General features: G+C 45.5%; 1 protein-coding gene across 1 annotated transcript; it reads right to left on the bottom strand.

Annotated features, from left to right (window-relative positions):
- Nucleotides 1-19,645: 19,645 nt before the first annotated feature.
- On the bottom strand, nucleotides 19,646-46,890 carry FXN (frataxin). Its single transcript, XM_047101786.1, has 6 exons — nucleotides 46,712-46,890; nucleotides 43,107-43,396; nucleotides 34,487-34,584; nucleotides 32,182-32,302; nucleotides 23,590-23,687; nucleotides 19,646-20,243 (listed from the first exon to the last, which is right to left on the bottom strand). Exons 2-6 carry the CDS (start codon nucleotides 43,272-43,274, stop codon nucleotides 20,093-20,095), a joined length of 636 nt encoding a protein of 211 aa, XP_046957742.1. The 5' UTR covers nucleotides 43,275-43,396; nucleotides 46,712-46,890; the 3' UTR covers nucleotides 19,646-20,092.
- Nucleotides 46,891-71,740: the final 24,850 nt, after the last annotated feature.

Here is a 71,740-nt window from a genome sequence, read left to right as displayed (position 1 = left end):
AGGTTTTTGTCCCAGCTTTGCCTTTAATGGGTTGTGTGACCTCAGTTTTCCTCTCTGAGGCTCAATTTTCTTATCTATAAAATGGGAGAGATGGACTAGGGCATAGGAAAACACCAGTTCTAGGAGATTAATGTGTGTTCCCCGAAAGGATTCTGAATCCAGACATCTAGGAAATTCTGGGCTAAAAAGGTTTCTATACTGCAAGACTCCTCAGATGTGTGCATTGTGACTTTTCAAGAGGGGTCAGAGTGCTGTGCGTCCCCAGTTTTCTTGGCCATAAATTATTCTTATTCCCATAGAATTTGTGGGACTCACTTGGGAAGATGTTGGAGTAAAGACTCCCTGAGTTCCCTTTCAGAGAGTACTTTCTTCCCCCTTCGCATGCCTGGCCTCACAGTGACTTCTCAGACTGTGTGCTACCCCGTTTCACACACGTCCCATTGTGTCCCCTCAGCTCGGATATCAGTGATCACCTTCCCAGGGCAAATGGAATACCGGGTTCTCTTCATTCTCTGAAAATATAGATCCGTTGTTAATTGTCAAAATGTAAAAATGATAGGACTATTTTTTGGGGAAAAAAACACAGGTACTATAGGAAAGTGTGAGTAAAGAAAATGAAATTTTACCCCAGTTCTCATCACTGAGAAACAATTTTAACAAAGTATTTATTTATTTATTTATTTATTTATTTTTCTGAGAGAGACATAGTGTGAGAGGGGCTGAGGGGGAGAGAGAGAGAGAGAGAGAGAGAGAGAGAGAGAGAGAGAGAATTTTAAGCAGGCTCCCTGCCCAGCATGGAGCCTGACAAGGGGCTCGACCTCATGACTGTGGAGATCATGACCTGAACTGGAATCGAGAGTCGGACGCTTAACCAACTGAGCCACCCAGGAGCCCCTATCTTTATATTTGTAAAGATATTATTTTTAAGTAATCTTTGTACCCAACATGGGGCTTGAACTTACAGCCCCAAGATCAAGCGTCACATGCTCTACCATGAGCCAAGCAGGCACCACAGTAAAGCATTTTTAAATTGAATCAGAGGAGGGGCTGGCTCAGTCCGTAGAGCATAGGACTCTTGATCTTGGGGTCCTGAGTTTCAGCCCCGTGTTGGGAGCAGAGTTTACTTAAAAAAAAAAAAAGACAAAAAGTTGAGTCCGAGGATTCTACAATTGGCAAAATTTTTATTTATTCAATTACAAATATACATACAGCAGGGGCGCCTGGAACCTCCTTCGGATTCTGTGTCTCCCTCTCTCTCTGCCCCTCCCCCACTCATTCTCTCTCTTTCTCTCTCTCTCTGTGGAAAAAAAAATGAATAAACATTAAAACCCTCCATATATATATATGGCAAAATATTTTAAATAGATTTAAGTTTTAGAATGTTGTATTTCTAAAATTTTGAGTTCAGACCTATTATTGGGGGTTGTTGTGAGATTGGTGAAGGGGGTTGATATGGGTAGACTTGTGTCCTTTCAAAAAATATATGTTGTGCTCCTAACCCCTAGCACCTCAGAATGTGAACTTATTTGGAAATAGGGTGGTTGCAGAGGTACTTAATCACATTCTAATCCAATATGGCTGGGGTACTTGTGAGAAGATGGCCCCAGCAAAGACAAGAGACACAGAGGGAAGAATGCCATGTGACAATGAAGGTAGTGTTTCTAGTTTTACAGCTGCAAGCCAAGGAATGGCATTAGAAGCTAAGAGAAAGGCACGGAACAAATTCCCCCCTAGCCCGCAGAAATTGCATAGACTTGCCCTCGTGTTGGTTTGGCACTTCTGGCCTCCAGAACCGTGAGGCAATACATTTCTGCATCTTTAGCCACTCAGCATGCCATACTTTGTTCATATAGCTCCAGGAAATCACGCCGGGGTGGTGGTGAATTGAGAGGTAATGAGAACAACTTGGCCATGCAAACCCCCGCCAGTGGCTGTTCCTCACAAGGCTTGAACCATGTGTACATCTCTTCCCAACTCCATGTTCGGGGATGTCATATAGGAAGCCTGAAAGCAGCCGTTCAGCTGACCAACCGCCCTGTTTCCCGGGAATTGAGAAGTTTCCAGGAACTCAGGACTTTCAGCACTGTAACTGGGAAGGTTCTAGGCAAATTGGAACAAATGGGTTACACTATCAGCCGCGGAAGGAGTACTTACACCATGGATATTGGCAAACTATACAAATTAGGGCATCGCCCCCACAGAGATCTGCTTGTTACATATTTCCCAACTCACCACTGTTTGGGTTTGGTTTCCCCCTCCCCCACCCCCCATTTCATTTGCAATGAAACCAGCTTAGGTTACCTAAAGCCATTCCTGTACCTCTTCATCTAATTTATGGGTACTGGCAGGGAGAAGAACCTAGAAAATCATCCTTTCCATTAGAAAAGGCAAGCCTTTGCCCGATAAATAGTATAGTCGTTGTGAGTCACATTGATAAAGCACTTAAAAATTTTTTTTGAGAGAGAGTGAGCGAGCAAGGGGCAGAAAGAGAGGGAGAGAGAGAATCCCACTAGGGGCAGAGAGAGAAAGAGAGGGGGAGAGAGTGCAAAGCCCAAAGCGGGGCTTGAGCTCACGAACCAAACCGTGAGATCATGACCTGAGCTGAAGTTGGATGCTTCACCAGCTGAGCCACCCAGGCGCCCCAGCACTGAAGATTTTAAGGTAAGAGAAGTCCTCTCCCCAAAATTTAATTTTCTGCTCTCTTCCAAATCAATGCTTTTATTATTTATTTACGTATCTCTCAAAATCGAAGTTGCACCCAATGGATGCCTAGAATTATTGAATCCTAGAGTTGAAGGTAGGAAAGGTGGGAAATGCTTAGCCATTGACAATTTTTCAGGTCTTACATTTTCTATGCACTACGTCACAGGGGTACAGATGCTTAACATCCTCCTATGGATTTACACATCGGGATTTGAAGCCTTACAATAAATCGCGTTTGTCACAATAATGGAAAACCAGTAATGATCTATGGAACACAGCGCTTAGCCCACCATATCTGCAGGGTAAATAAAATAGCTTCTAGGTTTCACCCTTTTCTCTTCCACTAGAGCAGCTGTAGAGAAGTGAAGAGGGTGAGTGAAATTTCCAGCAGGTGGAGCACCGGCCTGGATGCCTCCCACTCCTGACCAGGCACCTCGCCATGGACATGCTATCCGGCAGTCCTTTCCCCACTGTCCCCAGTCCTCCTGCCTACCGCTCACTTAAGGCCAAAGCATCTATTTAAAATGCACAACTACTAGGTAGAGTGACCTCCAGGATATATTGCACAGTAAAAAGCAAAAACAAAACAAAACAAACAAAAAACCCGCTGCAGAACAGTTTGTACGGTGTACCGTTGCCCTTTGAACAATGCACGGGTCTTGGGCGCCAATCCCTGTGCCGTCGAAATCTGAGTACCATTTTTGACTCCCCAGTAACCACTAATAGTCTATTGCTGACCGCATGCCTTACCAGTAACATAAACAGTGGCTTAACACATATTTTGTGTTACATGTGTTATATACCGTATTAGTAAAATAAAGTGAGAGAGTAGAAAACATCATTAAGAAAATCATAAGGAAGGAGGTGCCCGGGTGGCTCAGTCAGTGAAGCGTCTAACTCTTGATCTCAGCTCAGGTCATGATCTCACAGTCTGTGGGTTCGAGCCCTGCGTCGGGCTCTGGGCTGACAGCTCAGAGCCTGGAGCCTGTTTCAGATTCTGTGTCTCCCTCTTTCTCTGACCCTCCCCTGTTCATGCTCTCTCTCTGTCTCAAAAATAAATAAATGTTAAAAAAAATTTTTTTAAAAATCATAAGGAAGAGAAAATACATTTCCAGGACTGTACTGTAAAAAATCCACATGTAAGTGGACCCCCGCAGTTCAAACCTGTGTTGTTCAAAGGTCAGCTATACTACCTTTTATATAAAACTTTATATATATATACTACCTTAAAAAAAACTTTATTTATATACTACCTTTTATATAAAACTATACTACCTTTTATACTTTAAAAAGTATCTTACTTATGTCTGTATAAATACAAGGCAGTCTCTATTTACAATTTTCAGTGATCAGAACTCTACCCAGTGCATTTTATTTGTTTACTTTTCTATTCGAGGGGAGGGGATGTGTTTGTTCACCCTAGCATCCTAGCTCCTGGCCTGGACCAAATATGCAATCAATAAAAATCGGTTGAATAAATGAATCCTTAGATAAAGGCAAAATCCCTGCCCTTAACAGTTTCCCTGTCTCAGTAAATTTAGGGAGCCAATTGTTTAACATAAACACAGGTCCATCAAACGTGTGTGTGTCATTTCCTATCTTTAAAAAAATTTTTTTTAATCTTTTATTTATTTATTTTTATTTATTTTTTTTTTATAATTTTTTTTTTCAACGTTTATTTATTTTTGGGACAGAGAGAGACAGAGCATGAACGGGGGAGGGGCAGAGAGAGAGGGAGACACAGAATCAGAAACAGGCTCCAGGCTCTGAGCCATCAGCCCAGAGCCCGACGCGGGGCTCGAACTCACGGAGCGCGAGATCGTGACCTGGCTGAAGTCGGACGCTTAACCGACTGCGCCACCCAGGCGCCCCTCTTTTATTTATTTTTGAGACAGAGAGAGACAGAGCATGAACAGGGCAGAGGCAGAGAAACAGACACAGAACCTGAAACAGGCTCCAGGCTCTGAGCTGTCAGCACAGAGCCTGATGCGGGGCTCGAACTCACAGACCGCAAGACCTGAGCCGAAGTTGGACTCACCGACTGAGCCACCCAGGCACCCCTCATTTCCTATCTTTTTAAAGTGGTTTTAAAATTATTATTATTTTAGAGAGAAAGAGAACGCGCATGTGATCAGGGAAGAGGGGCAGAAGGACAGCCCCCATGCAGGGCTGGATCCCATGAGCTGGGATCATGACTTGAGCTGAAATCAAGAGTCCAGTGCTCAACCAACTGAGCCACCCAGGTGCCCCAAAGTTTTTTTTTTAATCAGAAAGAGCCAGAGGCAAAAAAAAAAAAAAAAAAAAAGGTGATGAAACCATAAACACACACACACACACACACACACACACACACACACACACACGACAAGCATCTAATTAGACCAAAACAAACCCAGTTCACAAGCCCTGGCACATCATCTTGATAGCTATGTTCACTGATCGTATAATTTACGACTAAACACTGTTATTTTCCTTCTCTGGGCATTAGGCAACTCAGGAAAGGGTTCCAGAAAATTTTCAACACTACTGACACCCTTGATTATTAATATTAGTAATACTATTTATTTAAAAAAAATTTTTATACTAATACTATTTACTTTAATGGCCCATCTTCTAGTCTTCTAAACCCATGTATGGGATTTTAGAGAAGAATGTATTTATGAAGGGTTGCAGCCCAAAGGCAGTCCTGAATGCTTTCCACTGGGAATGTCCTGCCTTCCCAACTCTGACCTCACTTCCCAAAGCCCCTGGGAATCTCTCCTTCCTTCCTTTCAAGCTGCCCCAGGGACTCCTTTTTCTTGGTCATGGGGAGGGTGGGAGTAGGGAAGGACTGGGGGAGAGACAGGGGTTATTAGTAAAGCCTTGGAGTTCCAACTTCCTCCCTCCCCTCCCAGCCTGCCAACTTCCCTTGAGGGAGGTGGTTCTGATTTTCCAGATAAGCTCATTTAGCATCTGTATGGCCTCGGCAGAGGCCACAGGGATTTTGGTTTCTATAGGAATCCCTCTGGGGAGCTGGGAGTTGGTCTAAGAGGGGTGCATGTTTTATTTTGGGCATGAGATGGTCCTGGCAAAATGTTCTTAAAACAATGGGGCAGACCAGGAAGCTGGAGTTTGTCGCCCAAGTCACATGGTGGTTGTGGAGGGCGCTTTCAGGCACACAAGCTTGAGCTATGGAAAGCCAAAGGGGCCACAGTGACCACCTGGCTGAGTCGAGACAAGCCCATCAGGCGACCCACCCCAAAATATCCATGGGTCCTAACCGACCATTGGGCTTACAGTTACCAAAAGAGGGAAATTTCCATATGTCAACCTACCTCCTCACTTTCCCTCCTTAAAAGCACCCCCCTCCCAAGGCCTTGTTGCAGACAGCCTCTCCGTTCTCCTGCCCTCCGCTCCCTTGCAATGTATTCAATGGGTGGATCCTTCTGCCTTGGGTGGATTCTTTCACCTTTCAGTGCCACCAGCTTCCACCCAATCATCGCCCCACATTTGGGGGCCCCCACCCAATCGAAAGACACCCCATATAGGCACCACAGTGGTCACAACCCACAAAGACGAGGATTAGGTCAGTTGTGAAGGGAAGAAAGCTGAGCCCCACTTATATTCCAATGATTGTCTGAAAGGGTATTCACTGTGATGTTTTTATGGCGTCTTGCAATCTTTAAACTTTACCCTTCTTAGTTTTTTCTAAAACCCCTGAAAGGCCCCTCCAGCTAGGGCTGCACTTGCTTTAAGGGCTATGAGCCTATGGAGGCAGGAAGCCATTATTGAAAGTAACGTCAAGGCAGAGAGCAGGAGAGAGCCCCCCTGCCCATCCCGACACTGCCAACCTGGAGCAGGAGGTTCAGTTTCCTGCTCCCTACTTCCTCCTCCTGGACTGGAGCCAAACCTGGCCTAGGATACAGGAGTCAGGTCCTTGGAAAGTTCCCATTATCTTATGGATGGCTCAATCCCCGGGCAGACCAGTGAGAAGGCTCTTCGGTCTCCTCGTCCATCCCCTGTGCCATACGGAAGAGTCCCTTTGCCTTTCAAATGACTAGTATGGGATCTGGGAAGAAGCAGGAACCTGCAGGTGATGCACAAAACTGGATAAAAGGACAAAGGGCCCTTAAAAGCAGGGAGCAGAAGAAAAAGTAGAAAGCCCAAATAGGGAGAGGGTTTTCAGTGACAGCATAGGGGATGCTGTCAGAGGCCCTTGAGAGTCTAGAATTGGGAGTCTCATGCTAATTCTAGAAACTCAGGAAACCGGGGTCGGATTGTGGGATCACTACGTTAGGTTGGTGTAGTGGTTCCAAACTTAAAAAAAAAAAAATCTAAGGATCCCTTAAAGTCTTAAAAGTTATAGAAGCAGAACACAGAGGATTTTCGGGGCAGCAGAAGTACTCTGTAGGACGCTTTAAAGTTCGACCAAGTACATTTGAAGCTGTAACTGGCTTCATTAAACAGTGGGCGGCATCCCAGCCGGGAAGTAGAAAGATGCTCCTAGGAGTTGTACCTGAAGGAAGGTTTTTATAGGAAGGAGGGTGGGGCAAGAAAGTTATTAGCAAAAGAAAAGGATTGTTGGAGGCGTGGTCACTTATGGGGCAGGTGGGGAGGCAGGGTGGAGAACAGGGGGTCTTATCACGCCCATGCCCATTACCTCATCTTCCTTTGGGGATGGGGAGGGTCCTTGTGGCAGATTGCCTCACTGAGCAGAGCATTCCTGACTGACCAGTTAAGACTACAATTTTGGGGGAGGCTGAAACTGCAGTTAGATTAGTTACAACCCTGGTTCAGTGACTTGACCAAAGTGATGCCATTTTGGGCCTGTGGTTTTCTTTTTCACAATAGTATTCTAGGGGAGGAAGGATTTCCCTCTATCTTCCTAGGTGTAATAGCCTGGGTTTATGACATAAACTGACAACAGGTGCATTACCAGGAGGATATGTATAAAAATTCATTAATTTTTATTATCATGTGCATGAGGTATCACAAAAGAAAAGCAGTGAGATTGGAATTTATATAAGATCTTGGGGAAGAAGAGAGGGGATGTAGGTCACTTAGGGGAGAGTAAATATGTTTTAGAACCGACGGACGAGCCCTTTGGAAGAGTAAATGGGAGATAAGATTGTGTGTGTGACTAAGTCTGTCTGGGTGTGGTGTTGACTTCTAGTCTCTTCTCCTGAGATAGGAGTCAAACCTCCCAGGATGGTCAAACTCCTAGGGAGGGGATTGATAACAAGGAAATTTTCTTTTGCCTACAAAAGGAGGCAGATAAGGGGAGGTCGGAGAAAGTCTCTCCTGGCATTTTGTTTTTCAAGTGCTCTCTGCTCAAAATAGTCAGTATGCCACAATGGCATATTTTGAGTCGTCTTCAACTGCTTCACTGAGGTAATGGGTACATGTCATTATGCATTTGCCCAGAATCATAGAACGTACAACAGCAAGGTTGAACTCTAATGCAAACCATGGACTTTGGGTGATTATGACATGTCAACGTAGGTTCATCAATTGTAATAAATGAGCCACCCGAGTGGAGATGTTGATAATGGGGGAGGCGGTCCATGTGAGAAGGGTGGAGACAAGGGGCATATGGAGAACCTCTCTACTTTCTACTCAGTTTTGCTGTGACCCTAAAACTGCCCTAAAAATAGTCTGTTCAAGAAAAAAAAAAAAAAAAAGGCTGTACGGGACACTGAAGAGCTTTTATTTGTATGTGTCAGGGAGCAAGAATTCCTGTCCTCTTCAAGGGTCCTTCTAGTTAGACGAAGAGTCAAATTGACATGACACAGGTTCACAGGAGAAAATCACATTTACTAGGTAGGTACAGGGAATCCACACACACAGGGAAATCCAGAAGAAAGTCGGGCATGAGGTACACTTGTCATTCTGAACTAAGGAGAAGGGGGTAGGGGTCTGGGACCCCAAAGGGAAGGAATGCAATTCACAGGAAGATGAAATGGAGAAAGTGTTTAGTAAACAAATGCCTGCTGGGCCACTCAGAAACAATGGGGCATAAAGGACTTTGATGGGACAAGGTCTCGCTGGGTTCTTCTTCCACCATACCCATTTCAGATAAACCACAGTTATCTGTGCTGAGCTCTCTCTCTGGAGCAGGTGCTATATCTAAATTCTTTTCAGGCAGTTGATGGGGGAGGTAAGGAGCTTTTCCTGGTCTCCTGGGTTTCTATTGCTTTTTAGCTCAAGATAATTTTTATGCCAAAGTGGCCCATCTTGAGTTGGCCTAACCTTGGCCCCTACAGTGTGCTTGCTGTATTTATCCATTTTTACCACATTTAAAGTTAAAACTGAGACATTTTCAAAAATATGTATTAGTTCAGTTACTTATAAAGAACAATAATAAGGCAATTATTACCTATTATTATTAATGACATATTTTAGGATAACTGTATTTTCAAAACACAACAAAATACATTGAGTTAAAAAAATGGCATTATTTTATAGTTTTGTACATCTTTAATGTTTGGCTTAAGTGAAAGTTACCAGAATATGTCACTCCAAAATATGCCTTTTTGGTGTATGAATTATTTTGGGCCAAAGACCAGTGTGAGAATCAGCAGACTCAGGAAAAACTCTACAAACAGGACTCAAGTTTTCCTTTTGTAAAGGGAATTTACATTCCTAAAGGAAATTTCCAGTTGTAGATATATCTCCCTCCCCCTTGCCAGGAAAAGGATTTAACAACTCTTATTGGTGGAAAGGACAATAACTAAAATCTGCACTACAAACTATTTATTTATTTATTTATTTATTTGTTTGTTTGTTTAAGAGAGAGAGAAAGAGAGAGAGAGAGAGAAGAGTGAGCAGGGGAGGGGCAGAGAGAGAGGGAGAGAAAGAATCCCAAGCAGGCTCCACACCACTGTCAGTGGGGCTTGAACTCACGAACTATGAAATCATGACCTGAGCAGAAACCAGGAGTTGGACGCTTGGCAGAATGAGTCACCCAGGCGCCCCAGTCTTTTCTTTTTTTAAGACTTTATTTTTAAGTAATCTCTGCACACAATGTGGGGCTCAAACTTAAAACCCCGAGACCAAGAGTTGCATTTTCTGCTGACTGACCCAGCCAGGTGCCCCTGTCTTGTCAGTCTAATTTATAGAGCCCCCAGTCTGACAATCTCAATGGGTAGAGGAAAAAGATTTTTTTCCCTTCCCTGCACCCTTCATTGCCAGTGCCCCCCTTCCCTTCCGTTTTTCTATAAAATTTACATTTCTTGTTAACACTTTTGGAACTAGGTTTATTTGGAATTTACTTGGGCTACACTGGTAAACACGTAATCACAACACATTCATTTTGACATTTATGGAGCCCTTTTTGTGCACAAGGAATCGTGCTGGCTGCTGGGGGCACAGCAGTAAAGGGGGGAGACGCAGTTCCGTCCTCGTTGAGTGTATAATCCAGCAGAAGGGACATGTTCTAGACTAGTTCCTTCCCATTGCCATCAGCAGTGGAAAGGAGAAATATGGAGCACTGACAGAGTATGGGAGAATGAAGGGGGTCCAGGTAAAGAGGCTCAGTGGAGGAGGGCACAGCAAGGCTGTGCCAGGAGCATTTTTCAGGTAACACAAATGCCCTAGGCAGAAAAGTGGGGAATAAGGACCAACGTGGGTTCAAGGCTGGCCAAGTCCAGAGCTAGGTGAAACAGCACGGCTTTTAGGAAGGTGGTGGTTTGGAATTGTAGCTTAAGTGTTGAGACTGCAGGCAATAAGGGCATAATTATACTGCAGTGTCAATGCGGCGTTAGGTCAGAGAAGCTCAGTCTTCATGTCTGGTTCTGCTAAGGTTTTACAAAGGTAAGGGATCATATTTACACGTTTGAAAGCTCCCTCTGGAGGCAGCATGGAAGATGGGCTGAGAGAAAGGGAGGGAGGTGGGAGCAAGATATCTTCTGCAATAATAATGTAGGTGAGAAATGATGAGGACCTGATTGTGGGTAGGTAGAAGGGGCAGATTTAAGGAATGTTCAGTGAAACATTTGAGGAGACTTGTTTATGGGCTGGTGAGATGAATTCTAGCACAATCAGGGGATATGCTCTGAACAGTTTGCACAACTCTGAGTGGCACCATGGCGGTTATTGTAATCTCTGTGAAAAGCAGTGCCTAGATTTGTGCAGTGCACAGCCTGGGAAGCCAGACACAGCAACTTTGATTCTAAATTCATCTGCTTCTATTATTTTGAACCTTGGAGATTTTATCTATACATTTATAGATATATAAATTTAATTACTTATTTATTTATTTTATACTCTTTTTTAATTGTTTAAAAATATTTATTTTGAGAGAGAGAGAGAAACAGCATGTGTGTGAGTTGGGAGGGGCAGAGAGAGAGGGAGAGAGAGAGAATCCCAAGCAGACCCCATGTTCAGTGTGGAGCCCAATGCAGGGCTTAATCTCATGACTATGGGATCACGACCTGAGCCAAAATCAAGAGTTGGACACAGGGGACTCCTGGGTGGCTCAGTCAGTTAAGCATCTGACTTCAGCTCAGGTCATGATCTCAGTTTGTGAGATAGAGCCCCATATTGGGCTCTCGCTGTCAGTGTGGAGCCCACTTGAGATTCTGTGTCTCTTTCTCTCTTTGCCTCTTCCCCACTTGCGCTCTCTCTCAAAAATAAATACACATTAAAAAGGAAAAAAAAAAAGAGTGGGACGCTTAACCAACTGGGCCACCCAGGCATCCCTGAACCTTGAAGATTTTACAGTTTTCTTTTTCTTATGGTTTTCTTTAAGCCACTTTCTTTTGAAAAAATCTCAGCACTGAAGGGAGGAGTAGGAAATAAAAGTAACTGGGCAATGGCATTGTCTTATTTTTCCGTATAATTTAGCTACCTTTTCCACTTAACTTGGCAGAAATAAAAGCTAAAAACTTCGAGATCAAGATATGGTGCTACTAATGTTCCCACAAATCAGAGAAACAGAAGTGAAATGTAGCAGCCTGTCTTGCATTAATATTTATTTACACCTGGATGGAGCCTCAAGGGGCCTGACTTTTCAGAGTAGAAGAAAGTCTTTGGGAGCTAATTTTCCTGCTGGGTGCAAGCTCTTTACCCAACAGCTTAAGTAAGTCTTCGGTAAACAGCTCAATAAATCTGTTCTGGTTTATTGGAGTCAACGCTCTAGGTCTGGCTTATTATCTCTACAAGAATAGAAACAGTCTATTTCTTTTTTTGTCACTGAACATTTTTACCCTTTTACCAGCCTTCCTCTCTTTCCCCCACTCCCCCCAAACCCAGGCAGCCACTTTTCTACTGTTTCTGTGAATTTGACTTGAAAAAAACACAGATTTGATTGGTTGACTTGCAGATTTCACACATAAGCGGTACCACGCAGTATTCGTTATCCTCTGTCTGGTTTATTTCACTTAGCATGATGCCCTCCAGGCTCACCCCTGTTGTTGTAAATGACAGAATTTTCTTCTTTTTAAAGGCTGAATAATATTTCATTGTGTATGTGTGTGTATATATATGTGTGTGTACATATATACACACATACACCCACACTTATATGTACCACATTTTCTTTATCCATTCAATCATCAGCAGACATTCACGTTGTTTCTATAGTTTAGCCGTTAGGAATAATGCTGCAATGAACACAGAATGCAGCTCTCTCTTCAAGATAATGGATTTGTTTCCTTTGAATATATACCCAGAAGTGGGATTGCTGGGTCACACAGTAGTTCTATTTTTCATTTCTTGAGGAGCCTCCATACTGTTTTCCAGAGTGGCTGCACCAATTTGCATTCCCACTGCCAGTGCAAAGGGGTTTTTCTTTCTCCATATCCTCACTGACACTTGTTATCTCTGGTCTTTTTTTTTTTTTTAATGTTTATTTTTGAGAGAGACGGAGCGCAAGCAGGAGACAGGCAGAGAGAGCTGGAGACAGAATCCCAAGCAGGCTCCAGGCTCCGAGCTGTCAGCACAGAACCCAATGCGGGGCTTGAACTCACGGGCTGTGAGATCATGACCTGAGCCGAAGTTGGATGCTTAACCCACTGAGCCACCCCAGTGCCCTTTCTCTTGTCTTTTTGATGATGGCTGTTCTAATAGTGTGAGGTGATGATACCTCACTGTGGTTTTAGATTTACATTTTCCTGATGATAAGTGAGGTTTAATTTTTTTTTTGGGGGGTACCTGTTGGCCATTTGCTTATCTTCTTCGGAAAAATGTCTCTTTAGGTCCTTTGCTTTTTTTGAATTGGGTTATTTATTTGTTTATTTTGCTATTGAGTTTTATGAGTCTCTTGTGTATTTTGGTTATTAAACCTTCATCAGATATATGGTTTGCAAATATTTCCTTCTATTCTATAAGTTTCCTTTTCATTTTGTTGATGGTTTCCTTTGCTGGGCAAAAGTTTTTTATTTTGATGTAGTCCCGCTTGTTTATTTTTGCTTTTGTTGCCTTTTCTTTTCATGCCAAATCCAAAAAGTTATTGCCAAGACTGATATCAAGGAGCTAACCCCTGTGTTTTCTTCTGGGAGTTTTATAGTTTCAGGTCTTAGGTTCAAGCTTTTAATCCATTTCGAGTTGATTTTTAAGTTTGGTATAAAAAGGGGCCCAATTTCACTCTTTTGCACGTGGCTGTCTAGTTTTCCCGACATTTATTAAGATATATCTGTTTCCTAATTGTATATTCTTAGCTCCTTTGCTGAAGATTAATTGGCCATATGTGTGTGAGTTTATTTCTGGGCTCTCAAGTCCATCCATTCACCTATGTGTTTGCTTTATGCCAATAATATACCACTTTAAAAAAAATTTTTTTTTGTTTATTTATTTTTGACAGAGACAGAGCACGAACAGGGCAGAGGCACAGAGACAGACACAGAACCTGAAACGGGCTCCAGGCTCTGAGCTGTCAGCACAGAGCCCGATGCGGGGCTCGAACTCACAAACTGTGAGTTTATGACCTGAGCCGAAGCCGGACTCTTAACCGACTGAACCACCCAGGCGCCCCATCGTTTTGATTACCATAACTTTAGAGTTTGAAATGATTAAGTGTGATGCCTCCTGCTTTGTTCTTCTTTCTTAAGATTGCTTTGGCTATTCAGGGCCTTTTGTGGCTCCATACAGAACTGACAATTATTTGTTCTATTTCCATGAAAGACGCCACTGGAATTTTGGCAGGGATTTCACTGAATCTGCAGATCATCTTGTGTAGTTTGGACTTTTTAACAATATTAGTTCTTTTCATCCATGAACACAGAATAGTTTTAAGTTTATTTGTATCTTCTTTAATTTCTTTAATCAATGTCTTCTGGTTTTCAGTGTACAGATCTTTCATTTTGTTGGTTAAATTCATTCCTAAGTATTTAATCCTTCTGATGTTGTAAGTGGGATTGCTTCCTTAATTTGTCTTTCAGATCATTCACTGTTGCTGTATGAAAACACAACTGATTCTTGTGTATTGACTTTGTGTCATGCGTCTTAGGGAAACTATTTAAAACTGCAAACTTTTTTTGTTGGAATCTTTAAGGTTTTCTGTATAGTCATGTCATTTGCAAATAGTGACAGTCAAATAGTGACAGTCTTACCTCTTCCTTTCCTTTGTTTCTTTTTCTCGCTTACTTGCTTTGGCTACGACTTCTAATGGTGTGTTGAATAAAAATGGCGAGAGTGGCATCATTGTCTGATTCCTGATCTTAGAGGAAAATTTCTCAGCGTTTCACTTTTGAGTATGATGTTAGCTATGGGCATGCCATATATGACCTTTATTATGGTGACATATGTTCCTTTTCTACCCAGTTTTTTTCTTTTTCTTCCTTCTTCCTTCCTTTGTTCCTTCCTTCCCTCTTCCCTCCCTCCCTTCCTTCCTTCCTTTCATCCATTTATCTATCTATCTATCTATCTATATATCTATCTATCTATTCTTGGGAGAGAGAGCATGAGCAGAGGAGGCGTAGAGAGAGAGAGAAAGAGAATTCTAAGCAGGCCCTGCACTGTCAGCGCAGAGCCTGACATGGGGCTCGAACCCACGAACCTCGAGATTACAACCCGAGCTGAAATCAAGAGTCAGTTGCTTAACCAACTGAAGCACCCAGGCACCCCTCCTTCTCTACCCAGTTTCTTGGGAGTTAAAACAGTCTACATCTTAATGAATATATCCAGAAAAGATGGACTGTGTGAACTCACATTCTGTTAGCAGACATCAGAATATAATGACCTCAGTTTTATATATTCCAAAGGGGCCATTAATTGGGATCTTTAGGATATTATGGATAATGAGGTCAAACTGAGGATTTGAAAGCACTTCTTACTGTTGTAAGATGTCTAACAGTAATGTGATGTAATGTCTAACAATAGCTGTACGTAGAAAGATAGTCATGAAGTCATAGTTTTCAACGAGAGGAAAAATTCATGCAAGTCATACCAGTGGCCCTCCTTCCCCTTCTGGTATGTGACTATTTTCATTTACAGAAGATAAATCCATGCCAAGAATTCAACTGGACATGACCTAAAATTATTTTAATCTCGGTGTATACCTTGGAGCAGTGAAGCCAGGTTTCCTCGGCAAGCTTGCACGGCCAGTCCACGCAAACTTCACATTTAGGAATGTGGGTCCTTCTTTAGATGTAGCAATGGGGCTTAGTAGCATATGATGGCAGGCAGAGGTTAAGAAACATATTGTAAACTTACGACTTAATACAATCTATTAAAGTTGGCCAAATTGTTTTTAGAAACTACGCAGAAGATGGAGTAAAATATAAGTGTTGTAGGGGCGCCTGGGCGGCTCAGTTGGTCAACTCTTGACTTCGGCTCAGGTCATGATCTCACAGTTTCGTGAGTTCAAGCCCTGCGTCGGGCTCTTCACTGACAGCACGGAGCTTGCTTGAGATTCTCCCTCTCTCTCTTGGCCCCTCCCCTGCTCACACTCTCTCTTTCTCAAAAATAAATAATAAACTTAAAAATATATACATAAGCATTGTAAGGAGGCAAGAAGAATTGTTCCAGGAAATCAGAATCTATCACCAAGGTAACCAAAATGAGCATTTTGACTAAGTCTGAGGCTGAGTAGAGGATGTCATAGATAATACCTGGGGGGAAACTCCCAAATTTGAATATGAAATCATGCTGGGCATGTGATAGTGTTTGTTATGTATTAAGTGCTTCGCATGTGGGCCCAGGTGCCACAGGTTAGACATCCCCATTTTACAGGTAAGAAATGTGAGGCTGATGTCAACAAGTAAGTCAGTAGCAGAGTTTGGGTAAATTTTTTTTAATTCTAATAAAAAAAAATTTCAAGTTCTCTTTTACATACCCCAGTGTTTCTCTGTATCCTCAAAGCAGAGGAAAATAAGTCGTTCTGGGTAGTTACATTTTCAAGTGGCCAAGGGTCTATCCACTCTATATACTGATTTTTGTACATTGAAGCTAATCATAATAGAAAACTTTCTAAAATTATATCGCATATTTTCTTGCCTCCTTTAACATGTAATACTGAACACTTACAACTTTTCCCTGAAAACTCATCCTTAATGTGGGTGATCCCATAAACGTGATAGTGTTCCTGGGTCTGAGGTATGGGAGGCTCCTGGCCTCACACTGTGGTGCTTTTCCAGTTTGCTGCTCAGAGAATGTTTTTATTCCTCCCTTGTGGCTGTTCTTGGGGCTGTAGTTCTTTCACACCTTAGATAGGAATCTCCCAGGGCCTTAGAACCTAAATAATTAAAACAGTCAGCATTGTATGTAAAGTAAAAGTAAATAGGTCTGAAGAGCTAGCCCACAAGGAAAGTATTAGCACAGATCCCCTGGGGCGCGTGGGTGGCTAACTCTGTCTGGTGACTCTGGATTTTGGCTCAGGTCACCATCTCATGGTTCCTGATTCATGGGATTGAGGCCCACGTTGGGCTCCAGTCTGACAGTGCAGAGCTTGCTTGGGATTCTCTCTCTCTGCCCCTTCCCCGCTCCCTATCTCAAAAAAAAAAAAAAAAAAAAAAAGGCACAGATCCCCTAATTTACATTCTTTGGTTATAGCACCCTGATTAAATATATAAATATAAATATATATATATATTTTTTTTTTAACGTTTATTTATTTTTGAGACAGAGAGAGACAGAGCATGAACGGGGTAGGGTCAGAGAGAGAGGGAGACACAGAATCTGAAACAGGCTCCAGGCTCTGAGCTGTCAGCACAGAGCCCCGCGCCGGGCTCGAACTCACGAACGGCGAGATCATGACCTGAGCCGAAGTCGGACGCTTAACTGACTGAGCCACCCAAGCGCCCCTTAAATATATTTTTTTATGTTGTGTCTCAGATAGGGGAGTGCATCACTTAACTGAATTTCAAGTAAGCAAGATAGTGAAACTTCCGTGAGAAGCAAGATATAGACACACACACACACACACACACACACACACACAATTATATATTTTTTTCTCACTGGTACTGACCTATGACACTTAAACTATAAAATAAAATTATTTTGAAGAAAGGAAATTTTTAAATATCCATTTAGCATTTGTTTATATCGTTCTATTGTTAAGAGTTGTTTTTTTGGGGTGCCTGGGTGGCTTAGTCGGTTAAGTGTTCCACTGGTGGTTTGGGCTCAGGTCACGATCTCACAGTTTGTGAGTTTAAGCCCCCATCTGGCTCTGTGCTGGCAACATGCCTGCTTGGGATTCTCTCTCTGTCCCTCTCTCTCTGCCCCTCCCCTGCGCTCTTTGTCTCTCTGTCAAAAATAAATAAATAAAAACGTAAAAACAAAAAAGTTCTTTTCATGATCTCACAGTTCCTGAGCCTAAGCCCCTGAGGGGGGGCTCTTTGCTGCCAGCACAGAGCCTGCTTGGGATTCTCCCTCTCCCTCTTTCTCTGCCCCTCCCCTGTTCATGATCTCTCTCTCCCTCTCTCAAAATAAATAAATAAACTTAAAAAGTAACCAAACAGGTTACTTTGGGTGATTTTTTATATTCCTGAGCTTTGTTTTTTTCATGTGTAACATGCAGATCAGTAAAGATTAAAATAAGGTCCTATGGTGTGGCAGGTGTCTTGTCCATTTGGGCTGCTATAAGAGAATACCATAGCCTTGGGTAACTTATAAACAACCGAAATTTATTTCCCACGGTTCTGGATGTTGGGAAGTCCAAGATCAAGGCCCAGCATATTCAGTATCTGGTGAAGTTCTGCTCCCTGGGTCATAGATGACTGTCCTCTCACTGAGTCCTCACATGGTGGGAGGGGTGAGGGGCTCCCTGGGGTTCCTTTTATAAGGGCACAAATTCCATTCAAGAGGCTCTGTCCTTATGACCTAATCACCTCCCAAAGGCCCCTACCTCCTAATGCCATCACACTGGGGGTTAGGATTCAACGCAGGAATTTCAGGGGAATAGACATTCAGTCTACAGCACAAGCTGCCAATGGCAAGGACACGATCAGATGGGTATTATATGAACTTGAATTCAAGTGAAGTTCAAGTAGAGCAAACCAATAACCATATTTACTCTACAGCTTAAAAAAAATCATTCATTGTCATCTCCTTGTCTACCAGAAGGAAATAAAATCAGCCTGTTAAGTTGGCCGGACAGGACCACTTAATGTCTGGATTGGGAATTGACTATATTCTTTCTTTTTCTTTCTCTTTCTTTTTCTTTCTTTCTTTCTTTCTTTCTTTCTTTCTTTCTTTCTTCTTCCTTCCTTCCTTCCTTTTTCTTTTTTTTTATGTGTATTTATTTTTGAGAAAGTGAGAGACAAGTGTGTGAGCAGGGGAGGGGCAGAGAGAGAGGGAGACACAGAATCTGAAGCAGGCTCCAGGCTCCAAGCTGTCAGCACAGAGCCCGACCAGGGCTGGAACTCACGAACTGGGAGATCATGACCTGAGCTGAAGTGGACATTTAACTGACTGAGCCACCCAGGGAATTGACTATATGACTATATTCTATGCGGGTCCACCCTCTCATTTAACACGAGGGGAAACCGAGGTCCAGGGAGCTTGTGAAACCCACCCAGAGATAGACAACCATGATGCCACAGGTTTGCACATACTTGTCATTGAGAAACCTTTCCTTCCCAAGAAGAGGGTGACCTGAGCCAAGGGAAGGATAGGGGCTCCTTACATTAACAGGAACATCTTTTTATTTATGTGGTTGTTCATAATTTACAAAGCACCTCCTCACCCCCGTGACCTAGCTTATTATACTACTGACCTAGCTTATAATACTACACCCATGAGCTTATGAAGATGGTTCTTTTGCCCCTCTTGTCTTTGGGAGATTCTTTGCATTCTCAGACCTGTGCTATAGCAGCTGATTCTAGAAGTACCTTTAACTTAAACACACACACACACACACACACACACACACACACGCACAGGGACGCCTCGGTGGCTCAGTCAACTAAAGCATCCAACTTTTTGGCTCAGGTCATGATCTCACAGTTGGTAAGTTCGAGCCCCACGTTGGGTTCTCTGCTGTCACCATGGAGCCCACTTCAGATCCTCTGTCCCCGTCTCTTTCTGCTCCTCCCCTGCTCATGCTCTCTCAAAAATAAAATAAACATTTAAAAAATATACAAACACACACACAATTAATGAAATGTGTGCATATGGACGTATATGTGTGTCTCTGTGGAAGAAAAGGCATCACATCACCCTGAGTCTCTAGCAGTCCACACCCTGGCAGACACAAAGTGCAAAGAGAATGACCTTTGGTTTGAGAATTCCTGAATGTCAACGACACTTTCATTCCAAAGGGCTGAGAAGTGTTTACAATTTTTTTTTTAACACTTATTTATTTTTGAGAGACAGAGACAGAGCAAGAGTGGGTGAGGGGCAGAGAGAGAGGGAGACACAGAATCTGAAGCAGGCTGCAGGCTCTGAGCTGTCAGCACAGAGCCCAACGCGGGGCTCGAACTCACAGACTGTGAGATCATGACCTGAGCTGAAGTCAGTTACTTAATCGACTGAGCCACCCAGGCGCCCCTGTTTACAATTTTAAGAGGTGTGGCAGGGAGCGTTTATAGGCAACTCTTTAATGAGGCTCATTTGGGGACAGAAAGATGAGGCCGGCCAGCCGCTTTTCACATGGCTTTTTGCAGTTGAGTCCTTCAAAGAATGAATAGTGAAATCAAGTCACTTTTCTCCTGGAAGTTTCCCTTCTGATTTTTCCCGGTTGTAAGGCTACATACAAATGTAGGAGCATATGGACGATTATAAAAGAGAAGTGATATCCTGTGAGGGAGGAAATCGGACAATAAATCCCAAAACAAAACAAACAAACTATGGAAACTAAACATCCGAACCTGGGGGAGGGTGGGAAGCCACGCATTCTTTCTGGGGCGCCATTCCCAGCAATGCAAGTGTCCTCAAAGGTGGGAATGGAAAAAAACCAGACACTCAGCTGCAGGACAAAGGAGGGGTCTTGGCATCACAGCTTTTAATGTCTTTGGAATTGGGCTGGGCGTCAGGTGCCTTTCCCGGAATAGGCCAGAGAAGATAAGTCCAATTCAGTTTTTAAGGCTTCCGTCAGCTCGGTGGTCAGCAGTTGGTGGAGGGACACGCCATCGTGGGCATACACCCAGCTCTCCCCGGTCCAGTCGTAGCGCTTCGGCCCACTGCAAGACACAACAGATCCTCAGAGGGTCTGCGCGGACAGATGCTGACTCCCCACACGCGGCCACCCAGACACCGGCCGCACTGATGCTCCAGCAGGTACATTTCACAAGACAGACGCCTGTCTTGTCTCAGGGTCTTTCTTTTTAAGACCAAGTACACAGTGAACCCTGTGGAACAATTCACGAGTCCTGAAAACATCTGAACCCTCTCCATGAGTCTGCAGATCACATTCTGACCTTTTGCTTTTCCCAACTCACGTATGATATGTGCTAGGTCAGAGGCGGTGGGTTTTTTTTTCTTTAAAGTTTATTTTATTCTTTTTGAGAGAGAGAGAGAGAGAGAGACAGACAGACAGACAGACAGAGTGTGTGAGGGGGAGGGGCAAAGAGTGAGAGGGAGACACAGAATCCGAAACAGGCTCCAGGCTCTGAACGGCACAGAGCCCGATGCGGGGCTTGAACCCACGAACTGTGAGATCATGACCTGAGCTGAAGTTGGACACTTAACTGACTGAGCCTCCTAGGCACTCCAGAGTGTTTTCTATTTTATTTATTTATTTATTTTTATTATTTAAAAAAAAATTTTTTTTAACGTTTATTTATTTTTGAGACAGAGAGAGACAGAGCATGAATGGGGGAGGGTCAGAGAGAGAGGGAGACACAGAATCGGAAACAGGCTCCAGGCTCTGAGCTGTCAGCACAGAGCCCCGCGTCGGGCTTGAACTCACGAACGGCGAGATCATGACCTGAGCCGAAGTCGGACGCTTAACCGACTGAGCCACCCAGGCGCCCCCAGAGTGTTTTTTAAAATTATGGCCATGTGTGTACCACTGGCATGATTTGTCCCGTACCAATATTCTTCTTCTTACTATTATTTTAGTACATTCATAACATGTGCAACCATGACCTCTATCTACCAAAACCCTTCATCCCCCCAAAAGGGAACTGTGTATCCATTGAGCAGTTACTCCCTCACAATCCTCTCCCCAGCCCCTGGCAAACACCTAAACTATTTAAAAATATATATTTTTTTCCTTAATTCAATTTTAAGCCCACGAAATGGAGAGTTCCTCCACCTCAAGCTCACCCAGGGAACAAGAGTATCCATCCATCCATTCATGCTGGGATGCTGCATCTGTGTGGGCCTGGGCGAGCTTGGGTTTTGACGTGTGGTGTCATTCCAGAGGTGCAGAACTGTGCCCGTCAGTCCTGCCTCCTCTCGGCCTAGTGCAGGGGGTGGGGGGCGGGCAAGCCAGCGGACAGTGCTGGTCCACCATGATGCCCCAACGGGGGTGAAGCAGAGAACCCCGGGGGCCCATGAGAAGGGGCACTGGGTTCACCTGCACACTCAGGGAGCGATCTCCCGACGTCAAGACTGGGAGGAGTTTGCCAGGGAAGAGGGACGCTTAGAAGGGGAGCATCTTTGGGGGCTATAAAAACATGAAAGGTTTCTGTATTATCAACCAAATGCTGGGGTTTGAACCCTTGCCTAATAACGGAGATGAGGGGGTAAGCCAAAAGGACGGAGGGCTTGGTTCAATATGCACAACCTGCCACATACAAAGTATCCGGGCCACATACCAAGAACTGACAGTCTGGACCAAATCCATGGAACACGCGCTTGGCCCTGGTCTCTGATTTGCTGCCGGAGTGCCAGGTACAGCGTGAGAACCCCCCAGACCCCTCCACTGCCCCCCAGGGCTTGGAGTCAAGGCACTAGCGTCCCGGTGCCCACCCAGGCCTCTGCTGTATCCCGTCCTACAACTTCCCCGAGTGGGCAGGGTGGCCGGGGAAGGCCAATGTTTCTACACCCCCCAAAAAGCTGTCATCTGAAAAAAGCCCCCAAAATATCAGAAATGCAGCCCCACGAAAGATTATTTTGGGCGTGAAAAAGTCCAGTGGAAAATAACCCTTTTTTTCCTTGGGGAACACAGCACCTGTGATAGTAAATGGCTCCTTGGCAGATTTTCTTTCCAGATTCCCATCAAGAATGACAGTCTAAACAAGCCTGGGCTAGGAGCCCATCACTGGCAGGTGTGTCCAAACACGAGGCGGGCTTTTTCAGCCTCCAGATATACAACACGGAGGGAACTGAGCCATCACCGGGGGATCCGGTGGCCTGCCCGGTATTTATACGGCCACCGGTCCCCAAAGGTGATGGCTGCGTTTCTCGTCCAGTTCCTCCGGGGGTGAAGGTAAGCATGGACAGTTATCACCACTATGGTGGGGGTTGGGACAACTGTTTGAGGCCAAAGAGAACAGTGTGATTGGCCCACACAGGGTAAAACATCCAACTTCAAATAAACTGGCTGGGTCTAAAAAACCAATGCAATCTGTAAGGGGCCTTGCTAGAAATGAGTGATTTCTGGGATTGTTTTTGTTAAATTATAACCTACTTCCTCGATGAGGTTGGGGTGAAGGAGGCACAACGCTTTACTTATTTTGAACCAATAATTACACACCCTTGCATGATAAACAGTGTAATATTAACTGCCTAAAAATTATGTGAACATTGGGACAGGAGAAGAGTTATTTTTTTTTTTTAATGCAAATACCACTGGGCTTTCAAAGAACTCCATCCTGGTTATATTTGGGCCTTTCCCAATTCACAGTGTGTGTTCTCTTTGGAAGTGCTAACAAATGGCCCAGGAAGGCTGGTCTGAGAGCTTTTTGTGAGTGTCTCTCTATAACTCTCTAATAACCACCCAGACGGATCCAGACGGACGAGGGACCCTCTCTCCCTGCACGTTCTCAGGCCTTGAGATGCAGCATGGGCAGGGGGCCTACAACACAATCTTTTATTCCACTGGATTGAAAAAGGTCAGTGGGAGAGGCAGGAGGGATTCAATGCCCTGGAGTCGAAGCTTAAGAGGCTCTCCCACGTCCACAGGCCAAGCCGCCTAATTCCGTGGAGGGAATTCAACCGACCTCTAGCGGAGATGCTCAAAACAAGCTAGAGGTCAAACTTTAACCTGCTCTGAAGACGAAGGGTAACTCCTTCCAATGCTGCAGTATCACAGGTTGGCTTTTCAAAAGGCCGGGCAATGATTTAATAGAGAAAGACGGTCCGGGCCAGGTTCTGAAAAGTTCTAAACTGTTTGCTTCCGATCTCACGGACATCTCAATATCCGCCAGCATCTCAGGATCTCAACATCCGCCAGATGATCGGCAGACAGAAGGTACAGAAGCAGAGGTGACCATCCTACAAGGATGGGGGGGGAGTGCGAAGCATCGGGAGAGGTGTGCTTACAAGTGCCCGTCCACAAAGTGGCGCCCCCTTTAAAGGGTCCGCGATGCCACATCGCACGTGAGCTGAACACCGCCAGATTGTGACTTCGGGACCTACCTGGATGGTGAAGACAGCCAGATCTGCTTGTTTGGGGTCTGCTTGTTGATCACATAGGTTCCTAGATCTCCACCCAGTTTAACTGTTAAGACACCACTCTAGTGGATCAGGAGGAAAATAAAAGACAAAGTTAGCTCTTGGGCACAATTGCTTCAGACCTGGATACGGTCCATTTATACAAGCACACAATATATATACACCCTGAAGAGACGTCTTTCGTGTATAGAATCGGCAGGTCATGTGGAAAGCACACTGCTCTCTGGGCAAGACTGATTAATCACAATAATTCTTGGACCTCATCCTGCTTTCTCTTACTCCCTGCGAGGCCAGCAAGGCAAGAATTATCATTATTCCCCTTTCGAGGTGAGGACACAGCCGTGGCTTGTCTGAGGTCTTACAGCTGGCAAACGGGAGGCCCCGAATCCCGCCTGCTACCTTGGTTCCCTTAACTACCAGCCAGAACACACAAGAGGGCTTTAAAAAGTGCAGACACCAGGGCGCCTGCCTGGCTCAGTCGGTGGAGCATTTGACTCTTGATCTCAGGGTTGAGAGTTCAAGACCCACGTTGAGCATGGAGCCTACTTAAAAAAAAAAAGGCAGACACCAACTCCACCAGAGAGCCATGTCAGCCCAAACATCGGACAGGACAAGTTCATTAACAAAACAAGGAAAAAATGCAAGAAAGAAAGAAGTAAACTACCTGCTTTGCTTGTCTTACAAGAGCAATCGTAGGGGCGCCAGCGTGGCTCCCTCGGTTAAGCATCGGACTTTGGCTCAGGTCGTGATCTCACGGCTCATGAATTCGAGCCCCACATTGGGCTCTCTGCTGTCAACACAGAGAGGCTGCTTCAAAAACTCTGTTCCCCCCACCCCCCCGCCTCTTTCCTGCTCTGTCTCTCTCTCTCAAAAATAAATAAACATTAAAAAAAAAAGAGCGATAACGTTTGCTCTGCTAGTAGAAGGCTGACACTCCAGGCTAGTTTTATTCTCAGACCCTTCCCACACATCTCACAGGCTGCTCTCAAGGGCTTTATTTTCCCCGACGAGAGGCCTGAATTCTTTAAAACAGGAGTTGGTCCATCTTTGCTCAATAAGTGCTCATTTAAATTTGAAAACACTCTTTCAACAAAGGGGCCCTTTACTCCCAAGGTCTGAGGTCTCTTTAGAATGTGCAGGATCTTATAGCAGCAGCTACACAGCTCAGTTCCCTTTACTGGAGCTGCTGTGCAGGAGGGAGGCTCTCTCAATGCTCCCCGCCCAAGGCATAACCCGTGCAAACACACGGCCACCCTTCTCTGGGCTTCTAGAGCCCGTGTCCAATCAAGAGGCCCCGAATGCTTCTGAGAACACTTTGTGTTTGGTTCTCAAACACAAAGAGCTATTAAAAAGGTAGACCACAGTAATAATAATAGTAACAATAATAACAATAATAATAATTAATAATAATAATTTAACTGATGGGCAAGGGATGAGGAGTACTCTATTGGGCTATATATATATATTTGATCTTTTTTTTTTTTTAATGTTTATTTTTGAGAGACAGAGTGCGAGCAGGGGAGGGGCAGAGAGAGAGGGAGACACAGAATCCGAAGCAGGCTCCAGGCTCCAAGCTGTCAGCACAGAGCCCGATGTGGGGCTCGAACCCACGAGCTGTGAGTTCATGACCTGAGCCGCAGTCAGATGCTTAACCGACTGAGCCACCCAGGCTATTTTCAATAACATTTTTTCTGATTAAAAAAGAAACAAAAATCGCACAGACATCAGGAATACAGAGAGTGTAAATAAAATGAAAACATCAATAAAAGTAGTAACCACTAACGTCTAGTACCCCACTCTGTGCCAGGCTCGGTGTTTGGCATTTTGTGTAAAAGTGTTTCCACTGTGACCATGACTGTCAGAGATGGGAATCATTATTCCAGTTTTGCAGGTGAGGGACACAGGGACCGGGGAATAAGGAACACTTAGGAACTGAGAGAGCCGATCTTAAGTCCAGGTCTGTGTGGGTCCAAAACAGGTTGTTCCTTACATAACACGAAGTGCTCTCTCAATCCCATGGACCTCGGATATAAGCTGTTCACTCTCAGGCATGTCTGCCAGTTTTTAAATGCATTCTGAAAAGGGCTGGGATCAAAGGGTACGTAAGTTTGTTTGTTTTTAAAGTTTATTTTTTATTTTTTAAATCATCTGTACACTCACTGTGGGGCTTGAACTCGTGACCCCAAGATCAACAATCACATGCTCCACTCACTGAGCCAGCCAGGTGCCCCATAAGTACGTCTTTTAAAATTTTTTTTCTTGAAACCCACCTTTACTATTTTGGTAGAACTACCACCTTTCATTTACTTACATGTGTCTTAAAACGGTCCAATTCGGGGGCTCCTGGGTGGCTCGGTTAGTTACGTGTCTGACTCTTGATTTTGGCTCAGGTCATGATTTCACGGTTTGTGGGTTTGAGCCCCACGTCAGGCTCTGCACTGACCGAGTGGAACCTGCTTGCGATTTTCTCTAACCCTCCCCCCGCTCTCTTTCTCTCAAAATAAATAAATCAATAAACATTAAAAAAAAAAACTGTACAATTTAGTAGTTTTTAGTATTTCACAAAGTGTTTTCATAATGTGTGCAAACATCATTAATTCTAGACTATTTCCATCACCCCAAAGAGAAACCCCGCAGCCAAAAGCAGTCATTCCCCATTCCTTCTCCCCCCGTACATACTTTCATGGCTTATTCTTTCATGAGATACCGGGCTCAGGGGTTCAAGATGTTCACTGTTTCCAGCGTGACCTATCTGGTCCTTCAATGCCCCGTCGTGCCTCCTTGTCCCCCACGATGAAGGAAGGGTAGGTGCAGAGGAGAGAACAGAGGGTGGGGTCTGAGTCTCATCAGCCCTGCCCCCTTCCTGTGCTGCTTCCTTCAGAGACTCCGTGCACCCATGGAGGGGCGTGGGTGCTCCCTGTGCACACCCCTGATCACTGTCGCGCCTTAGAACAGGAGACCAGTCAGGGATGGCAGATCCTACTTGCTCAAAGCCAAAATCATCTCTTTCCAACTCAGAACCTTTTTTTTTCTTTTCATGTTTATTTCAGAGAGAGAGAGAGCACGTGCGTGAGCAGGGGTGTGGGCAGAGAGAGAGGGAGACAGAGCCTAAGCAGGCTCTGTGCTGACCTCAGAGGGCCGATGCGAGGCTTGAACTCATGAACCGTGAGATCATGACCTGAGCCGAAGTTGGACGCTTAACCGACTGAGCCACCCAGGCGCCCCTTCCAACTCAAAATCTTCTGCCACGATTCCAGGGAACTGGCTGCTCCTTCACAAAGAGCATATTCATAAAGCAACTGTGAGATTTCTTCCAGATGCACAGGCTGCAAGCTGTCTCCCACCACCTCCCCGCCCCCCGCCGGCCCCAGCAGCTTCTCTGCAGCACCCCTTCCCCCCCACCCCCAAGACCAGCAGCCCCAGCTGAGGCACTTCTGGCGTGGTTACCCTGACACCCCGCAGCTGGGGCCAGAGCCTGTGCGTGGGTGCCCCCACAGCCCTCTTGTGCCTTCCTCCCTGCATCTGAGCCACCCGCTTGTTAGCCGGGCACTGACCCCCTTTCCTCCACTACTTTAAGCACCTTGAGTGCAGATTTGTCTTTTCTTTTTTTTTTATGTTTATTTATTTTTGAGAGAGAGAGAGAGAGAGAGACAAAAAAAAAAGCCCGAGTGGGGGAGGGGCAAAGAGAGGGAGACAGGAATCCGAAGCAGGCTCCAGGCCCTGAGCTGTCAGCACAGAGCCTGAAGCGGGGCTCGAACCCACAAACAGTGAGATCATGACCTGAGCTAAAAGTCGGGTGCTTAACGGACTGAGCCACCCAGGCGCCCCGATTTGTCTCTTCATCCAAGCGCCTTCAGTGTGCAGCACATCCGTTCTCTGTGCAAAAAACCGGATGGACGCAAACCTACATCGGCGGAAGCGGGAGCGGAGGGTGACCAGGTACGGTGATAACGTGCGTGACGTTAAGGGCCAGGTTGCACAAGGCAGAAGGTCTCAGCACTTAGTCCCCACCCTCCTCCTGTTCTTTGTGTGTCAGTACTTTTCCCCTGTGGAGCCAGCGGCTGTTTCCAGAGGAAACTGGCAAGAGGAGGGAAGGAGCGGAAGGAAACTAAGCTGCCTTACTGGGTCACCAGGAGTTTTAATGCTTTCAGAACCGGCCGCAAGGAGACCAGATGAAGCGGGCTTTTTGTTCATTAGCATTATTCCTTAAGGGGCAATCGGAGACTGCTTTGGGAGTGTGGACGGACTTAAATGCAGAGGAGGGCAGGGGAAGTGGGGAGAGAGTTGAAACAGTCAGTCGCTGCTGACCCCGGCACCGCACAATCAGAAGAGCCCTTGGCCGCAGCGGGTGGCGGCTTATTCCTGCCAGTCAGTATCAGCCCTCCACATATGGCGGCAAAAGGAGCAATTTCCGCTGTCGCTCGCTCACTTTGTAGCAACAGACACACACGGGATGGCAGGCGGAGTCAGGCGATTTCATGTGTACGTGGCTTCCCATACTCCAAATACAGCTACCAACTTCCTCTTAAAGAGTAAGAATAATGAGCGTGTAGCATTTTAAAAATTCAATCCTAATAGAAATCGGAGAGGTGGAGGGATGTCACTCACTCTACAGCTGAAGAACCTGCCACTCCCAGGAGTTAAGCTCATTCGCTTAAGGACGCTCGCTCACGAGGGGCGTCTGGGTGGCTCCGTGGGTTAAGCATCCAACTCTTGATTTCAGCTTAGGTCATGATCACACGATTAGTGGGTTCGAGCCCTGCGTTGGGCTCTGCACTGACAGCATGGAGCCTGCTTAGGATTCTCTCTCTCTCTCTCTCTCTCTCTCTCTCTCTCTCTCTCCCTATCTCTCTCAAAATAAATAAATAAACAGTCCAAAAAAAATTTTTTTAAAGGACTCTTGGAAAGAAAATACAAATCCAGGATGAGAAGCTAGATGCTTTGTCTCCATATCCAATAAAATGCTGCCTCTGAGCAAGGGTCCGTGACCTGGGACCCAGAGGTGGTGTTCCGGTGTCTGTGAAAGCTCCCGCTGCAAAGCTGAAATTGTACTCATAGGTGTTCGGGGAAGATGTTCTCCGGAGAAGGCCCAGAAAAGGTTAAGAAATGTCTGGCCGCGATATGCCAACAGCTTAGTGAATAAAGAACATGACTGCAAACCAATTCTCATCAAAATGTCAGGGGCCAGGGCTGCACCAGGCACAAAAGGAAGGTGGCTTGGAATCAACCCCTCAGAGAGCAGGGTGCTCTCTGGTCAGATTTCGCCGGTCACGAGCAGCAGACGCCACGGAGGCCTAGGGACGGGCGGTACTTTCCGCTTTGGTGGTGTCCCCTCTAATGGCAGTGCCGGTGGGGGTGAGGCCCGGACCCAGACACTGACCCCCAACATTACCCACCCCACGGACAGGAAGACGCAACAGTCAGGAGCTGCTCACGTCTCCTACTGCACAGGGAGCAAACAGAACGGACGTATCCTTGTGCCCGTCTGGATTACCACTTTGATCTGTCTACTCGGCCAGTAGCAAGTTGGGAAAATACCAATGATGCTGACCGGCATCAGTGGAAGTGTGTTTTGTTAAAGTAAGTGGGCGCCGTTCCATTTACGTAGTGAATCAACACTTGTCAAATCCCTGTCATGTACTTGGCCATGTTGCGGGTGCTGGGGACACCCAGAATGGACCGTGTCCTGGCTGCCGAGGCGCTTGGTCTAGCCATGGGAGCTGATGTGTAAACAGAACACGGGGCGATCGGTGCTCCATGGAGTCCTTCTCAGCGTGCTGGGCAAGAAGGTAAGGGCGGTATCTGCCTGGAGCATCTAGGAGGACTTCCCAGGGGAGGTGATGCCCAACTGGACCCTAGGGACAGGGAAAGACGGCACCCCAACAAAGCTCAAGTAATAGTGTTACAGGTGTTCTATTGCCTACAATGTAGTTTCAATAGATTTATATGTGGAATATATAAGTTAGCTAGCGCCTGGGAGACTCTAATCAGGAATTCACACCCCAGGGTAGATAGCATTTCAACGTTCTCCTTTTTTTTTTTTTAAGTGTCTTTTCTTTTCATCTTTAATGTTTATTTATTTTTGACAGAGATAGAGGGAATGGGGAGGGGCAGAGAGAGGTAGACAGAGGATCTGAAGCAGGCTCTGTGCTGACCGCAGACAGCCTTATGGCGGGCTCGAACTCATGGACCGTGAGATCGTGACCTGAGCCGAAGTCGGACACTTAACCGACTGAGACACCCAGGCACCCCAGCATTTCAAAGTTCTTTATCAGAAGTCCCAACAACAGAGGCAGCTACTATATAAGCCTTTAGTTTCTACATCTATACTAGAGAATTTCCTAATTAGCAAATGATTTGTTAGAAGTAATTTTCCCCTGGTGAGGAGAGTGATACTGAAGGTTTTTCTGGCCAGAAAAACACAGGTGCCTCCCTTACTGGAATGGTTTACAGAAAGCCCAGCAGCTGGGTCACTCTTTAGAGAGAGACTCCGCAGGGAAGATTCAGGAAGGTCCCGTGACCCACCACTGACCAGGAACACTGGCTGCGTGATTCAGGGAGGTAAACAGAATCCCGCTCCAAGAATACTGCCCCACGTGCTTCTAATGAAAACACTCATGCAAAATACCCGAGTCACTAAGTAATCTCACTAATCTTATAAGAATGAGTGGTGGGACTATTTCTGTGCCATTTAAAAAAAATTTTTATTTCTTTTGAGAGGGGCAGGGAGGGGCAGAGAGAATCCCAAGCAGGCTCCTCCCTGTCAGTGCGGATCCCGACGCAGGGCTCAAACTCACAAACCATGAGATCACGACCTGAGCCAAAGTTGGACGCTTATCCAATGTCAATGAATGTTTGTATGTAAGGCCGAGGTCAGCCCGAGACTTGGCTTCCCTCTAAGTCCAGCCAGCCCCTGATGGGGAGGCCGGGGGGGGAGAGGAGAGCTGTTTAACGCCCCAGCTCCATCAGCCCACAGGCAGTCAAGCTGGGGAGGCCAGTCTGTAATGGTTCCCGAGCAACTTGCCTTCTGAGGCTGTCTGCACAGGCATTTCTAGAGCCCTACCCGAAAGATGCTGCGTTTTGAGCTGACCACAATCACCTGGAAGGCATCCAATCCTGTCTCGCCCCGTTGCCTCTGTTTTGACCGCAAAGTCCCCCCCATCCTTACAACCAGGCTTGAAATCTTCCAGACTCTGCTACCTGCTCCATCCGGTGGAGTCCCTTTTCTGTTTCCAAGGCAATATCCAACACCATTTCTATCACTTATGCCCGACAGCTGGTCGTCCTAAATAATTCCATGGTTTAATCCAAAATGCACACTTCATGACACTTCCAACTATTAATTAACTGCTGTCAAGAGGATTAACCTCCGTGGGGGATTTTCTCCTGGCCAAGAGGGAGCTGGTCCCTAAGGCCTCAACAGAATTGTAAATCCAAAGGTGGCCCCCTTACTCAAGTCTGCCACCCGGTGGTCAGTCGGTGCAGAGCAGCACTGCCTTGGCTTCCGGGATCTGGGGCTCACCCCAGCTGCATATTAGGATTATCTGGGGACTGATGACAGAACTTTATTGTTGTTGGTTTGTTTAGAAAGAGAGAGAGCACGGGCGAGCAGGGGAGAGGGGAAGAGGGAGAGAGAATCTTAAGCAGCCTCCATGATCAGCATAGAGCCTGACATAGGGCTCAATCCCACCACCCTGGGACCATGACCTGAGCTGCAATCAAGAGTCAGATGCTCAATGGACTAAGCCACCCAGGTGCCCTGATTATAAAAACTTTAAAAAGCTCCCGTGCCTTGCTTGGGACATACTCCCAGATAAAAATCTCTAGGGGTGGGACCCAGGGTGCACATTAGAATCCCAGGTGAGCTTTTCAAGAATTTGCTTCCTGAGAGTACACCCTGACCTATGAATCAGAATCTCCAGGAGTGGGACCCAGGTCTGTGTGCTCTGAACACATCCTGCTTAAGCAGAAGTCTAGCTCAGGCTTCCCCAGGCCTGCATCAGAGGCCTCTTGCTAGACAAACATACACCTGGGATCTTCTCCCATTTACCTTTATAGGTATTGAGTGGAGCTTGAGAACCACTGTTTGCAAGAAGAAATAGGGCTTAAGGAGAAACAGAGGCTGTGACTTGCCCAAGGTCACAAGCCTGGTGGAGCAAGGCTGCAACACCGTCTCCAGTCTTTCGGTCCGACACGTAACCGCACGCCGCTGGGTGCTTGGCTCCCCTAGAGGGGAATTCTTTATTTTAGTGAGCTAGAATTCTTAGGGAAGAAGCAGAATAATGAAAATAAGCAAAGGGGCGCCTGCATGGCTCAGTCAGTTAGGCATCCGACTTCAGCTCAGGTCATGATCTGGTGGTTCACAGGTTCAAACCCCGCGTCGGGCTCTGTGCTGACAGCTCAGAGCCTGGAGCCTGCTTCCGATTCTGTGCCTCCCTCTCTCTCTCCCCCTCCCCTGCTCATGCTCTGCCTCTCTCTCTCTCAAAAATAAACATTGAAAAAAAGTTATTAAAAAAAAAAAGAAAGAAAAGAAAAAGAAAATGAGCTAAGAGGTACCCCAAATGAGACATCATAGTCTTTCAGTGTGTAAGGCTTGTCTGCGAGGTCTTCAAAAAACTCTGCTAAGGAGTCCAGTGTCCTCTCTGCCAGTCTTTCGTAGGTGGTCTCATCCAGAGAGCTGCAGGGGAAACACAAAACACATGCTTACTAAACAGCTCCATTTTATTAATGTCAACCTGGCTGATGGATTCATTGATTGATTCATTGTAATGGCTGATTGATTGATTGATCCATTCACTGTAAGCTTTACCTCCAGCATGGGGCTTGAACTCACGAGATTCAAGAGTCACATGCTCCACTGACTGAGCAAGTCAGATGCCCCGACATATTTATTTTTTCCTTAAATTAAAAAATACACGGAAAATAGTTAACATGTACAGTGTAAAAAGTTAATCAACATGAAAAAGTTTATAAGTAAACTTTTTTTTCCCAAATAAGCAGCCCCATCCATGGTCAACTACGAGTAACAGTCTCTTCTGTATCTGTCCAGAATTTTATATTCTCTTTTTTTTTTAAAAGACCTTAGGGAGGGTCTACTATTAACATTTACTTATTTTTGAAAGAGAGAGAGGGAGAGAGAGAGAGACAGAGCATGAACAGGGGAAGAGCAGAGACAGAGGGAGACACAGAATCCGAAGCAGGCTCTAGGCTCTGAGCCGTCAGCACAGAGTCTGATGCGAAGCTCGAACTCCTGAACCGCAAGATCATGACTTGAGCTGAAGTTGGATGCTTAACCGACTGAACCACCCAGGCACCCCTTTATATTCTTTTTAATACAGAAATGAAGCACTGTGCAGTTTTTATTTAATATATTCTGGAAATTGTTCCATATTAGCACATACAGATTTTCATGGTATTTTATGTTATTTATTGAACCTGACTCCTTCAGCCGGACATTGTGCTTATTTCCATTGCTTTTGTTATTAAGATTTATACTGGGCAAACCACAAAGTGGGAGAAAATTATTTGCACTACATGTTTCTGACAAAGGGCTTATTTCCACAATATAGAAAGAACTACAAGTCAATAAGAAAAAGAAAACCCAATAGAAAAAAAGGGTAAAAAAACTTTGAACGGGTATCATTTTTAGAAAGATATCCAAATGGCCAGTGCACATATGACAAGGTGTATAACTTTATCGATCTTCAGGAAAATATACATTAAAAAAAATCACAATGAGGGGTGCCTGGGTGGCTCAGTTGGTTGGGCGACCGGTTTTGGCTCAAGTCATGATCTCGCAGATTGTGAGTTCGAGTCCGCGTCGGGCTCTGTGCTGACAGCTCGGAGCCTGGAGCCTGCTTCAGATTCTGTGACTCCCCCTCTCTCTGCCCCTCCCCTGCTCATGTGTCTGTCTCTTAATAATCAATAAACGTTAAAAGAAAAATCACAACGAGATGCCACCAGAATGATGGTTAAAATGGAAGAGACCGGAAATATCAAGAGTTGGTGAGGAAGTGAAGCAGCCCCTCTCCATTGGGCGTGTGTGTGTGTGTGTGTGTGTGTGCACGCGTGTGAAAGGAGGGTCCATGTGGACACCAGTGGCGGGGGGCAGACTGGAGCAGTGCTGGGGAGCTTTGCACCAGAAGCCACTGCGTCCTCCTACCCATTGGGTTGTATTTCCCAGCATCCCCTGCAAATAGCTGTGGCCAGGTGCCCACGTCCTTCCCACTAAAATGTGAGTGGGTGACAAGTGCCACTTCCAGGGCTTCCATGCCCTTGTCCCTTTCTGTGGGATGGGCGGGGTGACCGGCCTCCACCGTGCACGGACAGTAAGGTACTGACAAGTCACAGGAAGGTGGAATAGCCTGGCTGACCGAATCACTGCACAGAGGCATGCCCACCCTGGGATGTCTGCACACAGGGACACAGACCACCGGCTTGAGCCGTTACAGGTTTGGGTCTCTTTGTTACTGAGGCTTGGCCTACCCTAATTGCTAAGTCACCCAAGAGAATGATAACAAAACTCTGGAGACAACCTAAATGTCCAGCAACAGGGGATGGGTTAAGTGAACCACGGTCGGTGTATCCAGAAAGCTTCATATTATTTCCTTAAAAATAATGTGGTAGGTAGTTGGTGACGTGGAAAGATGCTTATGAGTGCTGCCGCTAAGGGAGATAACAGGCTTTGTATGGGATGGGCTTCTTTTTTTTTTTTTTTTTTTTTTTTGGTAAAAAAATGGTAAGAGAAAAGGAAAAAATTAAAAAAAAAAGATAATATGTGCACATAGGCCTATGTCGTGTATTGAGAGAGAGGGAGGGCACGGGGGAAGAGGTCTCTGATGTGCAAGGTGCTTTATCTTACCCAGGGTCGCCCAAAGTTCCCGCTGTCCTCATGTTCACCAGACAGACACTCTGCTTTTTGACCTTCACAGTCTGACCGAGGCGGTGGCCGCACAAACTCTAAAAGCCAAAGTTAAGAAGAACGTTACCATTTTTCAGTGTATTACAGTCCGTGAATGCATGGTTTCACCACTCCTACATTAGAGAATAACCACATTCAAGTTTTCCAGGAGTAGTTCTTTCTTTCTTCTCTTCTCTTTTCTTTTAAAATTTATTTGAGTAACCCAACGTGGGCCTCAAACTCCTGACCCGGAGATCAAGAGTTGCCCACTCTCCCGATGGAGCCAACCATGGGGCTCCTCCAGGAAATGTTTCTTAGGAAATGTTTTCACGTTCTTTACATACATACATTACCTGGAGTTCTCTCAGGCTCTCTCTAAGCCTGTGCTGCTCAAAATAATAATCCTGAGCCACAGGCAGCCATTTACATTTACATTTATTGGAATAAAATTTAAGAAGTCAGTTTTTCAGTTGAACTGGCCACGTGTCAAGCGTCCTGAGGTCTCGTGTGGCTAGTGGCACACAGAACACAGTCACCACCACAGGAAGCTCTACTGGGCAGCATTGCTCTAGGCGACTAGCACAGGCCAGGCAGGGAGGCATCAGCAAAGCTCCCGGAGTCTGACGAATACAAGCAACAATGAACGGTAAGAGGCAGATGTCTGCTGATGTCCAGAAGAGAGGATCGGACCTCAGACGGGCAGGTCTCATTAACACGATCTGCAGGAGACCATGGGACCTGTTGATTGATCCCAGTCCGTAACGTCTGAGTGTCCAGGCTCCTATCTCTGAAGCAGCCAACCCTACTGATCAGCTGGAGAGCCAGATGACATAACCAGAGGAGAGTGACAGGCACCAGAGGGGTCCCGGGCTGAGGGACCTGCCCCAGTGTGGGAGGGGATGGAGCCTATAAAGGGAGAGAAAAGTGATACATCTGGAGTGGAGATGATGGAGAAGGGGCCACAGGACCTTGTGACGGCACTCAGCTGGACCTCATCCTGGGAAGACATCCAAGGGCTTGAGGGGCTTCGTGGCAAGACTCACATTCTCCAAAGGTCACTCTGGAGCACGGCTCAAGGCTGTTATTCTCATGAGCCATCAATGTCCTTGGCAAACTCGGAAAGGAAAAGACAGAGGGCATGGGGCTGAGAAGTGAGAAGACAAGGGGGAAACAGAAATGCAGAGCACAGAGGGCATGATTTGATTTGATTTTTTATTACTTTTTAATGTTACTTTTGAGAGAGACAGTATGTGTGCATGCAAACAGGGGAGGGACAGAGAGAGAGGAAGACAGAAGATCTGAAGCAGGCTCTGTACTTACAGCAGAGAGCCCTATGCGGGGCTCGAACGCATGAACTGTGAGATCATGACCTGAAGCGAAGTCGGACGCTTAACTAACTGAGCCACCCAGGCGCTCCCAGACGGCATGGTTTTAACTAATTTTTTTTAATGTTTATTTTGAGAGAGAGAGAGACAGAGTGCGAGCCGGGAAGGGGCACAGAGAGAGGGAGACAAAGAATCTGAAGGAGGCTCCAGGCTCTGATCTGTCAGCACAGAGCCTGATACGGGGCTCGAACCCACATACTGCAAGATCATGACCCGAGCTGAAGCTGGATGCTTAACTGAGCCACCCAGGCGCCCCAAAGTGGGCATGATTTTAAAAGGTTGGCTCTGAAGAAGTGAGAGAACCGGTGTGATAGCCACACATTCTAGAGTGTTCACCGTCCCCTTGGTGTTGATAGAAATGGACGTGGTTAGTCCTCATTACAATCCTGTGAGGCAAGTACTATTATTACAGTGGTGATTCGCGACAGTTATGCTCTATAAAGTCACCAAGAATGCTAGATTAGTGAGCTGCTCCTAAGGGAAATACAGGCTTAGGGTACTGCAGGCCTCAGGTCACATTTAACCAACTGATCAATACATAACCTTGTTTTACATGTGCTTCTGTTTCAAGGCATCTTGTTTAAGGGGCACCTGCGTGGCTCAGTTGGTTGAGCATCTGACTTCGCTCAGGTCGTGATCTCAGGGTTCGTGGGTTCGAGCCCCACATCGGGCTCTGTGCTGACAGCTCAGAGCTTGGAGCCTGCTTCCGATTCTGTGTCTCCTTCTCTCTCTGCCCCTCCCCTGCTTGCACTCTGTCTCCTCTGTCTCTCTCTCTCTCTCTCTCAAAAATCATAAACCCTAAAAAAAATTTTAAAGACATCCTGTTTAATATATATTTTTGATTCATGAACACTGTGCTCGGGGCCAACGGCACCGGAACTCAGGCGTGAATGGGGCCGATCCGGGGCACTTGTCTTCTCCGCGAGGCACGTAACAGCCTTCTTGCGCTTAGACGGCACTTCAGCACTAGGCTGGGGGGCCATTTTAAACGGTGAAATCAGCAACAAAATCACAACAATGCAAACAACGCGCCACTGAGTAGCCGGTGAATAGGACACTTGTTTACAGTGTGGGGGCTGAGAGACAAAGCAGGGAGTCACCCTGTTTGACCCGGGGTGGGAACATGCAAGCGGGGGGCGCCTCCAGTGTTTTGCTGCTCTGCGTGCGCCCAAGCGTGACCGCAGAATCACCCTGGGTATCGATTTGGGGGTTACAGATACATTTTATTGAGTGGGTGAATTCACAAGTACAGGACCCATGAAAAATGAAGATGAGACTGTATTTGTATTTCACAGATGAGGAAACTGAGCAAAGTCACGCGGAGACACAGAGACAAGGCGCAGGAGCTGGGATTTGAACCCAAAGCTGTCTGGCCCCAGGGTCCGGGCCACAAAGGAAAGAATCGTACGCCTGGGAACCGTACAGAGTTTCAGGCATGTAAGGGAAGTTTGAGACTAGGGGCTCAGACTTTCCCTCCTCTCCAGGGTCCTCTCAAGTCCTGTCATGTCTCTCTGATACCTTCACACAGCCTTCTTTTCTCTTTCATTCCTGGCTCTGATTTTTGTATCTTTGATGGCCGTCGTTGGTGGGAGGTTCGGGCTAATGCAAGTTACTCAACAGCCAGGAGTGGAAGTCTACACTCGGCTGTGTGTAATCATCAAAGGGACTGTTGCCAGAAACATCTTGCTGGTCTCTTACCTGTTCTCCCCAACCCAACATTCCCTGGGTACCTGCTTAACCATTCAGACCCTCTGTTTCCTCCTCAGGAGGCAGGGATCAGGGAAGAAGCCCTGCTCTGCTAGGGGGAGGCAGATGGAATCTGCAGCGCTGAGGGCTGTGTTAGGGGTGCTCCCCCCTGCAGCCTCCCGGCAGCTGCCCTCCCTGCTTCCAAGCCACCTGGAGCCCTCGGACTATTGCTCTGTGATGGGTCTGCTAAGCCTGAGTCTCCAGGGTTCAGTCGGTCCCTGAGCTCAGCACGGGAGGCATCTGAGAAGATTCGGGATGGTTGCTAGGCCTACAGTCTCCGGCTCCAGCCCTGGAACCGCATGACCCAATGGAGGCCCAGCCCTGGTGAGGCCCGGCCTGGGGGGCTAGCAGGGAGGACAGCCCTCACTCCGGGGGCCCCCCGCGGCAGAGCACAACACTGGAAGAGTGACTCAGTTCTCATCCACGCTCCGGGGAGCGTGGACCGGTGTAACCACTCTGGCATCAAGTGAGTTGAACATTTGCTGGTTCCTCACGTAGCCAATGCCATTCTCGGGAATTCATCCAAAAAGGGCCTCTGTCCGTGGCCAGGAACGCCCACAACAGCACCATCCGTGCCAGCAGCGCCACGGCGGGATCACCCGGATGTCACCAGAAGGAGACTGGACAGAGTGTGATGTACTCACCCAATGGGCTACTACCCGGCAGAGAAAACGAATAAATGACAACTGTGCGCATGAGTATCGATGAGGCTCAGAAACAACCCTGAATGCAAGGAACAAGTCACAGCGGAATAAACGCAGCAAAATGTTTTTTAGGGAGACGTATGTAGGGGGTGAAACTCTAAGAAAAGGAGGGGATGCCTGACAGAATTCAGGAGAGCAGATTCCCTTCAGGGAGGACTGGGGGCAGTGGGGAGAGCTTTCAAGGAACAAGCAATATTCTAATCTCTCTCTAGTTTTTTTAAAAATGTTTTTCATTAATTTATTTTTGAGAGAGAGAGAATGAGGGAGAGAGTGTGCACAAGCGGGGGAGGGGCAGGGAGAGAGGGAGACACAGAATCTGAAACCGGCTTCAGGCTCTGAGCCATCAGCACAGAGCCTGAACCGTGAGATCATGACCTGAGCCGAAGTCGGACGCTTAACCGACTGAGCCACCCAGGCGCCCCAGCAATATTCACTCTCTTCATCTGGTGGTGAAAACATGGGAGTTTGTTATTAACCTTTAAACAAGATAGATATTTTATATACACTGTTGTATGTATAAACGCACATACATTGTCTGTGAAAGACAATAAAAATGAATTTAAAGTGAATTAGGGATGCAGCCCCTGGGTGGCTCAGTAAGTTAAGCATCCAACGTCAGCTCAGGTCATGATTTCATGGGTTTGTGAGTTCGAGCCCCACATGGGGCTCCATGCTGACAGTGCGGAGACTGCTTGGGATTCTCTCTTTACCTCTCTCTCTGCCCCTCCCCCACTCGCACTTTCTCTCTTTCTCTCAAAATAAATAAAATAAACCTAAATAAAGCGGGGCGCCTGGGTGACTCGGTCTGTTAGATATCCAACTCATGATTTCAGCTCAGGTCATGACCTCATCATTCGTGAGATCAAGCCTCTTGTCGGGCTCTACGCTGAGAGTGCAGAGCCTGCTTGGGATTCTCTGTCTCCCTCTCTCTGCCCCTTGCCATGTGCTGTCTCTCTCTCTCTCTCTCAAAATAAATAAATAAAAATAAAGAAAAAAGAAAAAAAAAATAAAGTTAATTAGGGCATAACCTGCTTGCCAGGCCTAAGGTCAAAAGATCATGGGATCATAGGTGAGGATCTTGTCCCTCTACAAAAATTAATGTCTATAAGCCTTCCAAGGTGTGCAGCAAGGGCTGCAGCGGGGGCTTATGAAGTTAGGTCAGAGGTGATGACATTATCTCCTCCTTGGAGGGGCCTCCTGTGTGACAAGGAAAAGGCTGGAGGACCAGCTCCGTCCCATTCTCATTCTCAGTGGGGTCAGGGGCTGCATGATGGAACCAGAGGCAGCCCTGGGCCACGGAGCCGCACACTTAGATGGAAGCCTTTCTGGGGATCCTGGCTTCTGACAAGCAGCCAGAGCTAAGAACCGACAATCAGAAGCTTAACACGCTCTACTCCAGAGCTGTGTGCGTGCAGAAGCCACGAGCCACACACGCGTGGCCATGGGGCGCCTGGAATGTGGCTGGTGGGACCAAGGACCTGGACTGTAAACCTGACACGATCGTCATTTAAAAATGATACTTGAGGGGCGCCTGGGTGGCGCAGTCGGTTAAGCGTCCGACTTCAGCCAGGTCACGATCTCGCGGTCCGTGAGTTCGAGCCCCGCGTCGGGCTCTGGGCTGATGGCTCGGAGCCTGGAGCCTGTTTCCGATTCTGTGTCTCCCTCTCTCTCTGACCTCCCCCGTTCATGCTCTGTCTTGTCTCAAAAGTAAAATAAACGTTAAAAAAAATTTTTTTTTAAAAAATGATAATTGAGTCAAGTTGCTGGAAAACTGAAAACATGTTTGGAACAGCTCGAGTGTGTGACTTTGTTTTTCAATAGTGAACTCTGCGAAACAGAAATGAAACATTTCCACAAGCAATTCAGCTTAACATCTGAGCTGGCAGTGCTGAAGTGTGCAAGCTGAATTTGTCAGAGTGAGTACTAAAAAAGAATGCTAAGTAATTCAATGACTTTTCAGTATTGATTAAATGTTGAAACGATACCGTGAAAAGCTAGACTACATGAATGTGTTGTTGACATTTTTTTTTAAAAAAGTAAGCTCTATGCCCAACATGGGCTCGAACTCATGACCCTGAGATCAAGAGTCACACGCTCCACTGACGGAGCCAGTCAGGTGCCACTTTGTGTTGTTTGAAATTAATCTCACCTGGGGCGCCTGGGTGGCTCGGTCAGTTGAGCGGCCGACTTCGGCTCAGGTCATGATCTCACGGTCTGTGAGTTCGAGCCCCGCGTCAGGCTCTGTGCTGACAGCTCAGAGCCTGGAGCCTGTTTCAGATTCTGTGTCTTCCTCTCTCTCTGACCCTCCCCCGTTCATGCTCTGTCTCTCTCTGTCTCAAAAATAAATAAACGTTAAAAAAAAATTAAAAAAAGAAAAGAAATTAATCTCACCTGCTTGTTTTTACTTTTTCCATGTGGCTTCTAGAAAATTTAGGATTACACATGTGGCTCCCATTCCATGTCTTTTGGACAGTGCTGGAGAAGTAGGAATGGCAGTAGAGAAAATAAGGATGGGAAGAGGCCCCCAGAAGGAAGCCAGGTCCTGATGGATTCTGGAGTGCACGGGGACTTTCGGGGCCAACAAGGGAGACAGTTAACGCCTTGACAAAATTAAACATGGCGGTCCCAGTTGCCACCGTCATTGACCCAACTCTTCAAGTACCAGGGATGGATGAGGGAGCTGCGTGATAGACAAGTTCAGCAAACCTGATTAAGTGACTGTGGCAGAGGAGGCCTAATGGGTGACCCAGGGAGCTAACTACCTCCCAACCTCCCAGTTACCCCCAATCCCAGTGTGTGCCCAGTGCCTGCCTCCTGGGTGCTGTGAGTTGGGCACGCTGCTGAGTCAGCAGCCCTTCAGCCACTAAATGCCATCCAAAAGACCATGCGTATGTTGTCACTGTCCTAAATGAAAAACTGCTGGCAACCCTTGGCCCACACCAGCAGGGGTCCAAGAACAAGCTAGGGCAGCTCCCCGTGGGAGCGGCATAGAAGGAGAGGGGTAACAAGTGTCTGTGTTCTGCACTGGGGCATCGTGGGACCAGCATGGCCATAACCGCCTATTTTTCCTGAGTCCTGGGAACCCAGTATCAAGGTCCCAACTCTGAATATTGGCAACCAATCCTAACTGGTCCGCAAACACGGCCAAAGAATAGGGCGATGGGAAGTTTAAGTCTGAAGTCCAAATTCCAAGGGCGACTGAGTGGCTCAGTCGGTTAAGTACTGGACTCTTGTTGTCGGCTCAGGTCATGATTTCACAGTTGGTGAGTTCAAGCCCTATCTCCGGCTCTGCTCTGACAGCTCTGGACCTGCTTCTGACGGTCTCTCTCCCTCTCTCACTGCCCCTTCCCTGCTCACGCTCGATCTTTCTCAAAATAAATAAAATTTAAAAAATAAAGTCCAAATTCCAGAGCTCCACAGGCAATCTGAGTTGTATTTCACCTGCTTCTGTCGCGTGGACAACCCACCCGGCATTACCAGCCACTCAGAGCAGATGTCCGTCTGCTTTCCTCCCCCAGGCAGGCAGGTTCTCCTGCGGGAATACCCTCCCCTCCCTCCCTGGCCATCTTCAAGACCCTGATTAAACACCGTGTCCATCCGGCCCTGCAGTCTTCCTCAACCCCACAGCCGTTCTTTCAGCTTCCTCCTTTCAAGTCTGGGGAGTTACTGGGTCAGAGGCTCCTTTGCATTCCCCAGGGGAATTAACTTTCAGTGCTGAAGACTTTATATATGTTAATCCAAAGTAATCCTTACACCAGTTAGGCCAAATGGGCTTTACCCTTTAAATCTCTTCACAGAAAAGGAAGCCAATCCTCAGAGAGGTTCCAGATCCCCAGAGGTCACACAGCTCCGCCGAATCGAACCAGAATTTGGAACGCAGGCCCGGTCATTTTCCAAAAGCTTTGCTGCTCTAGCTACTGTACTCCGCAGCCTTGACATTTCCACCTCGCTTGAGGAAGCATTTCTTTCGGAAAAGCCCGTGCTTGAAAACATCACTCTAATTGTGTGTGTGTGTGTGTGTGTGTGTGTGTACATATACTATTATATTGGTACTATTATACTGTACTGTTTTATTATTTTTTAAAATTTATTTGAGAGAGAAAGAGAGGAGCAGTTGAGCAGAGAGAGAGGGAGATAGTGAGAATCCCAAGCAGGCTCTGCGATGTTAAGAAAGGAGCCGGATGTGGGGCGGGAACTCACAAACCAAGAGATCATGACCGTATCAAGAGTGGGCCACCGACTGAGCCACCCAGGCACCCCTGTACTATTTTATTCTATTTATATATATTTATGTGCCATACTGATATTGTATGTCACACACATATATAGGTATATTACAGTACCCAGTACAGTGTACAGTATCGCTCAAATTGAAGTTCTCGAAAAGCAAAGGGGCGAGCTTGGAGACAACCACGGCCTCCGAAAGCGGATCTGCGGCCCCCTGCGTTGCGTTCCCCCGCAGTTGCATGGCAGGATACTGCCCCTTCCACCCGAAAGCAGAAGCCGGTGCAAATGCGACCCCGGGCAACAGAAGGCTGAGCGGGCGGCACCGCCCTGGGCAGCGGGAGCCGAGCGCTCCGCCGCCGTCCGGCCCCCCCGACCCTAGCCGAGCGCGTCCCCGGCCCGCGGTTCCTCCGGAGCGGACGGGGCGCGCGCGCCCGGCGCGCGTGCCCGCAGCGTCCACAGCGTGCGCGGCCTCCCCCCTCCGGCGTGCGGCCCTGAAGGCTGCGCGGCGCGGGTACTCACATCGTGGCTGGGTACGTGGGCTGCGGCCGTCCGGACTCTCAGACCCCGGCGGCCGTAGAGCGGGGCGTCCCTCTTCGGCGCCGGGGCCCCCGCGCGGGCCCGGGCTGAGTCCCCGGGCGCCGAGCGGGCCAGGAGGCAGGCGGCGGCGCGGCGCCCGAGCGTCCACATGCTGCTCCCGCAGTCCGCGGCCGCTCCGCCCTCCCGCTCGGGGGACGCCGCGGCGACACCTGGTGGCCACCGGTGGAAGGCATCGCGGCTCGGCTCGGCGCTCAGGTCCCCTCTTCTGTTGGCTGTGGGAAATGGCCCAAGGTTAGACCTCAGGAAGAACTTCCCAGCGCGGTACTACCTCTGTTTCACGCAAATGGAGAGCGCGCTTCTGGCAGAGCACACAGCTTACCCCTTAGGCAACACAGTGAATGCGTAACCAAGGTCCCTGGTGTCGGAGACCTAGTGACCTGCTGCTGATTTCTAGCCAGGAAGGATTTGAGAGCTGCAGTCTTGCCGCGAACTGGATGGGGTGCAGGTCTTGAAGCCGCTTGCCCATAGCAGGTTATAGCAGTTAGGAGCGGGCAGACAGGAGAGGGATTGCCTGGTTTAAAAGCGAACTCTGTACTTCCCGGCTGTGTGACCAGTGCGCAGGTTCATTAACTTCTCTGTGCCTCATCTGTAAAATGGAGTTTATTAAAGTTTCTACTTCTTGGGGCGCCTGGGTGGCGCAGTCGGTTAAGCGTCCGACTTCAGCCAGGTCACGATCTCGCGGTCCGTGAGTTTGAGCCCCGCGTCAGGCTCTGGGCGGATGGCTCGGAGCCTGGAGCCTGTTTTCGATTCTGTGTCTCCCTCTCTCTCTGCCCCTCCCCCGTTCATGCTCTGTCTCTCTCTGTCCCAAAAATAAATAAAAACGTTGAAAAAAAAGTTAAAAAAAAATAATAAAGTTTCTACTTCTTAGGGTTATTTTAAGGGTAAAATGAGTTCATCTATGTAAAGTGTTTTTTTGTGGGGGGACAAGCCCTAGACCCTGCTAAGTGTATGGTAAATATTAAGTTGTTAATACACCTTAAAAGACATTTTTACTTTAGTATGTTGCAAAGGAACACAGATTGTGAACGTTTCTTTCATAGCTTATATATGCTTGAGAAAATGGCAAGTGCGCATACCAGAGAATGTCATTTTTATGGGGAAGATAGTGGGCAGAGGAGATCGATAGTTGGCGCTAAAGTTTTTCTAAAGCCTCCTTGGTACTTTGTGAATAGTGGAGGTAAAACACGTGTAAATGTGTGGGACACTAAATGACAAGGTTCAAAGAGGAACCCAAACTATCGGATATCAGCATTGAATGGGAGAGTATATACAGGCAGGGGTGGGGACAATCAAGGAAGCCTTCATGGAAGAAGTGGCATTTGCAGTGGGCCTTGAAAAATAGGAGGGGTGGGATCTGACAGGCTATCAGAGAGGTTGTCCAGGGCATTCTTTTGGATGAGAGCTATTGTCTTTCCTTCAGTTAACTGTAAGTCCTTTATTGAGCACCTGTTATGCCTATTCCAGGCGTGGAGAGGCCATGTCCCCCCTGTAAATGATCTGCAGATACATTTGATAGTTAAAACCAAGTGAGGGTTGGGGGTAGAGCCCAGGGATGCTGTTTGATAACATGCTACTGAGAGGATGGCCCCATGCAACACAGAATTATCCAGTTCAGAATGGTGATGGTGCCAGGGCTGAGAAGCCCTCACTAGAGCGAAGGGAAGTGTTTTGGTTAGTAGCCCCAGCCCCCGCCGCTGTTGCACTGATAGTGAGGCCTTTCTCACACCCTCGCAACTCTATTACATACTTGGGGAGTTGCACTAGTATTCACCAGTGTGCTTAGCATGTTCTGGCATACGGGAGACCCCGGCACGTGCTCCAAGTTTTGCTCCCTGCGAAGCGGATGTCACTGCCCTGTCTTTGCAGCCAAGGAAGTAGGCTCCGGGTAGCAGAGCAGAGAACATGAAGGCCTCACAATCTGTGCTGAGGTCAGACTGAGAAAGAGACACCTATGATTTTGCTCATATGAGGAATCTCAACAAACAAACCCAACGAATAAATCATCAGAATCAGACCTGTAAACACAGAGAACTAACTGAGGGGCAGGGTGGAGGGGGGGGGTGGAGGTGGAGGGATGGGCAGAATGGGTGAGGGGGAGAGGAAGATCCAGGCCTCCAGTAATGAAATAAATTACCAGAATAAAAGGCACAGCACCGGGAATGGAGTCGGTGGTATAGCGATATATGGGGACAGACGGAAGGGCAGTGGTGAGCACAGCGTGACGTTTAAGCTCTTGGAATCACTGTGTTGTACACTTGAAGCTAATGTAACATTGTTAGCTACACTAAAAAAAAATTTTTAAGTTTATTTTAAGAGAGAATTATAATTTATATAATTCATTCTTTAATTTAAAATTTTACTATATACATTTATTAAATTTTATATATTTTATAGATAATACCTAAATAATTTATATACAGTAACTTATATGCTAATGTGTGTATATTGCATATACATTTTATCTATGTGCTTTCATATAAATATATTTTATATAAATTTCATGGTTTGTATTATCAATACATCCTTATATATGTATTTTATGATGTAATATGTGTTGTAAATATAGATAAGTTATATATAATTATATAATCACTCTAGTATAATCATTAATATTATATAGTTATTATATAAACATAGTGTTCGATAATTGGTATGTAGTTATTAATTAACATCAACTATATAATCAATATGATAGGATTATATATAAATATATATATATCTTGGGGAAAGAGAGCTGACCTCTGCTTACCCCTTCAAAGTCATCCTGTACCCTCTTGCCACACTTCCTGGTCTTTAACCTTGCCTTGCCCTGCTGTGCCTTATGCCTTTGCTCTTGCTATTCTGGCTGAAGCTCTCTTCCTCCAGCTGATCACAGGGGGCCCCTTCTCTGCAGGCCTCAGTCTGCCTGTGCCGTCCTTAAGAGCCTCTCTCGGACCACTGTACCTAAAGGAGATTTCTCCCTCTGTCCCGTTTCCCTCCGTCACTCCTCTCCATTGATTTCCTCCACAGCACGCCTCCCAAATGGCAAATCCATTGCTCGTTCACGTTTTACCTGCTAACTGAACGTTCGCCACACTACCATACAAGCTCCGCGTCTGTTCTCTTCACCTCTGGTTTCCCCAGCGCTAGGCACGGTGCTGGGTAAGTAGCAGGTGCTCAGTTACTGTTTGCCTGGAATGGATGGATAACCCTGCTCTGTGACCTGCTAGCTGAGCTTCACCTGTAGAATAGGGATACTGGGGGTACCCGGCACACGGTGTGGTGTGAATTAAATGAAATAGCGTACAGATTTTGTGGTAATGGTACTTGGCTCGTAGTACGATCTCAACGGTTACTCTGCCCTTTCTCTGTCACTGAGTCTTAGGCTCAACTGTGACGTGCTGGGGACAACCTTGGGCTAGTCATTGAACCTTTGAGACGTCAGAGTTTATTCCATCGAGTATTTTATTGATGCCTGGACACTGTTCTAATGCTGGAGTATGGCGATGCACAAAATAAGCAAGACTCCTTGGTCTCATGGAACTTACGTTCTAAGATCTCCAGTGGCCGAGATACTCTTGGGTTCTGTGTCAAGGCAGGAGCCGGAATGATCTGGCTGAGCTTTGCGTAGACTAGGAAGGAGAATGGCCTACCCTAAGGCTTGGGAGGGGACAGGGGGTTGTCCTCGGCTTAATTTCTTCCAGATCCAGCCGGTTTCGAAAATCACTTGGCGGGTCTTCTTGAACTGTGCAAGTTTGAGAGTTTGCTTGCTACGGCACAACATCTGCAGCTCTTCACTCTGAGAGCACGTCAGAATTCGAGGAGCCAGAGGACTGCCAGGGGAAGCCAGGCCTCCTGTTTTCTGGTCCAGTGCTCTTGCTCTACAGGCTGTTTACAGCCGCAATTTCCCTGGTTTGGGGACGTCAGTCCCAGGAAAGGCTCTGATTGGCTCTGGTGGGATCATAGGCCCGCCCCTTGGAGCAATCGCTGTTGCTAAGGGGGTGGGCTAAGCTGATTGGTCAGCTGCCAGGGGGCAGGGCATATTAGAGGGCGTGGGAGTTTGCCAGGGAGCTAGGAAACAAGCGCTACCTCCGTGCGCCGTCAAGAATAAAAACTTGTCTCCAACTTCTCACTCCTTGCCTGGCCTCGGGCTTCACCTTCGTGCTCTGTCTCAGAGCCTAACACTGAATTTACCGCCGGGAGGTGACTTCAGCTCTGGGGAAAAGCCAGTCCGTTGCATTTGCTTGGATTGATTGATAAGAGAAATTGCCCAGGATGTTCTTCTCCGACAGTTGCCCAGGGCAAATTTTTCTACAATGACGGAAGAGAAATAGCAGTTTGTCTCAAGAGACTGACTATGGGACCAGAATCTGAATCCAAGTTCTGGAATGCAATTTGATACACGACTCTGAGCTTAAAAGAGATTAAGTTCATAAGATAGTCAACAAATTAATTGATCAGTAATTCCAAAATATTTTTGACAATACATAAGAAACTTGTAAATTAGTTAAGTAATATGCTAATTATCGACACTTTCAGTAGCCAGAAAAAAGGAGGTTTGGATTTATATGCTAAGAAAGTGTCCCTGCAGGGTCCCTTGGGGCCATGCGTGATTGTGTTTGAACCTTGAGTTGACAAATGAAGAAAGCTTCAGGCAGAGACCTCTCACTGTACAAAACACTTTTAGTGGAGGCTGGTTGAGGGGACAGAGGAGAGAAGCATGTGATATATCTGAAGTATTCCTTTAGAGAGTCATTCTTCTTGTTGAATTAGTGTTGATGCACCGATAGCCCTCAAGGAAGCAGCCTGATGCAGTAGAAACGTGGGTTTTGTGGATTCAGATGTATTTGCAAGGCAAATACATTAACATATTTAAACATAATTCTTTTTTTTAATATGAAATTTATTGTCAAATTGGTTTTCATACAATACCCAGTGCTCTTCCCAACAGGTGCCCTCCTCAATGCCCATCACCCACGTTCCCCTCCCTCCCACCCCCCATCAACCCTGAGTTTGTTCTCAGTTTTTAAGAGTCTCTTATGATTTGGCTTCCTCCCTCTCTAACTTTTTTTTTTCCTTCCCCTCCCCCATGGACTTCTGTTAAGTTTCTCAGGATCCACATAGGAGTGAAACCATATGGTATCTGTCTCTCTCTGTATGGCTTATTTCACTTAGCATAACACTCTCCAGTTCCATCCACCTTGCTACAAAAGGCCATATTTCATTCTTTCTCTAAACATAATTCTTACATATGTTTCAGATTAATTAGACAAGTGTTATGGACTGAACTGTGCTTCAAAACTCATACGATGCCATCCTAACCTCTGGTACTCCAGAATGTGACTGGATTTGGAGATAGAGCTTTTATTTCATTTTTTAAAAAGTTTATTTATTTTGAGAGAGAAAGGGGGGGGAGGGGCAGAGAGGGAATCCCAAGCAGGCTCTGCACTGTCAGCACAGAGCCTGATGCAGGGCTCGAACTCACAAACTGTGAGATCATGACCTGAGCCAAGATCGGACGCTTAACCAACCACACCACCCAGATTCCCCTAAAGATAGAGCTTTTACAGAGGTAATTAAGATTAAATGAGGTCATGAAGATGGGGTCCTAATCCAATATAACTGATTTCTTTAAAGGATGAGGAAGAGACACCAAGGCCCCGTAAGCACAGAGGAAAGACCATGTGAAAAGGCAGTACCAGAGCCACCTGTTAAGCCAAGAAGAGAGGCCTCAAGAAACCAACCGACACCTATACCAACACCTTGATCTTGGACTTCGAGCCTCAAGAACTGAGATATATTTCTGTTGTGTAGGCCAGCCTACTGTGTGGCATTTTTTTAACGGCCACCCTAGAGAAATAGGGAACCAGCAGGAAGGCGAAGCTGGTTTAAAGAGGATGGAAGACTGATCTGGAACAAGATTGTGAAGTCAGACACACAATCAATTAGTGTCCTTCAGACATGTGCATCTATGGCCTCTGGGTTACCTTCCTAGACAAGAATCGTTTGCATCTTATGACTTTTCTCCCAGGTTACATTCTTGAGATATAATTAATAACAACTAACAAGTCAAACGTAATCACTGTCATAGAGCAGAGTCCCTCAGTAGCAGCACTACTAACACTGTGGACAGGACAGTTTTGTTGTGGGGCTGTCCTGTGCATTTGAAGTTCAGCGGCATACCCACTAGATGCCGCTAGTGGGTCTCTACCCACTAGATGGCAGTAGTACGTGTTCCCCCATCCAGTTGTGACAGTCAAAAATGTTTCCAGACGTTGCCAAATGTCCCTAGAGGGAGACAGAATTATCACTGTTCTAGTATAAGTTTGAATTAAAAGACCCAAAGCCTTATTTTTGCATTCAGATCCCTGCTCTGCCCCTGGCTATGTGTCCTTGGCCTAGTTTTTAACCTTTGAGTTTGTTTTCTTCATCTGTAAAACCGGATGAATACACCTTTCCCTCGGAGGTTTCCCTGAGGATTAAGTGAAACTCTATGTGCCAAACACAGCCGTTAGCAAACTCGAGTCACACGCTTGGCCTCATGGTAGGCCATGCTGCCTCTAGTTAAGAGTTCTATTCAGGGGTGCCTGATGGCTCAGTTGGTTGAGTGTCTGACTTCAGCTCAGGTCATGATCTCACAGTCTGTGAGTTCGAGCCCCTGCGTCGGGCTCTATGCTGACAGCTCAGAGCCTGGAGCCTGCTTCCGATTCTGTGTCTCCCTCTCTCTCTGCCCCTTCCCTGCTCATGCTCTGTGTCTCTCTGTCTCTCAATATTAAAGAAATGTTAAAAAAAAAAGTTATGTTCATACACCTGTGGCCCCCAAGGGCGGAGAGCACCCTCGACCACTTTGGCTTGCAGAGAACCGACAATGGTCTGTGTCTCGGGGGACTGCAGGATCATTGAGAAGCTGGGTCCCTCCAGCTGATCTGGGTGCTTCCCCTTACCACTCAGGCAGGGCAGAGGAGTGGGTGGTCTGGCAAGAGGGGAAAGAAGAGGGGGTTACCCTTTCTTTACCCTTGGTCATCACAGCGTGCCTGCTCTCTCCTCTCCCCCAGCCTGATGCACTTGTCACCCCCTCCAGTACTTTCTGTGGGACACAGGGCCCTCCTTGCTCTCTCTCCTCAGCCTTAGGCAAGAGCCTGAGTATATAAGATCAGGACTTCCAGATGAAAGTAATTGGCACCTTTGTTCTCCTTCTACTTCTGTTTTTCAGAGGTGAACTTGTTGATGAACTGAAATGAATTTATGTGTGTTGTTAAAATATATTATGCTGAGGTAGGAGTTGAGGGAAAGGGAGTTTTGATGGTCCTGACCCCCCTCCCTGAAGGAGACGTCCCTGAAAAAAAGTAGTCCAGATCTCTCCAGTGTCCAGCAGGAGGCACCCCTGCCTAGGACCCTGGGACCCAGAAGGGGTTATGCTGGGGTTTCGCTTCTTTTTTCTTTTCTTTTCTTTTCTTTTCTTTTCTTTTCTTTTCTTTTCTTTTCTCTTCTCTTCTCTTCTCTTCTCTTTTCTTTCCTTTCCTTTCCTTTCCTTTCCTTTCCTTTTTTTCTTTTAGCTGCTAAATTTGTGGTATTTTTTTTATTAAAAAAAATTTCTTGGGGGACGCTGGGGTGGCTCAGTCGGTTAAGCCTCCAATTTCCGCTCAGGTCATGATCTTGCGGTTCGTGGGTTCTAGCCATAGGGCTCTGTGCTGACAGCTTGGAGCCTGGAGCCTTCTTCGGATTCTGTGTCTCCCTCTCTCTCTGCCCCTTCCCTGCTCACGCTTTCTCTTTCTCTCTCAAAAATAAATAAACTTAAAAATTAAAAAAAAAATTTTTTTTCATGTTTATTTATTTTTGAGAGAGACAGAGACACCATGAGTGGGAGAGGGGCAGAGAGAGAGAGCAAGACGGAGAATACCAAGCAGCCTCCTCACTGTCAGCATGGAGTCCGATGTGGGGCTTGAACTCTCGAAACCGTGAGATCATGACCTGAGTTGCAACCAAGAGTCAGATGCTTAACTGACTAAGCCACCCAGGCGCCCGTGGTTACGCTGTGGTAATTTATTTTTAATTGTGGGAGAGTTCAGAGCTGGCCCAGCTTAAGGTGGGGACAACTGCTCCCCGTTCCCTGCTTGTAAAACACCAACTGAGAGACAGCCTGGCCTTGGGGCTCTGGACAGGGCCTTGCCAGAGGAAGAGGGAAAGGAAACAGTCTCCGGACAATGAAGAATTGCATCCGAGGTTTCCCGGTGCCGCCCCACCCCCTTTCCTTCCAGCACGCTTGTCCTGCCTGAGTGAAAGCCACGGGAACTAATAGGAACCATTTCTGATGTGAAGCTCCACGAACAATTAGTGAACTCGTGTGTCTGGATCGTGAGTCACCATCACATTAGTTAACACACAGTGTAGTCTTGGCTCCAGGGGTGGAACCCAGTGATGCGTCTCTTACCTATGATACCCAGTGCTCATCCAACAAGTGCCCTCCTTAATGCCCATCACACGTCTAGCCCATCCCCCACCCCACCACCCCTCCGGCAACCCTCAGTTTGTTCTCCGTATTCAGAAGTCTCTTGCGGTTTACCTCCCTCTCTGTTTTTACGTTATTTTTCCTTCCTTCCCATATGTTCATCTGTTGTGTTTCTCAAATTCCGCATGTGAGTGAAATCATATGATATCTATCTTTTCCTTACCGACTTATTTTGCTTAGCGTAATACACTCTAGTTCCGTCTACCTTGTTGCAAATGGCAGGATTTCATTCTTTTTCATCGTCAAGCCATACTCCATTGTATCTATATATAAAACACATCTTTATCCATTCATCCGTCGATGGACATTGGGGCTCTTTCCATACTTTGGCTATTGTCGACGGTGCTGCTATAAACATTGGGGTGCATGTGTCCCTTCGAAACAGCATTTTAACCTTTGGATAAATTCCTAGTAGTGCAATTGCTGGATCGTGGGGTAGTTCTATTTTTAATTTTTGGAGGAACCTCCGCACTGTTCTCCAGAGTGGCCCCACCAGTTTGCATTCCTGCAAAAGAGATCCTCTTTCTCCGCATCCTCGCCAACATCTGTTGTTGCCTGAGTTGTTGACGTTTGCCATTCTGACAGGTGTGAGGTGGTGTCTCATTGTGGTTTTGGTTTGTATTTCCCTGATGTTGGGTGATGTTGAGCATTTTTTCATGTGTCAGTTGGCCATCTGGATGTCTTCTTTGGAGAAGTGTCTATTCATGTCTTTTGCTCATTTCTTCAGTGGATTATTTGTTTTTTTGGGTGTTGAGTTTGATAAGTGCTTTGTAGATTTTGGATACTAACTATCTGATATGTCATTTGCAAATATCTTCTCCCATTCCATCGGTTGCCTTTTAGTTTTGTTGTTTCCTTCGCTGTGCAGAAGCTTTTTATTTATTTATTTATTTATTTATTTATTTATTTATTTATTTATTTTTTCAACGTTTATTTATTCTTGGGACAGAGAGAGACAGAGCATGAACGGGGGAGGGGCAGAGAGAGAGAGAGACACAGAATCGGAAACAGGCTCCAGGCTCTGAGCCATCAGCCCAGAGCCTGACGCGGGGCTCGAACTCACGGACCGCGAGATCGTGACCTGGCTGAAGTCGGACGCTTAACCGACTGCGCCACCCAGGCGCCCAGAAGCTTGTTATTTTGATGAGGTCTGCCATTCCTGCATTTTCTAATCCAGAGCTTGTGTCATTTCTCCCAGGAGCTCTTTCAGCTCTCCTGTCACCTTTCCAGTGAGCTCCCTGGATTAATTTTCTCTATGGATTGCCTCAGCGAGGTTTCCTTTTTCAGTCGGGATCCTGAGTGATATCTAAGTTTATACCCTGGACTTGATTGTCATCTTAAATGGTTCTTCCTCAGATCTCTTCAACTACAAGATCCTGCTCTCTGAGTAAGAATCTCCACTTCCTCTGTCTCACTCATGTTCTCCCCTGCAGTTCCATGTTTTCCTCGTTTCTGTCTGCAACCATCCATCCATCCATCCATCCATCATTATTTATTGCACCGTGGTTGTACTTCAGAGTGGTAAACAAGATTGATAACAAACAGGTTCTCATACAGCTCCTGCAGGAGAGAGATAATTTTTTTTGCAAAATTTATTTTGAGGGGGATCGAGAGTGCATGTGCCAATGCAGGAGGGGCAGAGAGAGAGAGAGAGAGAGAGAGAGAGAGAGAGAGAGAATCCAAGCAGGCTCTGCAATGCCCACTGCAGGGCTTGAACCCACAAACTGTGAGATCATGACTTGAGCCAAAATCGAGAGTCGGATGCTTAGCCGACTGAGCTATCGAGGCACCCCCCCCAAATTGTTTTATTGTGAGAACTTTTAAGATGAGATCTATCCTCTTGACAAATTTTAACTGCATGGTAGTACGGTATTGTTAATTATAGGCAGGATGTTGTACAGCAGGTTGCCAGAACTTACTAATCGTGCATAACTGAAACCATATCCCCGCTGAACAGCAACTCCCCTTTTCTCCCTCCCCCAGCTCCTAGCACCATTCTACTATTTCCATGAGTTTGATTATTTTAGATAACACACGTAAGTGGGATTGTGCACTGTGACTGGTTTGTTTCACTTAGTATAATGCTATCCAGTTTCATCCAATGTTGTACCTATGGCAGGATTTCCTTCTTTTTAATGGGTGAATAGTATTCCATTGCATGTATAGAGCACATTATCACTGTCTACTTATCCATCGATGGATATTTAGGTTGTTTCCATAGCTTGACTATTGTGAAGTACAGATATCTCTTCAAGATCCCCATTTCAATTTTTAAATATATGTATCCAGAACTGGACTTCTGGATCATATGGAAATCCTATTTTTATTTTTTTGGGAAACCTCTATACTGTTCTTTATAGAGAGTGCATCAGTTTACATCCTCATGAACAGTGCATAAGAGTCCCTTTTCTCTGTATCTTCACTTACAGTTGTCTTTTGATTTTTTGATAATTGCCCTCCTGACAGGAGGTGTGAGGTGATATTTCATAGTGGTTTTGATTTGCATTTTTCTTTTTTTTTTTTAAGGGTTTTTTTTGGGGGGAGAGAGGGAGAGAGCAGGGGAGAGGCAGAGAGAGAGGGATTCTCAGGCTCCACATGGTCAGCAGAGAGCCCAACATGGGGCTCGAACACAGGAAGCCACAAAGTGTGAGATCATGACCTGAGCTGAAATGAAGAGTCGGAGGCTTAACCGACTGAGCCATCCAGGGGGCCCTTGATTTGCATGTTTCTTTTTAAAATTTTTTAATGTTTTTATTTATTTTTGAGACTGAGAGAGACAGAGCATGAGCAGGGGAGGGACAGAGAGAGAGGGAGACACAGAATCCGAAGCAGGCTCCAGGCTCTGAGCCATCAGCCCAGAGCCCGACGCGGGGCTCGAACTCACGGACCGCGAGATCGTGACCTGGCTGAAGTCAGATGCTAACCAACTGAGCCACCCAGGTGCCCCGATTTGCATGTTTTTGATGAGTGATGTTGAGCATCTTTTCATGTATCTGTTAGCCATTTGTAGATCTTCTTTGGAGAACTGCCTATTCATGTCTTTGGTGTATTTCTTTTTTTTTTTTTTTTTTTAACGTTTATTTATTTTTGAGACAGAGAGAGACAGAGCATGAACGGGGGAGGGTCAGAGAGAAGGAGACACAGAATCTGAAACAGGCTCCAGGCTCTGAGCTGTCAGCACAGAGCCCAACGCGGGGCTTGAACCCACGGACCGTGAGACCATGACCTGAGCCGAAGTCGGCCGCTCAACCGACTGAGCCACCCAGGCGCCCCTTTGGTGTATTTCTTAATTGGGTTACTTGTTTTTGTCTGTTTTTATTTATTTTTTGCTTTTGAGTTGTAGGAGTTTCTTATACGTTTTGGATATTAATCCATTCCTTCGCAGACATCTGGTTTGCAAATATCTTCTCCCATTCCGTGGACTGCCTTTTCACTCTGTTGATGGTGTCCCTTGCTGTGCAGAAGCTTTTTAGTTTGATGTAGCCCCACTTGTCTACTTTTTCCTTTTGTTGCTCGTGCCTTTTGGTGTCCTGTTCAAGAAATCATGGTCAAGGCAAATGTCATGAAGCTTTTCTCCTGTTATCTTCTACGAGTTTTACTTTCAAGTCTTACATTTAAGTCTTGAATCCATTTTGAGTTGATTTTTGGGAGGAGAGAGATAATTTAAAAGTACCTACAAAAGCCACCTAAGTGCTGTGATAGGGTAATTCTAGGGCACTGTAGGAGCACATGGGAGTGTCCCAGCAGCCCCCGCTCCCCCGCCACCGCCACTGGTGAGGGGAGGACTGTGAGGGCATGAGTCCTTGGAGCCTGACCTCATGAAGAGCTGGCCCAACCGATGAGAGCAGGGAGGAAAGAGAGCAGGCTGAGAGGAGAGTATGCACAGCCCCGGAAGCCAAATCTGGAAAGTACCAATGGTAGGCAGCCTTGAAAAGGCAGCCTTTACTTTTTCAAGTAAAATCAAGCTTGGCTGTATTGGGCCCCAACTCCTGGGGAGGAAGGCTGCACTCCACCGCTAAAGTAGTAATCTCTCCTCCCCTCTTCCCCTCCCCTCCCCTCCCCCCTCCTCTCCTCTCTTTCCCTCCCCTCCCCCCTCCTCTCCTCTCTTTCCCTCCCCTCCCCCCTCCTCTCCTCTCTTTCCCTCCCCTCCCCCCTCTTCTCCTCTCTTCCTCTCTCCTCCCCTCCTCTCTCCTCTCCTCTCTTCTCCTCCCCTCCACTCCTCTCCTCTCCTCCCCTCCTCTCTCCTCTCCTCTCTTCTCCTCCCCTCCACTCCTCTCTCCTCCCCTCTCCTCTCCTCCCTTCTCTTCACCTCCCCTCCCCTCCTTAGGTTGGTGCTTCTGTACCTCACACATCAGGTTTGGCTTCAGCTCCCTTTGTCCCTTATAATGAATGCAAATTTCCTCAAACTTCCTGGAGTTCCTCACTTCTGGGGTTCCCTCTCTGGATCCATTGTGAACCCTATTTTTCTTACTTGTTTAACGCAGCGTTGTTTTTTGTTGTTGTTGTTGTTTTGTTTTTGTATTAGAGAGCTAATTATTAAGATAATTACAGCTGGGGTCTCTCACTTAGGTTTTTGCTATATAGGCTATGAAGCGTCTTGGTGCTCTTGCTGGGAAAACAATCAAGGGCACATACCCCTAAGCTGGAGGGGCTGGGTGGGTACCTGAAGTGGGCGGCCGCCCTTTGAAGTGCATGGCCCTCTTTTTTTTTTTTTAATTTTTTTTTTCAACGTTTATTTATTTTTGGGCAGAGAGAGACAGAGCATGAACGGGGGAGGGGCAGAGAGAGAGAGGGAGACACAGAATCAGAAACAGGCTCCAGGCTCTGAGCCATCAGGCCAGAGCCTGACGCGGGGCTCGAACTCACGGACGGCGAGATCGTGACCTGGCTGAAGTCGGACGCTTAACCGACTGCGCCACCCAGGCGCCCCTGAAGTGCATGGCCCTCTTGACTGCCTTTCCTTTCTGCTTCTGCTGGGACACGAGGATACAGGATACACAGTGTTGGGCTTCTGTTGACCCTGATGTAGGAACACCCACAGCACACGCAGGATGGTAAGCAGCAGCGTCATTGGTCCTGTGCTTGGTGACGGTGGGGAGGGTGGGGAGGACTGGGGAGTGCCGAGAAAATGCTCACCGTAAGTTGTGACTGCAACTCGTCGCAGCTGAATGGTGTCCTGTGGGAATGCAGGCCTACTGTGGACAGAGATTCCAACAGGAGACCGAGATCGGGATGATTTGGGGTACATGCAATTTACTGATTTTTAATTGTTGGAAAATAATTTTAAAATATATTGTATGGGCTACCGTAGTACAGGTCAAACAAAACATATTTATGGTCTTCTTCAGGGGTTCTGAAGCTTGGCTGAACATCAGAATCACCTGGGGAGCTTTTAAAACTCCTCAGGTCCTGGTTACACCTCTGGCCAATTAAATCAGAACCTCCGGAGGCAGGAGGAAGAATCAATTTTAAAATTTTTTTTTCAACGTTTATTTATTTTTGGGACAGAGAGAGACAGAGCATGAACGGGGGAGGGGCAGAGAGAGAGGGAGACACAGAATCGGAAATAGGCTCCAGGCTCTGAGCCATCAGCCCAGAGCCTGACGCGGGGCTCGAACTCACGGACCGCGAGATCGTGACCTGGCTGAAGTCGGACGCCTAACTAACTGCGCCACCCAGGCGCCCCAAGAATCAATTTTTATAAATGTCCCAGGTGATTCCAGTGTATAGTTAACCCACTGGGCCGGATTACTTGTGACCTCCGATTTATATGGCGGACGGGGGCACAGGGTAGCGTGAATGCTCGGTACCACCGGGGGCCTGTTCTGGTGTTATTGGTAGATGTGCTATGTCACCAGACATTGAGTGGTCCAGGTGAGACCTCTGAAGGGAAGCATAAAGTGCTCTTCTGTTGCTTCGAGGGCCCCAACTCTTTGCCATGAATTACGTGTTACGGTAATGGTGGAAGAGGTCACCAAGAAAGTCCTCTGTTGTTTTACCTTAAGTGGTTGCAAAATCTTCTTCTTTCACAGTTCACACGTCTGGATCTAACGTCTTGTCCTGGGGATAATTTCTTACTTGGTACTATGGGCCCACTGTCTAGACGTGACCTGACAACGACCAGGCATCATACACTTTGTAAGCATGCAACAATGCCCCGTCAGGAGGTGTGCATGAGGGATCACCTTCAAGGTCTCTGAAGGACTGGGTATGACATGCTTCATCAGATTCCACCAGGATGGGCTAATGGTAGTGTCTGATATGTCTTCCCCCTTCTTGAAATGGTGGTGTTTCCCACAGTCCCATCCCTAACCCTCTTGTCTCCCTTGGATCACACACTTGGGCTACACTCTTAGACCTCTTAAATTTTTTTTTTAATGTTTATTTTTGAGGGGGGCAGAGAGAGAGAGAGAGAGGGAGACAAAGAATCCAAAGCAGGCTCCAGGCTCTGAGTTGTCAGCACGGAGCCCAACGTGGAGCTCGAACTCACAAACTGCGAGATCATGGCCTGAGCTAGGGTTGGATGCTCAACCGACTGAGCCATCCAGGTGCCCCTCACTCTTACACCTTTTAAACATATGCCACTAATTGTTATTCTCTGCTGATTTCCAAATACTTATTTCTAATAGTCTGTTAGACATTGTCACCTGAATGTTCTGTAGGAAATGTGGACTTAATGTGATCAACCCTAAATTCATTATTGGTTTCAAAAAATTTGTGCTCCCTTTCTCTCCATGTGCTTTAAAAAAATTTTTTTAACGAATTTACTGGAAGGACACATCAGGAAGAATTGAAAAAACCAGTGCTGAGAAGGACAGGTCAGGTGCCAAAGAAGCTTGATGGTTAGCCCTAGAGGCACATGGGCAGCCTTATAAGATGCCAGCTTTGGATGACTCACTTGCAAATGTCTCCAGCCCCCTTGTGTTTTGGCTCCGGATTCAAATTTCTTTTTTTCTTTCTCTCTGTCTGTTGTTTTAAAAATATGATTTGTTAAGTTGGCTAACAGACAGTGTATACAGCATGCTCTTGGTTTTGGGGGTAGATTCCCATGATTCATCATTTACATACAACACCCTGTGCTCATCCTAACAAGTGCCCTCCTCAGTGCCCATCACCCATTTTCCCCTCCCTCCCAATCAACCGTCAGTTTGTTCTCTGTATTTAAGAGTCTCTTATGGTTTGCCTCCCTCTCTGTTTGAAACTATTTATTTCCCTTCCCTTCCCCCCATGGTCTTCTGTTAAGTTTCTCAAGATCTACATATGAGTGAAAACATATGATACCTGTCTTTCTCTGCCTGACTTATTTCACTTAGCATAATACCCTCCAGTTGTTGCAAATGGCCAGATTTCATTCTTTCTCACTGCCAAGTAGTATTCCATTGTGTATATAAACCACATCTTCTTTATCCATTTATCAGTTAATGGACGTTTGGGCTCTTTCTGTCATTTGGCTATTGTTAGTGCTGCTATAAACATTGGGGTGCATGTGCCTCTATGAATTGGCACTCCTGTATCCCTTGGGTAAATTCCTAGGAGTGCTATTGCTGGGTCATAGGGTAGTCTGATTTTTAACTTTTTGAGGAAACTCCACACTGTTTTCCAGAGCGGCTGCACCAGTTTGCATTCCCATCAACAATGCAGGAGGGTTCCTGTTTCTCCACATCATCACCAACATCTGTTGTTTCCCGAGTTGCTGATTTTAGCCAGTGATAGGTGTGAGGTGGTTCCAGATTCAAATTTTCTGAGAGAGAAAAACGGATAGGCCTGTCTTGGGTCATGTGCCCATCTCTGACTTGACCGGTGGGTGGGTCCTGTGATTGGAAAGCCCATCTGAATCAGATAAAAGCAGATCCCAGCGCTGTTATTAGGAGAAAGCAGAGAGCTTCTAAAGTAGGGGGAAAAGTTTTGTAGAAATTGTCCCCACTTTACTGCAAGTAACGTGTAAGTAAATGCACTTGTAAAAAGCCAAATAGGGAAGAACATAGAATAATAAATTATTCTTCACTCTGTTCTCATCCTCAGAGGTAAGTACGATGAAATTATGGTCTATTTTTACAAGTCTTTTTTGAGGTATATATGTAAATATGTATGTAAAGTATGTGTGTATACATTAACTGTTCCTTTTCATGTTAATGTAACTTACTGCCTTCATTTAATTTACAGGTTTTTCCCATTTCAAAACTTGTAGTTCTACCTTGTTTTATAGTAAGTAAAGTAATTCATGGTGAACACGAATTTAAGCAGTTCAGAAATTTGTAAAGTGAAAACTAAAAATTTCCCTTACTCCAATCCACATTTCCCTACATTTCTAGTGCTATTCTTTACAAGTAACCACTATTAACATTTTCTTATCAGAAGGGATATTTTTAGGAACTCCAGAATGGTTCAGTTGGTTAAGTTTTGGGCTTCCATTCAGGTCATGGTCACAATTTGTGAGTTCAAGCCCTGTGTCGGGAGGCAGTGGGGGAGGGGTCTCTGCTTTCAGCACAGAACCCACTTTGGAACCTCCGTCCCTCCCCCCCACCATGGCCAAACACTCTGTCTCTCTCTCTCTCTCAAAAATAAATAAGCTTTAGCACCTGGGTACCTCAGTTGGTTAAGCATCCGTCTCTTGATTTTAGCTCAGGTAATGATCTCCCAGTTCCTAGGATCAAGCTGCCTTGGGTTCTCTGCTGCCAGCATGGAACCTGCTTGGGATTCTCTCTGCCTCCACCTCTGCCCCTCCCCCATTTGCATACACGTGCTTTCTCTCTCTCTCTCTCTCTCTCTCTCTCTCTCTCAAACATTTAAAAAATAAAAAATAGAGGTGCCTCGGTGGCTCAGTCGGTTGAGCTTCCGACTTCGGCTCAGGTCGTGATCTGGTGGTTTGTAGATTTCAGCCCCGCGAAGGGCTGTGTGTTGACAGCTCAGAGCCTGGAACCTGCTTCCGATTCCGTGTCTCCCCATCTCTCTGCCCCTCCTCCGCTTGAGCTGTCTCAAAAATGAATGAACATTAAAAAAAGTTCTTACAATAAAACTTAACTAGAAAAAGGAATATTTTTAGGCAAATAAGTGGGGCTATATTAGGACTGTTGACTTTCTGTATCCTGACAACATTATAGTGCTGATGATCATGTGTGTTAACCTATTTTTATAAAAGTAACAAAATCAGTCGTACCAACTGAGGGATGATCACCAAGATGAAGAAATGCAGTACTTTAGAAGTGACCAGAAACTTTGTCCACCTTCTAAACTTCCTGACTCCCTTAATAGAATTTTTCGTCTTTCGTAGAAGAGGCCATACCAGTTTTTAGTCCACATTTTATGTATATCCTTCCTGCTTGTACAGAAACGTGGTGTTCAAAACTGTTCAACACGATCCTGCTAACAGGAGGAAAATAAACGAGAAGCTGGCTTGTCAAAATGCAGTTATGATAAACATCTTTTTCTGGACCAGAACATGCAGGATTACATAAATAATTCCTATGGAGATAGACGAAATAGATATTTGCAGTTCTTGTTTCAATTCTGGGGAAGTTATTTTGCCTTGTTCTCATAAAATATTTTCTAGATAGAGGGGCGCCTGGGTGGCTCAGTCGCTTGAGAGTCCAGCTTCGGCTCAGGTCATGATCTCAGGGTTGGTGATTTCATGGCTGTCGGCCCAGAGCCCACTGGAAATTCTCTGTTCTCTCTCTCTCTGCCCCTCCCCTGCTAGCAGGGGCACGCTCTCTCTCTCTCTCTCTCTCTGGCTCTCTCTCTCTCAAAAATAAATATTAAAGATTTTAAAATAATTTATAGACCAAGTTAAAATCGAATCCCACAAGCCTTGTACTGTGAGCCGTTTGGAAACAACTATGTAAACGGTAAAAAGGAGAATCAGCTGGTGTGACGGGCAGTGAAGAATTTTCGGGAAGAGGGGTCATCGTGATGGCTTTCTGATGGGCACACGGGAAGTGGGGCCAGCTCTCACCTGCTCATTGGGCTCCCTAGCCCGGCCCCCAGCAGGACGTGGTGGACACACCTGTGTCCTGCTACTGGCATCTTTTCCGATCAGAAGAGGCTTAGGTGGGTGCAAAGGGGTCTCCAGGCTGAGGCCTCCACTGCTTCCTCAGGAGGAGAAGAAAAGCAGAACAAAAACTAGAGAAACTTCGTGTAATTATTTTTTTTTTAATTTTTTTTTTCAACATTTATTTATTTTTTGGGACAGAGAGAGACAGAGCGTGAACGGGGGAGGGGCAGAGAGAGAGGGAGACACAGAATCGGAAACAGGCTCCAGGCTCCGAGCCATCAGCCCAGAGCCCGACGCGGGGCTCGAACTCACGGACCGCGAGATCGTGACCTGGCTGAAGTCGGACGCTTAGCCGACTGCACCACCCAGGCGCCCCAACTTCGTGTAATTATTGTGTGCTAGTTCTGGTACAGCTAAATACTTGATGTTCTGACCTCTTACTCTGGAGCTGTTTCCAGTATGCAGCCTGTGCTCTGTCGAGCCCCTGTGTTTTTCCAAGTGAGCTTCAGTGACTAATGTCATATGAACTTAGGGAATGGTGCATGGCTGCTTCTACCAAACTGGCCTACTTTCAAGGCATGGGGCTTGGGTTTTGAGGGTAAATTAGCAGTGATTTCTCTTTGTGTACCCGTTCTATTGAATAATCCAGAGCTAAGTCAGACACGGGCAGGGTTTTAGCCAATTGACTGTGAGGAAAGCAAAAACAATCTAAGGTTATTCTTTGGAGAAGACTTAGCCCCCCATCTGCTAGGGGGCTGCCTTGAGCCAAAACACAGAAGGGCAGCCAACCTCCCCTCCCTTTGCTATTTCTTGAAGGAATATGGGTTTGTTTCCCTTTGGTGAATGTTGGTCTTGTTCTCTGTCCCTAGGTCTTTGCTTTCTCCTCTTTCCCGTCCAACCCGACCCTCTCTAAATATACAGTCAATCCCCTCTTAATGGCTTAACATTAAACCACAAACTCAGAACTTGGCCTTGGGCACATTAGACACTTGCTTAACCAACATCTGCTGAATTATATAAAAAACTTAGTCACAGTAGAAACCTTCTAACTGGAGTCAAGCGATTAAGAGTTTGTCATCGTTTTGTTTGGCTCCAGCCTGCAGGGCTGGGCGAATGGATGTTGTGTTCACTTGTAATGGCTAACAGTGACTTGGTCTGAGTGGGGAAACCAAAACATAGGTGTGCAGAACTGCCTTTCAAACTTAAGGGGCAAGGTGAAGAGAAAGACGGAGAATAAATGAGTATGTCTGGAGCTAGGCATCTGTGACATAGGACAATCTGTTGTCCCCTGGTGAGGACAAGCCCCTGGTGAATCCCCTGGAGACATAGGAGAATCCCCTGGTCAGGGCCGTTGAGAACCCACTGTGAGCACTGAGTGCACACCGGCTCTGTCTTCTGACCTGGTGGCCTGAGGGAGTGAGGAAGGGCTTGTTGCACACTCTGCCTTCCCATACATTCCTGTGGTATGTTCTTTTCATAACTGATAGAACAAATGGAAAATCATTAAGACTATCAAAGGACCTGAGCAATACTATCGACAACCAGACTAGTCGACATTTCTAGAACGCTCTAACCAATGATCTATACATTCTTCTCAAGAGAACATGGAATGTCCACCAAGGTAGACCATATTCTGGGCCATAAAACAAATGCTAATACACTTAAAAGGATTTAAGTCCTACAAAGTACATTCTCTGATCATAGTGGAATTAAAGGAGAACTCAACAAGAAAATTCTTAAAATTACCAAACACTTGGAAACTTAGTAAAACACTTTTAATTTTTTTAAAGTTTTTTTATTTTTTATTTATTTTTTTAAAAAATTTTTTAACGTTTATTTATTTTTGAGACAGAGAGAGACAGAGCATGAACGGGGGAGGGTCAGAGAGAGGGAGACACAGAATCTGAAACAGGCTCCAGGCTCTGAGCTGTCAGCACAGAGCCCGACGTGGGGCTCGAACTCACGGACCGCGAGATCATGACCCGAGCCGAAGTCGGACGCTTAACCAACTGAGCCACCCAGGCGCCCCTAAAGTTTATTTTGAGAGCGAGAGAGAGCACATGGGAGGAGCAGAGAGAGAGAGAAAGAGAGAGAGAGAATGCCAACCAGGCCCTGCACTGTCAGTGCAGAGCATGATGCAGGGCGTGAACTCCCGAACCCTGAGATCATGACCTGAACTGATAGCAAGAGTTGGAAGCATAAGCAACTGAGCCACCCAAGCGCCGCCGTTTGTTTTTTAAGGTAAGCTATGGTGCTTGAACTCAGAACCTCAAGATCACGAGTCCCATGCTCTACTCACTGAGCCAGCCAGGCACCCCTATGAGTTAGATTTTTTTTTTCTTTTTTTTTTTTTTAATTTTTTTTTTTCAACGTTTATTTATTTTTGGGACAGAGAGAGACAGAGCATGAACGGGGGAGGGGCAGAGAGAGAGGGAGACACAGAATCGGAAACAGGCTCCAGGCTCTGAGCCATCAGCCCAGAGCCTGACGCGGGGCTCGAACTCACAGACCGCGAGATCGTGACCTGGCTGAAGTCGGACGCTTAACCGACTGCGCCACCCAGGCGCCCCATATGAGTTAGATTTTTTGATGCCACAGAGATGAGCTCATGCGGTGTTTGTCTTTCTGTGTCTGACTTATTTGACTTAGCATAATGCTGTTGAGTTTCATCCACGTTCTTGCAAATGGCGGAATATCCTTTCTATGGCTGAATACTATATGTGTGTGTGTATGTGTGTGTATATATGTATGTATCATACTTATCCACTGATGGTTGGTTAGGTTGTTTCCATGTCTCACCTATTATAAATCTGCAATGAATATTGGGGTGCAGATACCATTTTGAAATAGTGATTTTAGGGGTGCCTGAGTGGCTCAGTCAGTTGAGCGACCGACTTTGGCTCAGGTCATGATCTCACAGTCCATGAGTTCGAGCCCCGCATCGGGCCCTGTGCTGACAGCTCAGAGCCTGGAGCCTGTTTTGGATTCTGTGTCTCCCTCTCTCTTTGCCCCTCCCCCATTCATGATCTCTCTCTCTCTCTCTCTCTCTCTCTCTCTCTGCCTCAGAAATAAATAAACATTAAAAAAAAATAGTGATTTTATTTCCTTTGGTCAAATGCTCCAAAATGGACTAGCTGGATCCTATGGTACTTAGATTTTTAATTTTTTTGAAGAACCTCCATTTTGTTTTCCATAGAGGCTGCACCAATTTACATGCCCACCATCAGTGCACAACAGTTCCCTCTTTTGTTTTCCACCTTCACTCATGATCAGAATAAGTTTATTTTACTCCTGTCACATTTTTTATTTAAAGTTCATGTATTTCAAATAACTTTTTAAAATTACATATAATGCATTTTGTTAAGGTGCACAATAATGACTACGGATCTAAAAGGGTCTCTGAAATACCTGAGTCTTTCCTACACCACTTCCCCAGTATTTTTCTTTCCTCTTTTCATTGGATAAATTTGACGTTTAACATGGTGTAAATTTAAGGTATACTTCTTGTCATGTTACTTTGATACATCTATATTGTTGTTGTAATGATATTTATCACATTACATACTCCTAGTACCGTACTTATTAAACTGTATAAGAAATATAGCTATTTTAGTACTCATAAATATAACCTTTTAAAACTTTTATTTAATGATGGATTTAAAAAAATTTTTTTAATGTTTATTTATTTTTGAGACAGAGAGAGACAGCGCATGAATGGGGGAGGGGCAGAGAGAGAGAGGGAGACACAGAATCGGAAGCAGGCTCCAGGCTCTGAGCCATCAGCCCAGAGCCTGACGCGGGGCTCGAACTCACGAACCGGGAGATTGTGACCTGAGCTGAAGTCGGACGCTCAACCGACCGAGCCACCCCGGCGCCCCTGGATTTTTTTTTTTTTTTTAAGAGCATGCAATCAGGGATTGGGGGCAGAGGCAGAGAGAGAATGGTAAGCTCCAGTCCTGACAAGGACCTCAACATGGGGCTCAATCCCACCACCCTGGGATCATGACCTGAACCTAAAGCAAGAGTTGGACCCTCAACTGACTGAACCATCCAGGTTCCCCTAAATTTGTAAACTTAAACATCATTAGTCTTAGCCCCAATTCACTTGTAAACACCATTATACTCTTTTTTTGTTATTGGATTTATTTTTATTTTTAGATTCCATACGAGAGTATTCGTCTTTGGCATAATGTGCTCGATGTCCATCCCTGTTGTCACAAATGTCAGGATTTCATTCTTTCTCATGACCAATATTCCATTGCATGTGTGTAGCACATCTTCTTTTTTTTAATGGTTATTTTGAGAGAGAGAGAGAGAGAGAGAGAATCCCAAGCAGGCTCCAAGCTGTCAGTATAGAGTCTGATGCAGGGCTCAGTCTCACAAACTGTGAGCTCATGACCTGAGCTGAAATCCAGTCAGACACTTAATGATTGAACCACCAAGATGTCCCTGTAGTATATACTCCTAATTGTCTATCAATAGATAAATGGTTTAGGTTGTTTGCCTATCTTGGCTATTGGGACTAAAGCTCCAATAAATATGACAATGCATACATCTTTTTGATAATCTGCATTGATTTTTTTGGGGGGGGCATATATATATAGAAGCAGGATTGCTGGATCATATGGTGATTCTATTTTTATTTTTTTGAGGAATCTCTATACTATTTTTTCCATAGTAACTGCAGCAACTTACATTCCCACCAGCAGTGTATGAACTTTCCCTTTTCTCCATATATTCACCAACATCTGTTTGTTTGTTTTATCTTCTTGATGAGAGCCCTTCTAACAGGCGTGAGGTGATAGCTCATTGTGGTTTGGATTTGTATTTCCCTGATAATTAGTGACGTTGAGCATCTTTTCATGGATCTATTGGCATTTAGATGTCTTCTTTGGAAAAATGTCTGTTTACTTTCTCTGCCTATTTTTAAGTTGAATTATTTTTTTTTGTTACTGAGTTTTGTGAGTTTTTTAAAATCTTTTTCAGATAATGACCCCTTATTCAATGTTTTGCAAGTATTTTCTCCCTTTCTGTAGGTGGTGTTTTCATTTTGGTAATTGTTAGTTTTGCTGTGTAGAATCTCTGAAGTTTATAGGCCCACTTGTTGATTTTGTTGTTGTTGTTTTTGTTATTTGTACTTTTGGTGTTCGGTCTAAAAAATCATTGCCAAGACCAATGTTGAGTACATTATTCCCTATGTTTTTTTCTAAGAGTTCTACAGTATTAGTTTTACAGTATTTGATCCACTTTGAGTTGACTTTTCCTAAGATAGAAGTTTTTATTCTTTTCCATGTTAATATCCAATTTTCCCAACACCTTTTATTGGAGACTCTTTACTCTTTGCTCCCCTGACAAATATTAGTGATCATATATGCATGAGTTTATATCTGGGCTCTGGATTCTGTTCCTTGGTTTATGTATCTGTTTTTATGCCAGTACCGTACTGTGCTGATTACTATAGCTTTGTAGCATAGTTTGAAATCATGAAGTGTGATGCCTCCAGCTTTGTTCTTCTTTCTCAGCATTGCTTTGGGTATTTGGGGTCTTTTGTGGTTCCAATAAATTGTGGAAGTGTGTTTTCTACTTGTAAAAAGTGTTGTTGGAGTTTTGACAGATACTGCATTGAATTATAGATGGCTTTGGGTAGTATTGATATTTTAACAGTGTTTTTTTGTTTGTTTTTACTCCATGAAAATTGTGTACCTTTCCATGTGCTTGTGTCTTTGGTTTCTTTCCTTTCTTTGCCTGGAGGCAGTTTTATTTTGTAATTTTGAGATTAAACCATCATGATGACCTTCAGGTTATCAGACTACGATTCATTGATTTACTGATTTAGTGTGCAGGCAGGGGAGGGAGGAAGAGTTGGACAGTGAAAGAATCCCAAGCAAGCTGTATACTCGGCATAGAGCCCAAGGCAGGGCTCAATCCCATGACCCTGGGATTGTGATCCAAGCCAAAATCAAGAGTTGGACGCTCAACTGACTAAGCCACCTAGGCGCCATGATTTTTTTTTTTCTTGTTAGTTTTGTTTCTTAGATTCCACATATAGGTGAAATAATAAGGTATTGGTCTTTCTCTGACGAACTGCTTAGCATAATACCCAGTAGACCCATCCATGTTGTCATAAACAGCAAGAATTTATGCTTTTTTGTGGTTGATTAGTATTGTATTATTAGATCTTTATTATTATTACTACCACATCTTTATGTATGGATCGTCTTTTAAAAAACCCCAAGATAGAGTTGCATGCTCTCCTGACTGAGCCAGGAAGGCACTTCTGCATTCATCTGTTGATGACACTTAGGTTACTTCCACATATTCGTATTTAAAATAGTGCTTCAGTAAACATAGAAGTGCATTTATCTTTTTGAATGAGTGTTTTCTTTTTTTAATTTTTAAAAATGTTTATTAACTTTTTTTTTTTTTTTTTTTTTTTTTAGCATTTACTCACTTTTGAGAGATGGCGACAGAGCATGAGTGGGGGAGAGACAGAGAGAGGGAGACAGAGTCTGAAGCAGGCTCCGGGCTCTGAGCTGTCAGCACAGAGCCTGATGCAGGGCTCGAACTAACGAACTGTGAGGTCATGATCTGAGCTACATTCGGACACTTAACCAACAGAGCCATCCAGGCACCCCTGGTGTTTTCATTTTCATTGGGGAAGTACCCATTACTGAAATTGCTGGATCATGTAATATTTCTATTTTTAATTTTTGGAGGGAACTCTGTACTGTTTTCATGAGTGGCCATGCCAATATACATTCCCACCAACAGTGCACAAAGACTCCTTTTTCCTTATATTCTCACCAGCACTTACTACTAGTTTTTTTCTTATTAGCCATTCTGACACGTATGAGGTGATAGCCATGGTAGTTTTGATTTGCATTTCCCTAATGATTAGTAATGTTGAGCATCTTTTCATGTGTCTGTTGGACAATTGGTATGTCTTCTTTAGATAGATGTATCTTTAGATCCTCTGCCCATTAAAAACTTTGCTTTATTATTATTATACAATATTTTTTGGTGTTGAGTTGTAGAAGTGCTTTAATAGTTTGGATAGTAACCCCTCATTGGATATTTGATTTGTAAATACCTTCTCCCATTCAGTAGGTGGCCTTCTTGTTGATGGTTTTCTCTTCTGTACAAAATCTTTTTAGCTTGAAGTAGTCCTAATTGTTTATTGTTGCTTTTGTTTCCTTTGCCTGAGGAAACAGATTCAGAAAAAAATGCTAAGGCTTATGTACAAAAGATTATTGCCTGTTTTTTTTTTTTAATTTTTGTTTTTGTTTTTGTTTTGTTTTCATGAGTGTTGGGTTTCAAGTATTATATTTAGGTCTTCAGTTCATTTGGATTTATTTGTGTGGTATAAGAAAGTGGTCCAGTTTCATTATTTTGCATGTAGCTGTCCAGTTTTCCTAGCATCATTGATTGGAGAGACTGTCTTTTCTCCATTGTATATTTGTGCCTCCTTCGTCATTGGTTAATTGACCATATAGCTGTGGACTTATTTCTAGGCTGTTTATCCTGTTCCATTTATTTATTAAAAAAATTTTTTTTAATGTTTGTTTATTCTTGAGAGAGAGAGAGAAAGAGCATGAGCGGGGGAGGGTCAGAGCGAGAGAGGGACACAGAATCTAAAGCAGGCTCCAGGCTCTGAGCTGTCAGCACAGAGCCTGATGCGGGGCTCGAACCCACAAACCATGAGATCATGACCTGGGCCTAAGTCAGATGCTTAACCTACTGAGCCACCCAGGCGCCCCTATCCTGTTCTATTTAGCTCTGTGTCCATTTTTGTGTCTAGCACCATACTGTTTTGATTACTATAGATTTACAGTTTATCTTAAATTGGGGATTGTGATACCTTCAACTTTGTTCTGCTTTCTCAAGGTTGCTTTGGATATTCAGAGTCTTTTGTGGATTAGGATTATTCATTCTGATCCTGTGAAAAATGCCATGGGCATTTTGATAGGGATTGCGTTGAATCTGTAGGTTGCTTGGGGTAATAAGAACATTTTAACAATATCAATTCTTCCAATATGTGAGAATAATATATCTTTTTGTTCATGTCCTCTTCCATTTTCTTCAGTATGCCTGAAGGGGAAGAAAAAGAAAAAGGGCATGAAACTTAAGGATTTATGGCTGAAATTTTTCCATTGTGGGGAAAGAAACAAATACCCAGGTCCAGGAAGCAAAGAGAGCCTTAAACATGATGAAGCCAAGATCCACACTATGACACTTAAGAATTAAAATCTCAAAGGTTAAAGGTAAAGAGGATTTTTTTTAAAAAGCAGGAGAAAAGCAACTAGTTACCTATAAGGGAAAACCCCATAAAATTATAAACTGATGGCTCAACAAAAATATTGCAGGCCACAAATGAATGGTATGATATATTCAAAGTGTGGAAATGAAAATTCTACAAATACAAATACTCCACTTTGCAGGGTTATGATTCAGAATTGAAAAAGAAAAGAATTGCCCAGACAAAAACTAAAGGTGTTCATCACCACTACACTGGCCTTAACAAACAAAACAAAAACAAAAGCAAATAAAAGTCAAAAGATTAAAAGAGTATTTTTAAAAATTAATTTATTTTTAAATTTATATCCAGTTTAGTTAGCATATAGTGCTATAAGGATTTCAGGAGTAGATTCCAGTGATTCATCCCCTGCATATAACAACACTCAGTGCTCATCTCAACAAGTGTCCTCGCCAATGCCCCTTACCCATTTAGCCAACCCCCGCCCCATAACCCCTTCAGCAACCCTCAGTTTGTTCTCTGCATTTAAGAGTCTCTTAGGTTTTGTCCCCCTCCCTGTTTTTATATTATTTTTGCTTCCCTACCCTTATGTTTATCTGTTGTGTATCTTAAATTCCTCATATGAGTGAAGTCATATACTACTTGTTTTTCTCTGACTGGCTAATCTCACTTAACATAGTACCCTTTAGTTCCATCCAATCTTCCCATTGTTGCAAATGGGAAGATTTCATTCTTTCTGACTGCCAAGTAATAATCGATTGTATATATATATGTACCACTTCTTTATCCATTCATCCGTCAATGGACATTTGGGCTCTTTCCATACTTGGGCTATTGTTGATAGCACTGCTAAAAACGGTGGGGTGCATGTGCCCCTTCGAAACAGCACACCTATATCCCTTGTGTAAATACCTAGTAGTACAATTGCTGGGCTACAATAGGGTAGTTCTATTTTTAATTTTTTGAGGAACCTCCATACTGTTTTCCAGAGTGGCTGTACCAGTTTGCATTCCCACCAGCAGAGCAAAAGAGATCCTCTTTCTCCACATCCTTGCCAACATCTGTTGTTGCCTGAGTTGTTTGTTTTAACCATTCTGACTGGTGTGAGGTGGTATCTTATTGTGGTTTTGATTCTTATTTCCCTGATGGTGAGTGATGTGGAGCATCTTTTCATGTGTCAGTTAGCCATCTGGATGTTTTCTTTGGAGAAGTGTCTATTCATGTCTTTTGCCCATTTCTTCACTGGATTGCTTGTTTTTTGGGTGTTGCGTTTGGTAAGTTCTTTATAGATTTTGGATACTAACCCTTTATCGGATAGGTTGTTTGCATATATCTTTTCCCATTCTGTCGGTTGCCTTTTAGTTTTGCTGATTGTGTCCTTCTCTGTGCAGAAGCTTTTTATTTTGATGAGGTCCCAGTAGTTCATTTTTGCTTTTGTTTCCCTTGCCTCTGGAGACGTGTTGAGTAAGAAATTGCTGCAGCCAAGATCAAAGAGGTTTTAGCCTGCTTTGGATTTTGATGGCTTCCTGTCTTACATTGAGGTCTTTCATCCATTTTGAGTTTCTTTTTGTATCTGGTGTAAGAAAGTGGTCCACGTTCATTTTCCTGTATGTCACTGTCCAGTTTTCCCGGCACCATTTGCTCAAGAGACTGTCTTTACTCCATTGGATTTTGTGCTTTGTCAAAGATGAGTTGGCCATATGTTTGTGGGCCCATTTCTGGGTTCTCTATTCTGTTACATTGATCTGAGTGTTTTTGTGCCAATATCATACTGTCTTGATGGTTACAGCTCTGTAATACATCTTGAAGTCTGGGATTGTGATCCC

This window comes from Lynx rufus, unplaced genomic scaffold (genome assembly GCF_022079265.1).
Source record: "Lynx rufus isolate CCGP_SWC_20201006 ecotype Redwood Valley unplaced genomic scaffold, mLynRuf1.p SCAF_10, whole genome shotgun sequence".
In the NCBI taxonomy this organism is placed as follows: Eukaryota; Metazoa; Chordata; class Mammalia; order Carnivora; family Felidae; genus Lynx; species Lynx rufus.
Note: the sequence above shows the minus strand (reverse complement) of the source record. Positions and strands in the feature narration are given on the sequence as shown.

Excerpts from the sequence above, each read along its gene's own strand:
- FXN (XM_047101786.1), bottom strand. The coding sequence starts at position 43,274 with ATGTGGACGCTCGGGCGCCGCGCCGCCGCCTGCCTCCTGGCCCGCTCG. Across the intron at positions 34,585-43,106 it reads CCCACGTACCCAGCCACGAT|AGTTTGTGCGGCCACCGCCT; the intron begins GTGAGTACCCGC and ends TTTGGCTTTTAG. Across the intron at positions 32,303-34,486 it reads GGAACTTTGGGCGACCCTGG|CTCTCTGGATGAGACCACCT; the intron begins GTAAGATAAAGC and ends TTTCCCCTGCAG.